The sequence below is a fragment of the Coregonus clupeaformis genome, chromosome 1 (assembly GCF_020615455.1).
Source record: "Coregonus clupeaformis isolate EN_2021a chromosome 1, ASM2061545v1, whole genome shotgun sequence".
NCBI classification, from domain to species: domain Eukaryota; kingdom Metazoa; phylum Chordata; class Actinopteri; order Salmoniformes; family Salmonidae; genus Coregonus; species Coregonus clupeaformis.
The window spans coordinates 39,899,284-39,971,372 of NC_059192.1; the positions used below are offsets into that span (position 1 = coordinate 39,899,284).

The following is a 72,089-nucleotide window of genomic DNA, read 5'->3' on the forward strand; positions in this document are numbered from 1 at the left end:
AATAACATCTGTTACCCCTAATAACTCTTTAGCTGTATCCACAATAATCTTCAACCTGGCATTTCTGCTTTCCACAATCTGAGTTGTGTTGATAACCTTTCCAATGAAAGCTATAAAAAGTGCATTCCGGTTCCGGTGGCATGCATTGCATGGCCTTTTTGAGGCTTTCTCATGGCGCATCGAACTCCATCAATGCCACGCCCCTTCTGAAACCCTTAACTCAATGCTCGTGGAGTTTGTGCTAGTACAAATAAACATAACTGCTTATTTGGACGTAGCTAGCTATTTTTCAGTGAAAGTGAGGTAAATTATTGGATAAGAAATTACCAATAATCTAGTATTTTCTGTATTTCGGCCCGCATAATTCTAGACTATTATTTTATGTGTATTGCTTTATCATATTGTATACTGGAAGTGATCTTTATTCTCTCTGGCCAACATTGTTGTTGTATGCTAACATTAACGTTAGCTTGTTGGTTCGTGGGAGCTGTAGACCTTTTAGCTAGTTGTTTAAAAATCTACTCGCTGTTGTTATCATTTATGTAAAAATACAATCAATAATATCAATCGTGTAAGCACATGGAAATACTTTTTAGCAAATTATTTATTTATTTCAGACTCATGACTGAAGTGGTGGGCTGTGAGTGACGGACTTTGAAACTCAATCTCTCATGATTCCGTAGTACCGGAATTGACCGTGTGTGACGAGGTGTGAAGGAAGGAGTCAGGCGCAGGAGGTAAGAGTTGATTCCGTTTACATAAATCAAACACTCCAAGCGTCAAAACGAAACTAACAAGGGAAAACATCCACCTTGGCATAAACACTAAGAATAGTAGCTCAACCGCGCTACACGCTCTCACAGCACACAATCACTCACAAAGACAAGGGGAACAGAGGGAACACTTATACACATACTAATTATGGGAATGAGCACCAGGTGTGTGTGATTGACAAGACATGACAAGTGGAGTGATGACAATGGGATCGCCAGTAGCTAGTACTCCAGTGAGGACGAACGCCGAAGCCTGCCCGAACCAGGAGGGGGGGCAGCCTCGGCGGAAGTCGTGACAGCGTGTTGTCATTTGTAATATAATTACTCTGCATATATTACTCTGCATATAATGTATAATAATAATATAAGTAACAATTGTATTTAGCATTTTAATTACATCTGTGATAGTGTAGCTAGTTTATTTATTGGCCTGTATGTGTCCAAAATAACATTTACTGGTATGTATTGTCTGCACAACCATTAAAGTGATCAGAGAGAAAAAATGATACAATATTTGAGCCTTAGTAGTTGCTCAAGGAAACCTTGTTGACAGTGTATTGAGATGTTATTCACAGTACACTCAGAAAAAAAGAGTGCTTTGGGGCACCATTTGTGCCTGTAGGGGAACCCTCTAAAAATAGGTTCCAGATTGAACCATTTAAGATCAGATAAAACTCTTTCTTTCTGAGAGTGTTGATTATTAATTGTCCCACAACTCACTGTCTTTATTGACGATCAGGTAAAACACAGAATGACTGTTTTAGCCTAAGTTTGTGCACTGGGACAGCATCAGTGGCAGAATCAGTGAACTAGACTGGGAAGGCTTACTGTCCAAGTCTACAGGGGCAACAGGGATGTGACCTGGCAATAGTGCAACCAATAACACTATATGACTTCGGCAAGACTGCCCTGCAAAGGCAAAACGCAGTAACTGCAAATTTGGTAAAACATATTTGATCTGCTGTAATGGTTTTCTGACACAAGAACAAGCCAGTTGATCAGAATATATCATAGATTATCAGAAATTGCTGTCTGTCTAGACAGAAAAATAATTTGAAATCAGATTTTGCAGTAAAAAAATTGCGTAGTTGCTGCGTTTTGCCTTTGTAGGGCAGAAGTGGGAGCCTAATAATCATATCTTACTATGAATATATGGGTCATTCTACAGATTCAGTGACATTTCAGTATTGTCAGTGTCCCAAGATGTACTAGTGTTATAACTTGTCAGAACATTTATCAAACTACACTTAAATTACAACATTTCAAAGTTTTACATGTTTTTAATATGGAGTAGAGAATATGATTTTAAACAGAGATGAATTTCAATACTTATATGTTTGCTTTTCTTAGGAGTATTAAGAATTTCGCCTGTCCCTATTGACCATCATGCAAATGGCGTGACTCATTTTGAGTACACAGTGTTAAATAATAATGCTTTTTTTTGTTCAATTAATTGTATATGCCCCCCTTATTATGCATAATCCATTTTCTCAGCATAAGACATTTTATTTTCTGAGAAATTCAGGCTTTTACCCCCTGTCCTTGTATTTCTTTCAACCCCGTAACGCAACAATACCCCCCACTCACAATTAAATAATGGTTTGATCCTGTGGACATCATTTATGAGGAAGTGACATCATACAAGTCTTCAGAGAAGCCTGGTGTGACAAGTGGTAAGCTGCTCTCTCACTTTTTATAAATATTTCATGTTTTTTAAGCACATATGGGCTTTGTCAATCTCAGGTATTCAACTCTGTTGGGGGGAATTCATAGTTAAGATTTTACCAATAATTGTTTTTATAGCTATGAAGTATAACAATGTATTTTGTTGAATAAGGCCATGTGGCACACTGCTAGCTGCTAGCATCCCGAATTAGCAACAGATTAGCACAAAATCTTCAACCCTGTCACATTCAACCCCATCACATTTTTCAATGTTACGGGGTTGAATGGCTGTTACAGGGTTGAATAGCTGTTAAATCTTAGCAATATTTAATGTATATTGCTTAATACCAATCATATTTTCTTGTTGAATGTTTGTTGTTTACGGTTTTACAGTATCAACTAAAAGTACGAGGAATTTTTTTAAATAATAACTTAAAAAAAGTGACAATTAATTTGTTCTCTCTCCTATATACATTGACATATTTAGGAGTATTATCTGCAAGTTCATGTTCATTTTACTACATAGTGATTAAAAGGATACAATATTTAGTCTTGAAGAGTAAGCAGGTCATTGACTTGACCTTGACCTACAATTTCAGATTCAACAATGGAAAAAACAGCAGCAGAAAGGAAATACACATAGAGAGGAAGGTGAGGGACATCCGCGCGCCGGTGGTCAGGTAATTCTCCTGGAAATGTAAGATCTTTAAGACACGAGGTGGTGGTGGTCATGGACACACAATCAACAGAAAATAAAGTTTTGTTGCTTTAAAGCATAATTTGGTAATGCATAAAAAGACTAGAGAATGTAAATGAAGACTAGTCTAAAAAGACATACAGTATACTGCCTTGGCAACTGGTGCGTGAGGGGTTCATGTTCACTAGCCGACTGGTTTGTACTGACATATTTAGGAGTATTATCTGCAAGTTCACGTTCATTTTACTACATAGTGATTAAAAGGATACAGTAATTAGTTTTGGAGAGTAAACTGGTCATTGACTTGACCTTGACCTACAATTTCAGATTCAACAATGGCAAAAACAGCAGCAGAAAGGCAAAGAGAGTACAGGGCAAGAAGAAATGCTGATCCAGAACGAAGGGAAAAGTACCTCAGGAGTGAACGCATGAGATGGACAAAATATGTTTTAGCAGGAAAGAAGAAAGGAATAGGAGATCTAGATAAGAGAGGTCAAAAGATGAGGAGAAAGGGATGGAGAAAAGCGAAGGAGCGGCAAAAGCAAAGGGAAATGGCTGTTAATACTATTGCCACCCCTCCACAAAGTCCTGATAGAGACGTGGTGATGTCACATGAGCCCACAAGGTTAGGAAAAAGATTGTGTGTGTGTGAGAGAGAGAGAGAGAGAGAGAGAATAGGAGTGCAAAGGAGTGCATACAAATATGATTTCTGGTAACTTTGTACACTATTTCTTCAAAACTGCTTAGACATATTCACATTGTAATAGTATCCTTAACATTTATTTATACTGCTTATGAACTTACCTTGTTATGATTTGATACAATAAATAAAATTGAATTGAATTGTCTATTTGTTTGTTTAAGACAATCTGTGAAGGGGAAGAAAAAATCAAGAAAGACAAAAGACAAATTGAGAAAGCAGGTAGCTGATTTACAGAAATGTCTTGATGAAGAAAGGAGGGCCAAAGAAAAGTACAAAAAAAGGCTCCAGCGTTTAGAAAAGAAGACTTCGTCAAAATCCACAGCTGTACCAAGTGATGTCAGAAGATCTGCACTGCATCACACAGCACTCGTTGCTCAAATAAAGGAGCATTATAAAAATGCAAAAACTGAACGAGAGAAGCAAATTATATCCAGAGTAGTGGCAGGTAACATTATTAAGAAGTATAGACTGCAATCATTTTCAGAGTCTGCTTTGGGTTTTTCAAAGAAACGCTGGAAGCTCACAGGCAGTGTATCTACATTTCAAAGAAAGAAAATCTCAAACTTTGTGGACATCAAGAAGAGGGTGAGGGATTTCTTCATTATCAGATGGATATTTTTATGAAATCAATGAAATGTTGTTACTGTTATTAGTTCATTAATGTGTTTTACTCTGTCTAGCTTTCATCTAGATTCTTTAGATTTTAAAAGCTATGTTGACAGTAGGTTTAAAAATGTTTAAAATGTTTAAAAAAATGGCAACATGTTAGTGATCTCAAAAGATAAAACATATGACACGTGATGCTTTTCACTCAACCCTGTTACATGATTTTCAACCCTGTTGCGGTGCATTCATCCCTGTTACGAGATTATTTTTTTACATTTTTGTATTAAATACACAAAATATAACATCAATAGTGTTTTTATTGTGTGTATTAAATCAGGGTAAATAAGGCTATTTCAATTTTGTCAGGAATTACGCAGCATTCTTGCACATTTCTTGCGAAAATGTGGAGTTAGATTAGAAATTTCTTCATCGTAAACTGGAAAGGATGGTGCTGGTCAGTTTTTCTTGATTTTCTCTTTAATTACAATATGCCATTATTTACAAGGGACATCTAAACTGTGAGATTATGCCAGAAGCTGATCTCAAGCTTATTGGAAAAATGAATAGTTGAATAACAAAATGACTGTGACGGGGTTGAATTAAATTGGGACTTAAATTGGGAAAATAATACAGAATAATAACTTAATACTCTACATTGAGATGGGAAAAGGTATTTTCTATCAAGTACACACATTACTTTGTCACATCAAATAAAAAAAAGCTTAAGATTTTAATGTTCATTGTTTCATCCTCCTCAATCACAAAAGGCACCGAATCTGTAGAATGACCCATATGGCAACTATACAATACAATATAGGCCTACAACATTTTACAATCATGGAGGAACCCAGTCTAAGTAGGCTATCCCTCATATACAGTCATAAAATAAACTATTGCGTTAGGTAAAACGGACCTCCTAAATCTTTCTGTTGAGCACTTTGGCGTTACAAGCCAGTTGCTAAAAGTACTCCTAGGGTCATTGGAAATACTATACAGATATTCAGTTTCTGTCTGGTTCTCTGCTCTGTCAAGACCTCCAGAGAATCTGGAGTCAGGCCAACAACTAACTCCAATAACTGAATCAGCCTTCTTAATCAGTTTATCGTTCTTGTTCCTGACGTGGACAATTTAATATCTAAAATAACCCTCTACTTACTACCTCATTCTGGAATTATGATTCACATAATATGACATGATGGTATGAGTATGATATTAAACAATTAGCCTTTTGTGTTCATATTGACAGATTATAAAGATGCACATTATTGTCTTCATTTTCAGAAATTCTGGGATCAACAAATAAAAACGTGTCCAAGATGTGCCCAAACCCTTGTGGTGAGGGCTAAACATTTTTAGTTCTGTGGGGCCCAACAGCCCTAGAAATAAATACAAATAGAGGCTTGAAAATATCTGGGAAAATATCAAACAAGGGGGTCCACAGTCTGAATTCGTCAGACTATGGATAATGCATACCTCCGTGTGAGTGAAAATATTGTCATCACAAGCACATCTGTTGATATTTTGTTTGTTGAGGCAGACTGGAAAATATACACTGAGTGTACAAAACATGATGAACACCTGCTCTTTCCATGACATAGATTGTCCAGGTGAAAGCTATTATCCCTTATTGATGTATACTGAACAAAAATATAAATGCAACATGCAACAATTTCAACAATTTTACTGAGTTACAGTTCATATAAGGAAATCAGTCAATTGAAATAAATTAATTTGGCCCTAATCTATGGATTTCACATGATTGGGCATGGGAGCAGCCATACGCGCAGCCAGGCCCACCCACTGGGGAGCCAGGCTGTCACGACTTCCGCCGAGGCTGCCTCCCCTCCTTGTTCGGGCAGGCTTCGGCGTTCGTCGTCACCGGCTTACTAGCCACTGCCGCTCCATATATCATCATTCCATTTGTCTTGTCTTGTCAATTACACACACCTGGTTCTTATCCCCTCATTAGTCTGTGTATAAGTGTTCCCTCTGCCCCCCTTGTCCTTGTGGGTGATTGTTTATTTGTGAGAGTAGTGTAGCTCGGTGGAGCTACTCGCACGTTGTATTGCCAGGGTAGATATTTCCCCTGTGCCTGTATATTGTTGGAGTATCTCGTACTGTGTATTGCCAGGATAGATAGTTTCCCCTGTGCCTGTTTTCGTGTGTCGCTATCTAGCGCAATTGTGTACGACGGAATAAACTCTGTATTCGGTGATTTACCCTCCTGTGCCTGACTCCTTCTATCACACTCATCACACATGCCCAGCAAATCAGAACACGTTTTTCCCCACAAAAGGGCTTTATTACAGACAGAAATACTCCTCAGTTTAATCAGCTGTCCGGGTGGCTGGTCTCAGACGATCCCGCAGGCGAAGAAGCCGGATGGTGGAGGTCCTGGGCTGGTGTGGTTACACGTGGTCTGCGGTTGGGAGGCTGGTTGGACGTACTGCCAAATTCTCTAAAATTATGTTGACTTATGGTAGAGAAATGTACATTGAGGGAAAAAAGTATTTGATCCCCTGCTGATTTTGTACGTTTGCCCACTGACAAAGAAATGATCAGGTGTCTTTTATACAGGTAACAAGATGAGATTAGGAGCACACTCTTAAAGGGAGTGCTCCTAATTTCAGCTTGTTACCTGTATAAAAGACACCTGTCCACAGAATCAATCAATCAATCAGATTCCAAACTCTCCACCATGGCCAAGACCAAAGAGCTCTCCAAGGATGTCAGGTACAAGATTGTAGACCTACACAAGGCTGGAATGGGCTACAAGACCATCGCCAAGCAGCTTGGTGAGAAGGTGACAACAGTTGGTGCGATTATTCTCAAATGGAAGAAACACAAAATAACTGTCAATCCCCTCAGCCTGGGGCTCCATGCAAGATCTCACCTCGTGGAGTTGCAATGATCATGAGAACGGTGAGGAATCATCCCAGAACTACACGGGAGGATCTTGTCAATGATCTCAAGGCAGCTGGGACCATAGTCACCAAGAAAACAATTGGTAACACACTACGCCGTGAAGGACTGAAATCCTGCAGCGCCCGCGAGGTCCCCCTGCTCAAGAAAGCACATATACAGGCCCTTCTGAAGTCTGCCAATGAACATCTGAATGATTCAGAGGAGAACTGGGTGAAAGTGTTGTGGTCAGATGAGACCAAAATCGAGCTCTTTGGCATCAACTCAACTCGCCGTGTTTGGAGGAGGAGGAATGCTGCCTATGACCCCAAGAACACCATCCCCACCGTCAAACATGGAGGTGGAAACATTATGCTTTGGGGGTGTTTTTCTGCTAAGGGGACAGGACAACTTCACCGCATCAAAGGGACGATGTACCATCAAATCTTGGGTGAGAACCTCCTTCCCTCAGCCAGGGCATTCAAAGTGGGTTGTGGATGGGTATTCCAGCATGACAATGACCCAAAACACACGGTGTCCAGAGGGTCGGAGGTACGTGCCGCTCGAGGTTCGCGACCGGTTGATATACTGGGCTCACACGTCACCCTCCTCTGGTCATCCGGGTATTGGTCGGACAGTGCACTGCCTTAGTGAGAAATACTGGTGGCCAACCTTAGCCAAGGACGTGAGGGTTTATGTTTCCTCCTGCTCGGTGTGCGCCCAGTGTAAGGCGCCTAGACACCTGCCCAGGGGGAAGTTACAACCCCTACCCGTTCCACAACGGCCGTGGTCTCACCTATCGGTGGATTTTGTGACAGACTTTCCCCCCTCTCAGGGGAACACTACGATATTGGTCGTTGTGGATCGGTTTTCTAAAGCCTGCCGTCTCATTCCCCTGCCAGGTCTCCCTACTGCCCTACAAACTGCTGAGGCCCTGTTTACACACGTCTTCCGGCACTATGGGGTGCCTGAGGATATAGTGTCTGATTGGGGTCCCCAGTTCACCTCTAGGGTCTGGAGGGCATTTATGGAACGTCTGGGGGTCTCGATTAGCCTTACCTCAGGTTTTCACCCCGAAAGTAATGGGCAGGTGGAGAGAGTTAACCAGGATGTGGGTAGGTTTCTGAGGTCATATTGCCAGGACCGGCAGGGGGAGTGGTCGGTATATATTCCCTGGGCAGAGATAGCCCAAAACTCCCTCCGTCATTCGTCTACTAACCTGACCCCTTTCCAGTGTGTGTTAGGTTACCAGCCGGTTCTGGCACCTTGGCATAAGAGCCAGATCGAGGCCCCTGCGGTGGACGAGTGGTTTCGGCGCTCGGAGGAAACTTGGAATGCTGCGCACGTCCATTTGCAGCGTGCCATCAGGCGGCAAAAGGCGAGCGCCGATCGCCACCGCAGTGAGGCTCCGGTGTATGCACCAGGAGACCGGGTCTGGCTCTCGACCCGAAACCTGCCCCTTCGCCTGCCCTGCCGGAAGCTGGGTCGGCGGTTTGTGGGGCCCTTTAAAGTCCTGAGGAGATTGAACGAGGTATGTTATAGGTTACAACTGCCCAGGTATTATCGCATTAACCCCTCGTTCCCTGTGTCTCTCCTCAGGCCGGTGGTGGCTGGTCCACTCTAGGAGAATGAGGTACGAGAGGCTCCTTCGCCCCCGCTGGACATCGAGGGGGCTCCGGCGTACTCAGTCCGGTCCATCTTGGATTCGAGGCGTCGGACGGGGGGCCTGCAGTATCTCGTGGAGTGGGAGGGGTACGGTCCGGAGGAACGGTGCTGGGTCCCCAGGAGGGACATTCTAGATCCCTCCTTGTTGAGGGACTTCCACCGGAGTCATCCGACTCGCCCAGCTCCGCGTCCTCCTGGCCGTCCCCGAGGCCGGGGTCGGCGCACGGCTGGAGCCGCGCGTCAAGTGTGGGGTACTGTCACGGATTCAGCCGAGGCTGCTCCTCCTCCCTGCTCGGCAGGCTTCGGCGTTCGTCGTCCCCGGAGTACTAGCTGCCACCGATCTATGTTTCGGTGTTTGACTTGTTGTGTCTGATTGTGTACACCTGTTCCCCATTATGTTGTATTGTATTCCCTATTTAACCCTTTGTCGTGCATTGTGTTTTGTGTGTTATTGTTTGTGTCATCGGCAGTGTGCGGGTTGGTAGTTTTCTCCGTTGTTTTGGAGACTGTTTATTTTCACTGGCGACTGTTATTAAAGTACGGTTTCCAGTAGCTCTGTGTCCTGCGTGTGACTTCGCCTACTGCATTTCACTGTCGCCGTTCTGACAGCAACACTTATGCAGCTCCACTACATGATACATTTTTTTAAAAGCTGCGTTAGACAGGATTACCTACACATACTGACCAGCTCAAATAGACAGAAGCATTCTATATATGGCAGCTCACTCATTATCTCAGCCATTTTTTACTTATTTCACCTTTATTTCACCAGGTAAGCCAGTTGAGAACAAGATCTCATTTACAACTGCGACCTGGCCAAGATAAAGCAAAGCAGTGCGATAAAAACAACAACAAAGAGTTACATATGGGGTAAAACAAAACATAAAGTCAAAAATACAACAGAAAATATATATACAGTGTGTGCAAATGTAGCAAGTTATGGAGGTAAGGCAATAAATAGGCTATAGTGCAAAATAATTACAATTAGTATTAACACTGGAATGCTAGATGTGCAAGAGATTATGTGCAAATAGAGATACTGGGGTGCAAAAGAGCAAATTAAATAACAATATAGGGATGAGGTAGTTGGGTGGGCTAATTTCAGATGGGCTGTGTACAGGTGCAGTGATCGGTAAGGTGCTCTGACAACTGATGCTTAAAGTTAGTGAGGGAGATAAGAGTCTCCAGCTTCAGATATTTTTGCAATTCGTTCCAGTCATTGGCAGCAGAGAACTGGAAGGAATGGCGGCCAAAGGAGGTGTTGGCTTTGGGAATGACCAGTGAGATATACCTGCTGGAGCGCAGACTACGGGTGGGTGCTGCTATGGTGACCAATGAGCTAAGATAAGGCGGGACTTGACTAGCAGTGATTTATAGATGGCCTGGAGCCAGTGGGTTTGACAACGAACATGTAGTGAGGACCAGCCAACAAGAGCGTACAGGTCACAGTGGTGGGTAGTGTATGGGGCTTTGGAGACAAAACGGATGGCACTGTGATAGACTACATCCAATTTGCTGAGTAGAGTGTTGGAGGCTATTTTGTAAATGACATCGCCGAAGTCAAGGATCGGTAGGATAGTCCGTTTTACGAGGGCATGTTTGGCAGCATGAGTGAAGGAGGCTTTGTTGCGAAATAGGAAGCCGATTCTAGATTTAACTTTGGATTGGAGATTCTTAATGTGAGTCTGGAAGGAGAGTTTACAGTCTAACCAGACACGTAGGTATTTGTAGTTGTCCACATACTCTAGGTCAGACCCGTCGAGAGTGGTGATTCTAGTCGGGTGGGCGGGTGCCAGCAGCGTTCGATTGAAGAGCATGCATTTAGTTTTACTAGTGTTTAAGAGCAGTTGGAGGCTACTGAAGGAGTGTTGTATGGCATTGAAGCTCGTTTGGAGGTTTGTTAACACAGTGTCCAATGAAGGGCCAGATGTATACAAAATGGTGTCGTCTGCGTAGAGGTGGATCTGAGAGTCACCAGCAGCAAGAGCGACATCATTGATATACACGGAGAAAAGAGTCGGCCCAAGAATTGAACCCTGTGGCACCCCCATAGAGACTGCCATAGGTCCAGACAACAGGCCCTCCGATTTCACACATTGAACTCTATCTGAGAAGTAGTTGGTGAACCAGGCGAGGCAGTCATTTGAGAAACCAAGGCTATTTAGTCTGCCAATAAGAATGCGGTGGTTGACAGAGTCGAAAGCCTTGGCCAGGTCGATGAAGACGGCTGCACAGTACTGTCTATTATCGATCGCGGTTATAATATCGTTTAGGACCTTGAGCGTGGCTGAAGTGCACCCATGACCAGCTCGGAAACCGGATTGCATAGCGGAGAAGGTACGGTGGGATTCGAAATGGTTGGTGATCTGTTTGTTAACTTGGCTTTCAAATATTTTCGAAAGGCAGGGCAGGATGGATATAGGTCTGTAACAGTTTGGATCTAGAGTGTCACCCCCTTTGAAGAGGGGGATGACCGCGGCAGCTTTCCAATCTCTGGGGATCTCAGACGTTACGAGAGAGAGGTTGAACAGGCTAGTAATAGGGGTTGCGACAATTTCGGCGGCTAGCTTTAGAAAGAAAGGGTCCAGATTGTCTAGCCCAGCTGATTTGTAGGGGTCCAGATTTTGCAGCTCTTTCAGAACATCAGCTGTCTGAATTTGTGTGAAGGAGAAGCGGGGGGGGCATGGGCAAGTTGCAGCGGAGGGTGCAGAGTTGGTGGCCGGGGTAGTGGTAGCCAGGTGGAAAGCATGGCCAGCCGTAGCAAAATGCTTGTTGTAATTCTCGATTATTGTAGATTTATCGGTGGTGATAGTGTTTCCTAGCCTCAGTGCAGTGGGCAGCTGGGAGGAAGTGCTCTTATTCTCCTTTGATATTATCTGAGACCAGATAATATCAAATATGGCAGCCCTTTTCACTCACACCTCATGTCATCCCGTATACGGGTTGTAAACGGCAGTGGACCAACGCATCAAACTTGGCATTCATTAGTTAGGGTTAGGATCATTCATAACACATCCATAAAGACTCTATATCGCATGACGCTATACTTAATTTAAAGTCAGACCCCTTTGGTTATTTATAACACATACATAAATGCCTTATATCATATGACACTGTACTTACTATAAAGTCAGACACCTTTGGTCATTCATAACACATATATAAAGGCTTAATGATGTAAACACAAATGTATTAACACTTAGGGAATTATCACTAACAGCTAAAACAAATAAACATTAAAGACATGTTCAAACCATACATTTCCTTTTATTTGTACATTTTTAAAACAATACAAATAGTTTCAAAAAAGTTTCAAAAAGTCCAGCAATAAAATTACATTGAACATTACACAGAGCTGTGAATAGTGTAGCTTGTCCCTGAGCTGGCAGACTAATGGTTCTTGCCTCTCTGCCTGCTGGAGGTTACTGCATGTTGGTTTCAACCTTAAAAGTAACAACAAAGAAAGTTAGCAGGTCTGTTAGGAAATGCCTTGGTCACACCATCTGGATAAGGGCATTTCTGTGCTGCGCCAGAAACTCTAAATGGGAACTCGATTCAATTCGTATTATTATACTCCTCTTTCATTTACAGGTCTCATGGCGTGACTATGAGACATGGCTGTATTTAGGGGGATTTGTATTTAGCTGAGCCTTCTAAGTAGCAACATTTCAGCTAGCTAGCAATTGCTGTGAAGTCACCGAAATTGTTTGAAATAATGATTGAGGTAGCTGCAGTATGTAATCTAACTCAACACTTAACTACTACAAACTAATTTAAAATTACAATAAAGGTTAACCTACTTGTTTTCGCTGTCCAGTGGCAACACAAGTGGGGCATTTGATTAGCGAACTCCTCACATGATCAGCGTCTCATCAGCAACACTAAGAAAGTACTTCCGGGTCACGAAATTGCTGCAATTTCCAAAATAGAAGTCCCCCACAATCTAGTAGAAAGGTGTCAATAACCATTCAGCTAAGAGGTCAGGTTGATGCTATTGCTATTTTATGTTGGCTTGTATGACCTGCAGACAGCAGACTGACTGAAGTCCTGAAGTTAACTTTGAGCTGGCTGGATAACAGATCCTTTGTCACAGCACTACTAATATTCAACTTCGACTTGAATAATGTCTCTTCAGTACTACTAGCTAGAAATATCTAGCTAGCTTGCTGCCCATTGCATGCTGTTTGTGTGGGCAGCCAGGTAGGTTGGAACAGGCTGCACAGCTAGCTAGCATTAAAAATCGACAAATAACTCTATAAAGTGTTATGCAGGCTAGATACATAAATGTGGTGTCATTTCATGGGGCTCAGAATAATACAGAGTGTTGCTGGCCTTTTACTGCACCCATTCCATTGGTGGCTGAATCACATCACGTGTGCTTACTGCACAACAGAAAATCCGCTAACCAAACAACAGTGCAGGGCATGCTCACTAAATTAAAGGGCAACGACGCTCAAAAATCTTTCTTAGATTTTTCCCAGACCTCAAAAGTTATCCCCTGATGTGGTTTAAGCATTATTGTGAACACGGAAAATCTCATCTAAAAATCTAAAAGTGTGAAAAAACTTAAACCAGAAAAAAATAGGGAAATCCGAAACCTGGAAAAACTAAAAAACTGAATTTGGGAGAAGAAAAACAGAAGAAGGCAATAAATACGAATGGATTTTAAAAGGCCCTACCAACGTTTTATGCTGTGCATGACTGCACTTTAGATTGTGTGTCATCCTGCAGCAAAGCATTTTGGGGGAAGTTGAGGTCAGGTCCAATACTGACTATGCACCAAAGAGGGAAAGCGATTGGGCCATCCTAGAAATGTTTTTGTGAAATATAATATATACAATTTAACAGACGCTTTTATCCAAAGCGACTTACAGTCATGCGTGAATACATTTTTACGTATGGGTGGTCCCGGGAATCGAACCCAATATTCTGGCATTGCAATGCTCTAGCAAGATGCATGACAGGGTTATAAATGTTTTGTGAAGCCTCAATTTAATATAATTTATAAGCTTTATTAAGTGGTGCTTATGCCACCCTTTATAAAGTACAGGTTTATGTCATATTTGACATTGGTGGTTATGTCACACATTTATGCCACATTTATGAACTCTTTATAAAGCATGACATACAGTTATAGATGATTTGTAACACATTTATGTAGTGTTTATGAAGGCTTTATGGAGGCTTTATGAAGCCATTATAAGCAGCACATCATTTAAAGCGAGACCAATATTTGACTAAAACATGATCATGTCAAAACTTGCTTATATATGTATACGATCACATATCTCTTTATTATGCTTGGGAATACTTTGGAACAGATATCCAAAATGAAGAAAACTTAAAGCTGATTGGCTGTGGTTTTTACAATCTTTAATGTAAAATAAATAAATAAACTTGGGGGGCCAAATAAAATAATCCCCCGCGGGTCAAATTCAGGCCGCTGGCCGCCAGTTGGGGAACCCTGCCATAGATAGATCATAGACGGACGGACAGATGGATGTATGGACAGACGGACAGATGGACGGAGTGATGGACGGACAGACAGACAGATTTACCTTGGCTTTCCTCTGGGTGAGGCTGGCTGAGGAGCCGCTGAAAGTGATGGAGAGGCTGTGGGGTTGGGGTGTGCCCTTTGAGGGGGTGCCAATGTAGGGGCTCTGGCACAGCCAGCTACTGCTACTTTCCATGTGTCTGAGGCCTCGTGGCAGTCTGAAGGGACAGTGGAGAAAGAGAGTCAGAGAGAGAAGAGAGAGAGAGAGTCAGAGAGAGAAAGTTTCAAAGAGAGGGAGTCAGAGAGAGGGAGAGAGGGGGAGAGAGAGAGAGAGAGAGAGAGAGAGAGAGAGAGAGAGAGAGAGAGAGAGAGAGAGAGAGAGAGAGAGAGAGAGCGAGAGAGAGAGAGAGAAACAAGGAAAACATGCAGAAGGGGAAAGGGGAGATGAGTGACAGACACTCAGACAGTGTCACTGTTGCTCAGAGTCAAAGACTCTTATCTCCCTCACTAACTTTAAGCATCAGTTGTCAGAGCACCTTACCGATCACTGCACCTGTACACAGCCCTTCTGAAATTAGCCCACTCAACTACCTCATCCCCATATTGTTATTTATTTTGCTCATTTGCACCCCAGTATCTCTATTTGCACATCATCTCTTGCACATCTATCATTCTAGTGTTAATACTAATTGTAATTATTTTGCACTATGGCCTATTTATTGTCTTACCTCCATAACTTGCTACATTTGTACACACTGTATATATATTTTCTGTGGTATTTTTGACTTTATATTTTGTTTTACCCCATATGTAACTCTGTGTTGTTTTTTATCGCACTGCTTTGCTTTATCTTGGCCATGTCGCAGTTGTAAATGAGAACTTGTTCTCAACTGGCTTACCTGGTTAAATAAAGGTGAAATAAAATTAAAGAAAATAAAAAAAATTAGTTGCTCATTATCAAGTTGATTGTGGTCAACATACAATTATTTATTTATGTCCATTATCGTATAGGACACAGTAATGGATGTGGGAGTGCGTCTTTCCCAGAGTCTTACTGGTTGTTAATTGCCTGAGGTCACACACAGGTCCGTCCCACAGGTGTGTGTGTGTGTGTGTTCATCTGCTTTGTTAGGCATGTCCAGGTATGTATACCTGTCTATGTTAGGTGTGTATGCAGGGGTGGGAGAACTCCTGGGTTTCTATCTGTTTGGGCTTCTTGCGGACAATTTGCAGTCTACAATTTATTTGTAATTATGTTCCGGCCCCCTGACCATCCACTCGAGAACAAATCGGCCCGCTGCTGAATCTAGTTGATGATCCCTGAACTATGGCACCCTGTGATGTGGGTTGATGTTCTTCTGAGACGAGTTATCTGCTGAGCTGTGGGCTGATAATACACAAATAATATACAACAGAATGCATGACTGAATCATACATTCTATAGATTCCATACTTCTTATTATTCTCATAGTTTGTCCTCTGAGACATACAGCTCCTTCACAGTTTAAGCTACAATCCCAGTCTCTTACACTAAAGCAAATATTTGATTTTTATGTTACTCAATGAACATTCAAGGTTCTTTACAGGGAAAATAATTTGTCTTTGAAAACTAGGATGTGTACATACAGCAGAGTGTGTATGGGGATGAAACGAAGATACAGTAAGCTGGGTGTAGTCAGCGTAGCCTGTGACGTCACTGCCCCCATTGAGATCGAGGTAGCTGTCACCTCCGACCCAGTTCTGGTTTATCAGTCCTGACTTGAGACTGCAGTGCTGCTGGAGCATGGTGATGGTCATAGCCAGGACTGATGCATCCTGTGTGTGTGTATTGTGGTGTATGAATTGTTTCCATGTGTAACGATCTTAGCATGATGAAATTGTGTATCCGCATTGCTGTGTTTACATCGTGTTGTGTTTTTTCAGGCTCTGGGTCCTGAGTTTATCAGGATGGCTGACGAACCCTGTGTAGTTCTGGAGCTGCCCGGATCCATAGTGGTAAAAACATGAACTTTTATTTCTAGACGTTTTCTGGAAGATTTATGTTTTGGGATTTTGAGTGTATGTTTTGTTGACTAAAGATTGATTATCCTCTCTCTATCTCTCTCTCCCCCTCTCTCCCGCTCTCCCCCTCCACCTCATCCCTCTTCTTCCCCCCAGTCTAAAAAGGGCAGGTCTTGTTCGTCCCAGAGAGAGGTCAGTGTGGTGTTGCCCAGTGGTCAGTCTGTATTGGTCAAGAGTGACATAAAGTCCAGAGGGAGGGACGTGTTCGACATGGTGGTGGCTCACGCTAACCTGGTAGAGCACTTTTACTTCGGACTGGCCTTCATCGATGGTAAGAAACTGACAACAACCCATCTTATGTGTCTCATAAACATATACTGTAGTTGATTTATTGATTTATAGTCATGCTACATATACTATGTCATATCTTTTCTTTCTTTTAGATGATGAATATTTTTTCCTGGACCACGAGATTAAAATCTCCAAAATTGCTCCTGACAGTTGGAAAAAAGTACTGTCGACCTCTTTTCTTGTTTTTCTTCGGGTCAGATTTTCCGTTGACGACATCTCTTTCATATTGTGAGTCTGATCATTATTTTATATCTTTCATTTTACTGAAAAGTATCTGGAGTTTTGGTATCATGAACTGTTAGTGAAATGCAGTTATTAGCTGTGTCTTTAAAGAACTGTACATTGGGTGTTCCAGACACAGGCTGACGCGTCACCAGTACTACTTGCAGCTGCAGCAGGATATCCTAGAGGACCCGTTGTACTGCAACGAGGAGACGGGCATGTTCCTGGCGGCTCTTGCTCTACAGGCAGAGTTTGGGGACTACATGTCTGAGATAAACGGAATGAATCACTGTCTCAGAAACAGAATTTTCCTTCAGCGTTTTTTCCCCAAAATATTTTCTTTAATGATCTACATAATAGATTAGGTTCTCCATAAAATCCTGAGAGATTGTATGGCTCATAATCATTCTTCCAGCCAAAGCAGTATGTTTATGAGGAAGTAGTATATATCATTGATAGACCTGTTATATCTGTCCAGTACTACATTAATGGCAGTATATCTTATTGACAGACCTGGATCGTGTTCAGTATAGCACACCGTACCAAAACATTTTGAAACAGAAACTAAAATTAAGTCAAGGTAGTCCCTCCCTGTTTCAGTTAGTTTTCTTCAGTTTGGTACCTATTGAATGCAATCCTGTTATATCTGTATGGTAAAGACTACTACATTAGTGGCAGTATATGTCATTGACAGGCCTGTTTCTCTGTTCAGTTGTATGGTAGGAACTACTACCAGCCGGAGCAGTATGTGTCTAAGAGAACGCTGGAGAAGATGTCTCTGCCCACTCTAAAGGAGGAGTTGCCACGGTTCCACGCTAACAATGCCCAGATGCTGCCCAAGGAGGCCAAGACCGAGTACCTAAAAGTAGGCAATTGAACAGTGGTTGAATAGTGGTCGAATGTATTATTATTTGCAGAAACAGAAGCTTTGGAAATGAACACCCAGTTCAGATATATAAGATGAGACAAGACGGTTTTATGCAGTTTTAAAACGTAGTTTGCTTGATCTGAATGGTCTAGTTTTAGAACGGCTCATGTCTGCTGCTGGAGTCAACATGTCAAATCTTTAGCTAAAGTCTTGCAAAATGGATCTATTTTGGTTCCCAGGACCCTTTTTACATGTCTACACAAGAAGATTTTGAGTTGAGTATGTTCTCCTCCTTTACTGAGATCAACCTTGCGACATACTTGTTCTATCTACTCTCTAGATCGCTCAGCAGCTTCCAGAGTAGGGATGGTGTTCCATCGGGTAGGCCGGGAGAAGAAGCCCATGGTGGGGGAGCTGGTGCTGGGAGTCTGTGCCACTGGAATCATCGTCTATGAGCTGAAGAACCACCTCCGTACCGTCACACAGCGATTCCTCTGGAGGGAGACGGATACCATCTCCGCCAATGTGAGTACTACTGGAATACTAGTGTTGTCTTCTATACTGTGCCTTCAGAAGTGTGTTTGACATTAACAGCTCCAATGCTCTTGATTTAAAAAACAACCCCCTGACGGTTGTCTCTCCCCCCTCCTTCCCCAGCGTCGTAAGCTGACCATAGAGTGTGGTGGTCCCAGCTGTAAGAAGCACAGTTTTGTGACAGAGAGTTCTAAGATTGCTCAGTACCTCCTTAGTCTCTGCTCCGCGCAGCACAAGTTCCACAGCGAGATGACCTCCGGGCAACTCAACCACAGCATCGCTCAAGGTTTATTACAGAGCTGTGAATAGTGTAGCTTGTCCCTGAGCTGGCGGACTAATGGTTCTTGCCTCTCTGCCTGCTGGAGGTTACTGCATGTTGGTTCCAACATTAAAAGTAACAACAAAGAAAGTTAGCAGGTCTGTTAGGAAATGCCTTTGTCACACCATCTGGATAAGGGCATTTATGTGCTGCGCCAGAAACTCTAAATGGGAACTCGATTCAATTCGTATTATTATACTCCTCTTTCATTTACAGGTCTCATGGTGTGACTATGAGACATGGCTGTATTTAGGGGGATTTGTATTTAGCTGAGCCTTCTAAGTAGCAAAATTTCAGCTAGCTAGCAATTGCTGTGAAGTCACCGAAATTGTTTGAAATAATGATTGAGGTAGCTGCAGTATGTAATCTAACTCAACACTTAACTACTACAAACTAATTTAAAATTACAATAAAGGTTAACTTACTTGTTTTACTTGCAACACAAGTGGGGCATTTGATTAGCGAACTCCTCACATGATCAGCGTCTCATCAGCAACACTAAGAAAGTACTTCCGGGTCACGAAATTGCTGCAATTTCTAAAATAAAAGTCCCCCACAATCTAGTAGAAAGGTGTCAATAACCATTCAGCTAAGAGGTCAGGTTGATGCTATTGCTATTTTATGTTGGCTTGTATGACCTGCAGACAGCAGACTGACTGAAGTCCTGAAGTTAACTTTGAGCTGGCTGGATAACAGATCCTTTGTCACAGCACTACTAATATTCAACTTCGACTTGAATAATGTCTCTTCAGTACTACTAGCTATAAATATCTAGCTAGCTTGCTGCCCATTGCACGCTGTTTGTGTGGGCAGCCAGGTAGGTTGGAACAGGCTGCACAGCTAGCTAGCATTACAAATTGACAAATAACTCTATAAAGTGTTATGCAGGCTAGATACATAATCTGGTGTCATTTCATGGGGCTCAGAATAATACAGAGTGTTGCTGGCCTTTTACTGCACCCATTCCATTGGTGGCCGAATCACATCACGTGTGCTTACTGCACAACAGAAAACCCGCTAACCAAACAACAGTGCAGGGCATGCTCACTAAATTAAAGGGCAACAACGCTCAAAAATCTTTCTTAGATTTTTCCCAGACCTCAAAAGTTATCCCCTGATGTGGTTTAAGCATTATTGTGAACATAGAAAATCTAATTTTTCGATTAAAAAAGTGTGAAAAAACTTAAACCAGAAAAAAATAGGGAAATCCGAAACCTGGAAAAACTAAAAAACTGAATTTGGGAGAAAAAAAACAGAAGAAGGCAAGAAATACGAATGGATTTTAAAAGGCCCTACCAATGTTTTTTGCTGTGTATGACTGCACTTTAGATTGTGTGTCATCCTGCAGCACAGCATTTTGGGGGAAGTTGAGGTCAGGTCCAATACTGACTATGCACCAAAGAGGGAAAGCGATTTGGTCATCCTAGAAATGTTTTTGTGAAATATAATATATACAATTTAACGGACGCTTTTATCCAAAGCGACTTACAGTCATGCGTGAATACATTTTTACGTATGGGTGGTCCCGGGAATCGAACCCAATATTCTGGCATTGCAATGCTCTAGCAAGATGCATGACAGGGTTATAAATGTTTTGTGAAGCCTCAATTTAATATGATTTATAAGCTTTATTAAGTGGTGCTTATGCCACCCTTTATAAAGTACAGGTTTATGTCACATTTGACATTGGTGGTTATGTCACACATTTATGCCACATTTATGAACTCTTTATAAAGCATGACATACAGTTATAGATGATTTGTAACACATTTATGTAGTGTTTATGAAGGCTTTATGGAGGCTTTATGAAGCCATTATAAGCAGCACATCATTTAAAGCGAGACCAATATTTGACTAAAACATGATCATGTCAAAACTTGCTTATATATGTATACGATCACATATCTCTTTATTATGCTTGGGAATACTTTGGAACAGATATCCAAAATGAAGAAAACTTAAAGCTGATTGGCTGTGGTTTTTACAATCTTTAATGTAAAATAAATAAATAAACTTGGGGGGCCAAATAAAATAATCCCCCGCGGGTCAAATTCAGCCCGCTGGCCGCCAGTTGAGGAACCCTGCCATAGATAGATCATAGACGGACGGACAGATGGATGTATGGACAGACGGACAGATGGACGGAGTGGTGGCGCAGTGGTCTAAGGCACTGCATCGCAGTGCTAGCTGTGCCACTAGAGATCCTGGTTCGAATCCAGGCTCTGCTGTAGCCGGCCGCAACCGGGAGACCAATGGGGCGGCGCACAATTGGCCCAGCGTCGTCCAGGGTAGGGGAGGGAATGGCCGGCAGGGAGGTAGCTCAGTTGGTAGAGCATGGCGTTTGCAACGTCAGGGTTGTGGGTTCGTTTCCCACGGGGGGCCAGTATGAAAATAAAAATAAAGAATAATGTATGCACTAACTGTAAGTCGCTCTGGATAAGAGCGTCTGCTAAATGACGTAAAATTTAAAATGTAATGGACGGACAGACAGACAGATTTACCTTGGCTTTCCTCTGGGTGAGGCTGGCTGAGGAGCCGCTGAAAGTGATGGAGAGGCTGTGGGGTTGGGGTGTGCCCTTTGTGGGGGTGCCAATGTAGGGGCTCTGGCACAGCCAGCTACTGCTACTTTCCATGTGTCTGAGGCCTCGTGGCAGTCTGAAGGGACAGTGGAGAGAGAGAGAGTCAGAGAGAGAAAGGTTCAAAGAGAGGGAGTCAGAGAGAGGGAGTCAGAGAGAGGGAGAGAGAGAGAGAGGGAGAGAGAGAGAGAGAGAGAGAGAGAGAGAGAGAGAGAGAGAGAGAGAGAGAGAGAGAGAGAGAGAGAGAGAGAGAGAGAGAGAGAGAGAAACAAGGAAAACATGCAGAAGGGGAAAGGGGAGATGAGTGACAGACACTCAGACAGTGTCACTGTTGCTCAGAGTCAAAGACTCTTATCTCCCTCATTAACTTTAAGCATCAGTTGTCAGAGCACCTTACTGATCAATGCACCTGTACACAGCCCTTCTGAAATTAGCCCACTCAACTACCTCATCCCCATATTGTTATTTATTTTGCTCATTTGCACCCCAGTATCTCTATTTGCACATCATCTCTTGCACATCTATCATTCCAGTGTTAATACTAATTTTAATGATTTAGCACTATGGCCTATTTATTGTCTTACCTCCATAACTTGCTACATTTGCACACACTGTATATATATTTTTGACTTTATATTTTGTTTTAACCCATATGTAACTCTGTGTTGTTTTTTATCGCACTGCTTTTCTTTATCTTGGCCAGGTCGCAGTTGTAAATGAGAACTTGTTCTCAACTGGCTTACCTGGTTAAATAAAGGTGAAATAAAATTAAAGAAAATAAAAAAAATTAGTTGCTCATTATCAAGTTGATTGTGGTCAACATACAATTATTTATTTATGTCCATTATCGTATAGGACACAGTAATGGATGTGGGAGTGCGTCTTTCCCAGAGTCTTACTGGTTGTTAATTGCCTGAGGTCACACACAGGTCCGTCCCACAGGTGTGTGTGTGTGTGTGTGTGTGTGTGTGTGTGTGTGTGTGTGTGTGTGTGTGTGTGTGTGTGTGTTCATCTGCTTTGTTAGGCATGTCCAGGTGGGTGTAGTCAGCGTAGCCTGTGACGTCACTGCCCCATTGAGATCGAGGTAGCTGTCACCTCCGACCCAGTTCTGGTTTATCAGTCCTGACTTGAGACTGCAGTGCTGCTGGAGCATGGTGATGGTCATAGCCAGGACTGATGCATCCTGTGTGTGTGTATTGTGGTGTATGAATTGTTTCCGTGTGTAATGATCTTAGCATGATGTGATTGTGTATCCGCATTGCTGTGTTTACATCGTGTTGTGTTTTTTCAGGCTCTGGGTCCTGAGTTTATCAGGATGGCTGACGAACCCTGTGTAGTTCTGGAGCTGCCCGGATCCATAGTGGTAAAAACATGAACTTTTATTTCTAGACGTTTTCTGGAAGATTTATGTTTTGGGATTTTGAGTGTATGTTTTGTTGACTAAAGATTGATTATCCTCTCTCTATCTCTCTCTCCCCCTCTCTCCCGCTCTCCCCCTCCACCTCATCCTTCTTCTTCCCCCCAGTCTAAAAAGGGCAGGTCTTGTTCGTCCCAGAGAGAGGTCAGTGTGGTGTTGCCCAGTGGTCAGTCTGTATTGGTCAAGTGTGACATAAAGTCCAGAGGGAGGGACATGTTCGACATGGTGGTGGCTCACGCTAACCTGGTAGAGCACTTTTACTTCGGACTGGCCTTCATCGATGGTAAGAAACTGACAACAACCCATCTTATGTGTCTCATAAACATATACTCAAGGTACGGGGCTCTTAGAGCACAAAGTCAGGCAGGAAGGCACGCATGCACGCACACGCACACACACACAGAAACACACACAGTTGATTATTCATTTTGATTATTTGTTGTCCTTTCAGATGAGAACGTTGAGAAGGACCAGTCTATCTGTCGGACGTGTGACTCCCATAAGAAGCGTCGTTCATGTTCCGAGGTCGTCCTGAACAGTGTAGAGATACCGCCCAACCTCGGCCAACGTGAGTCGCTAAGTATGTCGTGTGATGAAATAACAGCGAAGGTGGAGGCGCGTCTACAGCAACAGAGAGAGTTGAGAGAAATCAACAGAGATCTATCCGAGCCATGCCCACTGTCAGAGATGAAGGAACAGGCCTGGAGGTAACACTACATAACAGTACATAACACTATGTAACACTACATACACTACATACACTACATGCAGGTAACTGCCAAAATAAAGGAAACACCAACATAAAGTTTCTTAATAGGGCGTTGGGCCACCAAGAGCTGCCAGAACAGCTTCAATGCCCCTTGGCATAGATTCTAAAATTGTCTGGATCTCTTGTTGGAGGGATGCGACACCATTCTTCCCTGAGAAATTCCATAATTTTGTGCTTTATTGGTGGAAAGCACTGTCTCCCATAAGTGTTTAATTGGGTTGAGATCTGGGCATTTTTATACATGGCCCTAAGCATGCTGGGATGTTTATTACTAGAAGGATTACTTTATCCTATCCCAGGTATTCCTTATAGAGGTGGTGTTTCAAATGTCTCCGGAAGGTGGTGAGTGACTCCGCTGTCCTGGCGTCGTGAGGGAGCTTGTTCCACCATTGGGGAGCCAGAGCAGCGAACAGTTTTGACTGGGCTGAGCGGGAACTATGCTTCCGCAGAGGTAGGGGAGCCAGCAGGCCAGAGGTGGATGAACGCAATGCCCTTGTTTGGGTGTAGGGACTGATCAGAGCCTGAAGGTACGGAGGTGCCGTTCCCCTCACAGCTCCGTAGGCAAGCACCATGGTCTTGTAGCAGATGCGAGCTTCAACTGGAAGCCAGTGGAGTGTGCGGAGGAGCGGGGTGACGTGAGATAACTTGGGAAGGTTGAACACCAGACGGGCTGCGGCATTCTGGATGAGTTGTAGGGGTTTAATGGCACAGGCAGGGAGCCCAGCCAACAGCGAGTTGCAGTAATCCAGACGGGGTAATGTAATGCACTTAGTTCGATCTGGAGCTGTTGGATGGGCTGATGGTGAAACAGTGAGTAAGAAAATAGTTAATGTTATTCTGATGAGCTACTGATGTTCACTTGGCTATAGTAAGCAGCCTGGCAAGGCATACATTACCTGAGCGACTTATCAGGGGCTAGCTTAATCACTAATGTCACCTAGCTAACATTAGCTGGATAGCTAGCTAGTGACATCAAAAGTGGATGAAAACCTGGATAGGTGAAATGCCAACACAGCTGGGATACATAGTAGTTTCTGGAGACATGCTATGCACTGCAGTGCTACAGTAGCAGCAAGAGTAGGCCTATGGGTCACTAACTATATATAGGGTGTCCAATCAAAAACGCATGTCAATGTATACATGTAATTGCCTCCCCCGATGTAAATGTGATATTTTTTTTAATATATATTTTTATAAACTTGCAAACATTTCTAAAAACCTGTTTTTGCTTTGTCATTACGGGATAATGTGTGTAGATTGATGAGGGGAAAAACAATTTAATCAATTTTAGAATAAGGCTGTAAAGTAACAAAATGTGGAAAAAGTCAAGGGGTCTGAATACTTTCCGAATGCACTGTAGCTAGTGTAATTAGTTCTTCCCTAAATGTTGCACTTCTGTGTTTAGCAGAGTAACATTTTGTCCTATCCAATAGGCACCAAATGTGAGAACTAATATTGTAGTTGTCTATATGCCATTTTCTCTTAGGCTACCTATTTACATTTTAGTAATCTAGCAGACGGTCTTATCCAGAGCGACTTACAGTGGTGAGTGCATACATTTTCGTACTGGTCCCCCGTAGTAATCGAACCCACAACCCTGGCATTTCAAGCACCATGCTCTACCAACTGAGCCACACAGGACCCATCTACATGGCCACAGAAGTGAAACCATGGCCAGACAGACAGCTTCCTCTCCACGAAGAACGCTTGAGTATGTCGTTGTATCTCATTGTCAAGTTCATATAATTTAGGCTATACATTGATCCATGACAGACAGACAATGCAACTATTCACTAACTCCACCTTTGTGTCTGTGTTTCAGGAGTCAACAGACAACAACAATTCAGCCTCACTGGATTAATGCAGTGTACACATTAATTTGAGTAGCTTTTGTGAAGGTAGGCCTATGTCACTGTAAATAACATCAACATCATAACTCACACACGCCCATAAAACAGAGAGGATTGTCTCTTTCCCAAAATATGCAAATCAGGTCACTGTCCATGATTGTCCAACCCTGCTAAATCCCTACAGGTGAAGTAGAGTAGAGTAGAGTAGAGTCAGGACTACAACAAGGCTGGACAATCGTGGGTAGGCTCCCGACAGCACTGTCTTGACTGTATACAGAGTGAGAGATTGAGAGAGTCCCTGTCACGCCCTGGCTCTGGGGACGCTTGTATGTTGAGCCAGGGTGTGAGTGTTCTTTGTTTATTCTAGTTTATGTATATCTATGTTGGCCAGAGTGGTTCTCAATCAGAGGCAACGAGTGTCAGCTGTTGCTGGTTGTCTCTGATTGGGAACCATATTTAGACAGGCTGTTTTCCCACAGTGTTTGTGGGATCTTGTTCCTGTGTAGGTTTGTGGTTTGCACCTTTTGGACGTCACGTATCGATTTGTTGTTTTGTTCATGTAATCATTTAATAAATAAGTATGTTCACCTTCCACGCTGCGCCTTGGTCCTCTGTATCCGACGATCTTGACAGTCCCTGCCTGATTCTCAGTTCTCTGGGATAAACTAAAAACATCAAAAGGGTAATGTATGGACCGGATCCATGACAGATATAATGAAAATTCAACAACCTACCTATGTGTTTTCATGTGTTTTACAGGATTGAGGACTGCTGGGCTGTGTGATGCAGACCAAGCACAGAGGCTGAGCTAGCAGCAATATTGTAATATTGACATATAAAGTGAGGATGTGGATGATTTTCTTTTTAAATATACAGTATATCACAGAATGGGTCCATGTTTAGTTCTGTTTATCATTCAATGCCTGTTCTGATCATGTTTACATAACCAACTACAATTACAAGCTGAGCAAACAATGGAATTGAAAATAAATTATTACAATGTACAGAAAGCCCACATGTTCATTATAGACTACTCCTGCGTTCATGTCCTATCACACATTGACTACTGAGGGTTCCCAATGTTACAATATGTTTTAGGGGGGCCACCTTGACATTTCAATTGTTATAGGGGTCCTCAGGAGCACCACTGACATTAGAACCATGTCTGTGCTCTAACAAGCCACCACTTCCTCCTCTCTTGGCTATAACCTACAGTACCAGTCAAAAGTTTGGACACACCTACTCATTCAAGGGTTTTTCTTTATTTTTACTATTTAGAATTCAAGGCACACTTAACCAGCATGGCTACCACAGCATTCAGCAGTGATACACCATCCCATCTGGTTTGGGCTTAGTGGGACTATCATTTGTTTTTCAACAGGACAATGACTCAACACACCTCCAGGCTGTGTAAAGGCTATTTTACCAAGAAGGAGAGTGATGGAATGCTGCATCAGATGACCTGGCCTCCACAATCCCCCGAGCTCAACCCAATTGAGATGGTTTGGGATGAGTCGGACCGCAGAGTGAAGGCAAAGCAGCAAACAGGTGCTCAGCATATGTGGGAACTCCTTCAAGACTGTTAGAAAAGCATTCCAGGTGAAGCTGGTTGAGAGAATGCCAAGAGTGTGCAAAGCTGTCATCAAGGCAAAGGGTGGCTATTTGAAGAATCTCAAATATAAAATATATTTTTTGAATTGTTTAACACTTTTTTGGTTACTACATGATTCCATATGTGTTATTTCATAGTTTTGATGTCTTCACTATTATTCTACAATGAAGAAAATATATACAACAATAACCTTGAATTAGTAGGTGTGTCCAGATTTTTGACTGGTACTGTAGGTTACAGTATACACATTCTGTTACAGGAACACTGGTGTTATTGTTTGGAGAATAGAAGTTAACTAGTCATTTTACACTCCATACACATCAACAGTGTAATATCTGGATTAAGTTTGATAATACTAAGTAGAATTACATGATACTGTCACGAGAATTTATATCTCTAATTAATCAAACTTAATGCTCTGAATAATTCCCAGAGGGTTTAAGGCTCTGGTTTAATCATGAATTAAACAAAGGTCCACAACCGGCAAGAATGATCTGTATGTTTAATCATGGAGAGCTCTGCCGCCAAAAAACACATATACAGCTTTTATACCCCTTGACACACAAAGGCACTTTGCTCCGCCCACCTTTAGGAGGCCTTTAACCAGTCTCTCAGTCCCCTTCACCCTGGAATGTTTGTCTCAGCAGTTTCTAACTCACCACCTCTGTTAGTGGATTTATAATGATAACCCTAACACAGTTCACACAGTCATCATCAGTATTGGGGTTAACAATTTTAGTCATAATCATAATTCCTCTATCAGTCCACCCTTTGACTACATTTTTACACCCTTAGGATAAATGTATTTACAAGCATGACCAATCTGATCTTCATACGTCAGAACTAATAAACATTTCATCCAATTGCCGTCTTTCAGGGTCAAAGTCCTCGTCATCCACCAAGCCTGGAGGATCGTTTTTCACATTCCACTGGTCAGAGTCCGGATTCCCTCCATATCTCACCATCGGTTGAGACACTGCATTCTCCAACGCCTTACTCACCCTTGGACACAGGGAACAAGACAACAACATAATACAAGAATACCCATATAACCGCTGACCGCCCCTAAGATGGTGGCTGCTATGGTTTTCCATTTACCAAACATTTCATCAAACCACCCTATCCACAATGTACTAACTTCTGAGTTCTCAGCTCATTCTTCACTTAGAGCAGTTAATTCTGCAAGAGCTCTGGTGACCATCCCATCCGGTGTCGTGTTGTTAGGGATAAATGTGCAACAATGGCTTACTATTCTATAGACACCGCCCCTTTCTGCCTGATCTAGAGCCAACCTCTTTTCCTAAGTCATGAGTGAGATGGCGGATAATTGTTCAGAGATCCCTTTTACTGCATCCCTAGTCTAGCCAATAAATAGATATAATTAATCCAATCCACAATTTTGTTTGTCACCCACCAAAAGAATGTGGTAGTAAACACTTCCCCTAATTGTTTCATAGCTTGGTATCCATCCGATACCCCCCTTGGTATCCCAATCGCATCCATCTAAATAGGGCTATTATCCTTCTTGTTAAAACTCCTCCTACGTCTGTTTAACCCTTTCCTTGGTTCCTGGTGACTAATTCTAACTAGCTGAATCAGTAGAACCAGGGCGCACGTATCTAGCCACCCTTTTGGTATTCTCTGCCTTATACTGCCTTTACTGGCACACGCCCACCACACATCAGTTACAGGGGCTGTAAGGTTTAGAATTCTCTCCTGTGCTTCCGAACTTAAGTCAGTCACATTACTTCTATCTCCAATTGATAATTGGTGATGTCTTTGTTTCTCTTTACCCCCCATCTGGATGTTCAGTCCCGCCTAGTCTCATATCCCCTTCCCCAAGTGTGTTTAAACACTTGAGTCTAGGATCAATCCGCCGTGGGGGCTGAACACGAATATAATGGGATTTTATAATCCCAAATTGCTTATTGACATGTACACCACCCGTTGGCTACGTCCCTAATCCTTATTTTGAATCCGACAGTCTGCCCTTCTCTGACTCCCATTTTGTAGGCCACTCGTCCTTGACGGTCAGTATGTGGGGTCGCTTCTCTTCTCTTTTTTACTTCTTAACAATGGTAAGGGCATAGTGTAATTGGTGGTGGATCTTGACATATCAAGACCATTGCCGAGACTGATGCAGCTCAAGTCACCCCTATTCCCAAAAACCGCCAACCCTCTCCTGTCCTCAGTCTTTCTGCTTGGTACTACCCCATACTCACACCCTGAGAACACACTACAGTGATGATAGGTTGTGGTAGGAGATCTTCGTTAACAGAGGTGATCCCCAGACCCTATTGGTCCAGTTCTTCTCTCTAACTCTGCGTGTGTTCAGTGGTGCTTGTATCTGTTCTTACCTTTTTGCAGTGGGTAACGTGGACCCAGGTTGCTCTTTCTGCTATTCTAATGGCAAAGGCGGTGACCAATATAACCTGATAGGGCCCTTCCCAACAGGCCTGCTTCCAGTCTTTCTTCTTTAGGGACTGGATGCTCACCAGTCACCTGGTTAGATAGAGTGGGTCACCTTCTCCTTTAGTTCACCTGTGGGGCACAAAACCTCTGACATACCGGTGTGGTTAATAAACTACCTTCTCACGTGTTCTGCTAGGGTGCTCTTAATTTCTATTTCTGCCTTCTCCGGTCCTCCTAACTCGGGCATTCTGTATGGTCTACCAAATCCCTTCTCCAATGGCAATAACCCTTCTTCATCTGGAGTTCTCCTGATCGTCATTAATACTATCGGTAGACCTTGTACCCCATTTCTTCCTGCTCTCCTGTGTGTTTTCCTTAACCCCTCTCTAATCATACCGTTCACATCAGTATTCTCTTTCTAGACTGTATCTAAAAAAAAATTGTTCAAGTATTTTGTCCTCTCCTTCGTATATTTATTATTTAATCCTACCATCTACTATCATCCCCCCTTTTGACACATGTTTCTGCTCATGTGTCGATATTACCACCTACCTAAACAATCACTTAGGTAATATTGGTAATTTATCATCCAATTGCCATCCCTTATTTATTTTTGAGACTTTCCCTTGCTTCTTTATTGCTCCTCCCACTTCCTTTGTCTCTTATGGCGGCTAAATTAGACTTTCATTCAGTTCAGAATCAATAGTAATCCAATCAATCAATCCCTTATCTTGTAAAAACACTCATGTTTAGTTCAAACTCTGTTCTACCCCGGCTCTCCCGGGCTTGACCTGAAGACTGATGGTTGGACATGACAGGTCCATACTTAAATCTTTCAAACCTAACACAAACCCCCCTTCATGCTGTAATCAATCAAGAAGATAGCAAAGGAGAGACAAAGGTTATAGCCTGAACTCTGCTCAACCCTGGCAGCTTTTTCCTCTCTGTTTGAGGAGAGAAGGAAAAGGCTCCCTTCTGCTTTCATTCACTGATAACGTAGGACAGCCGTAGGACAGCCATGGATTCCCACTTCACTTACACACCTCTAAAACATTTAATCTAACCCATGACACATTATTTACTACTGCTCATTCTCTTGCTACAATCTGCAAATGTACCAATAAATTATTTTACCATCATTACTACCCCCTTTTCTGAACACATGAGTCACAACGTCACTCATGCTTTCAAAAACAAAATACCAACATTGTTTATTAAACCATAATAAAAATGAAATTAAAATGACAACATCTGATAATACCTCAACTTACTTCTATCCCGTAAAGTAATCCAAGATTAGTACAATTGACTAGCAACAGGTATCCCTCATTCAGGGAAAGCTCTATCTCTCTTCTGTTATGTTATGGTTCAAATTATATATCTTATTACCAAATTATAACCTTCTTCACACTTTTCACAGTATTATAAATTACCCTCACCTTGGTAAAATAAACTATCTTAAAGTCCTCTTCTCATGCCTTTAGAATTACCAGTGTGGATGATTAATTAACACCAGAAAGTCAAAACAGAGTTCAGAGGCCACTGAAATCATTCAACAAACTATTCCATCCCATAGTATAGTAAACATTACCATCATTCTAAATATTTCATGAATGTTACTTATCCCAAGTCTTCATTAAGTCCTCATGACATTTATTCTCATAAGAAATCATGTATACCCTAAACTCAGTCAAAAACCTGAAAAACTCCATAAAATGCACTGTGTGTGCTCCTTTAAGACCCATCACCTATGAACTGTTGAAAACCCCCTAAATTCAACATAACAACCCTTTATAAACATCATACTAGGTGTGTTGTTTTTTATTTGAAAAACCCAATTGAAAAACAACAACCAAAAATAGCCAGGCCCCACTTAATTTGGTAGCTCACTTTTACGACCTAAATACTGCCTAACTTCACTACTGCTCCTGGGCAACATTCCAATGAGATAAGCTAATCTCTTTCTCCTGGTTATACATTTTGTTAACCTTCAATTACCATCAGTAATCTAAAGATGGTAAGTACACACAAACATGATACAGATATCCCCAGTCCTAACTCATCAATCTGCTCCATGTGATCTCATCTCAAATGATCCATTATCAATTATTTTACCAACACCATAGGAAAATCTGTCTCCCCTTCTATTGTTCCTTTCGCCCCTGTAAATGTCATATTTCATTCATTAGCCAATACAATCACATACTCCGTGTAAGTAAGACATTATATTTTATTCCAGGCGTCCCCTTAACATAATGCTATAGGAGACTTCCATCAATCCTGGAAGACACTATATAATACCACGTTTCATTAAGTTCACTACACCTTCTAATATAACCCTATAACTCCTTTCTATTAATTTAATCATCGCAACCTGTTGCATTGATGTTTTTAAAATATAAACCTATTGTTTAAGAACTTCATACTTAAAACCAATGTTTATTCAATTCATCATCTAATAGTCACCACTTTATCCCATTGTTCAACGTACCATAAACAGATTATCGTTTTAGAAATCACCAATTATTTTCATACACCACTGGTGTTACCCAACCTATACAATAAAGTAATAACCATTAGACTTTGTCAAAGAAATGCTTTTCATTCAACTATTCAAACTTCTGCTCGATATTGTCACAATCGTCATAAACAGCGGACCAAGGCGCAGCATGAGAGGCGTACATCTTTTAATAAGTACTATACACAATCAACAAAACATCAAATCGATACGTGAAGTCCTAGGGTTTAAACACAAACCTTACGGATCAATGAAATTCCCAGCTGCGCCTGAATCGACTAGCGCCTTATGCTGGGACTGAGATGCAACCTGAAGAAATACTACAGGTATACAAAAGTGAACAACAGAGAGCTCTGGGTGAGGTGGGCGCCTACTCACCTGGAATGACTCCCCAGTGCGCGACCTGCTGCCTCGAACCCCTGGAGACCCTCTCCAGCACCTAGCCGCAGTGTGTCCTCTACGACCACAGTTGGTGCAGGGGACGGCCTCCCTCGGTATCTCCCTCCTCCTCTCTCTAGCGCCAGCACCCCCGAGCTCCATAGGGCTCGGCTCGGAGGTGCTGGGGGATGGAATGGATGGCCCCAACACTGGACGTCCGCGGGTGGCCAGCAGGGTATCCAGACGGATTGACATGTCCACCAGCTGGTCGAAGGTGAGATTGGTGTCCCTGCAGGCCAACTCTCGTCGAACGTCCTCACGCAGGCTACACCGATAGTGGTCGATGAGGGCCCTCTCATTCCACCCCGCATCCGCCGCTAGAGTCCGGAAGTCCAGGGCAAACTCCTGTGCGCTCCTCTTCACCTGTCGAAGGTGGAACAGACGCTCTCCCGCCGCTTTACCCTCAGGGGGATGATCGAACACAGCCCTGAAGCGGCGGTGGTGGCGGCGTCTATTCCCCTCCATTCGGCATTGGCCCACTCCAACGCCTTGCCGGAGAGACAGGAGATGAGGGCGGAAACGCTCTCGTATCCCGAGGGTGCCGGGTGTATGGTAGCCAGGTAGAGCTCCACTTGAAGGAGGAACCCCTGACACCCGGCTGCGGTGCCATCATATGCCCTCGGGAGCGAGAGCCGTATGCCACTGGACTGCTCCTAATGAGGTAGCGGATGGTCTCCTGAGGGATCTCCTCCCAGACCTGGACTAAAGCTTCCGCCAACTCCTGGACAGTCTGTGGTGCAACGTGGCGTTGGTGGATGGAGCGAGACATGATGCCCCAGATGTGCTCAATTGGATTCAGGTCTGGGGAACGGGCGGGCCAGTCCATAGCATCAATGCCTTCCTCTTGCAGGAACTGCTGACACACTCCAGCCACATGAGGTCTAGCATTGTCTTGCATTAGGAGGAACCCAGGGCCAACCGCACCAGCATATGGTCTCACAAGGGGTCTGAGGATCTCATCTCGGTACCTAATGGCAGTCAGGCTACCTCTGGCGAGCACATGGAGGGCTGTGCGGCCCCCCAAAGAAATGCCACCCCACACCATGACTGACCCACCGCCAAACTGGTCATGCTGGAGGATGTTGCAGGCAGCAGAACGTTCTCCACGGCATCTCCAGACTCTGTCACATCTGTCACATGTGCTCAGTGTGAACCTGCTTTAATCTGTGAAAAGCACAGGGCGCCAGTGGCGAACTTGCCAATCTTGGTGTTCTCTTGCAAATGCCAAACGTCCTGCACGGTGTTGGGCTGTAAGCACAACCCCCACCTGTGGACGTCGGGCCCTCATACCACCCTCATGGAGTCTGTTTCTGACCGTTTGAGCAGACACATGCACATTTGTGGCCTGCTGGAGGTCATTTTGCAGGGCTCTGGCAGTGCTCCTCCTGCTCCTCCTTGCACAAAGGCGGAGGTAGCAGTCCTGCTGCTGGGTTGTTGCCCTCCTACGGCCTCCTCCACGTCTCCTGATGTACTGGCCTGTCTCCTGGTAGCGCCTCCATGCTCTGGACACTATGCTGACAGACACAGCAAACCTTCTTGCCACAGCTCGCATTGATGTGCCATCCTGGATGAGCTGCACTACCTGAGCCACTTGTGTGGGTTGTAGACTCCGTCTCTTGCTACCACTAGAGTGAAAGCACCGCCAGCATTCAAAAGTGACCAAAACATCAGCCAGGCAGCATAGGAACTGAGAAGTGGTCTGTGGTCACCACCTGCAAAACCAGTCCTTTATTGGGGGTGTCTTGATAATTGCCTATAATTTCCACCTGTTGTCTATTCCATTTGCACAACAGCATGTGAAATGTATTGTCAATCAGTGTTGCTTCCTAAGTGGACAGTTTGATTTCACAGAAGTGTGATTGACTTGGAGTTACATTGTGTTGTTTAAGTGTTCCCTTTATTTTTTTTAGCAGTGTATTTCACGTGCTTTGCGATTGTGTAGGCTACTTCATGCATGATTTCTCTATTGTACTACATAAGTCGTATACCTCCACTACACTACTTTGATATTCATCAGTAGGAATTAAGAAGTGAGTATACGCAATACCCACTGAAAAAAAAGTGTGTATACGGTTTATACCTGCGTATACCCTCCACTACACTACTGGCCCTTTGTGTTTTACAAAAAGTGCACTCTCATACATGAGTGCACTGGTATTACGGTTGCTATCCTTTCAGGATCATGAACCTGTCACACTGAAGGCCTATAGGTTCGCCACTGCGCAAACATGTCCATAATAGATAAGGCTGTTAAGATATTAATATTTCAAGAGGGAGTATATATACACTGTATTTGGCCTGGCGAAACACTTTTATGCGCTGACAGAATGGAAGCTGATAATTTAGTTTTTTAGTCCGCTGGTCTCGGTAAGAAATTATGAGTCCTCACTGTCTGAGACCGAGTCAAGACCGAGTACAAATGTATCCGACACTGAGACATGACCGAGACACTCAATATGTGGTCTCGAGACCAGACTCGAGACCGATACGTTCTCAAGTAATACAACACTGCTACATATCATGATGTTAAAAAAGTTGAATATAAACTAGATAAAGGCTACTGTGGGTGGGGTAGGCTAAATAATTACAACCGGATAGGCCTAATTAAAAGAATAGTGACGAAGAAAAAAATGCTAGGCAGAGCATGCCCAGAGCTTGTGGCTGTGCAGTACCAGAGCAAAATTGGAGCGGAGAGAAGGCTGACACCATTTTTTGTATCTGCTCGAAGTATACTCTGCTACTCGCTCCACACTCTCCCACTGACATGCTCTGGCATTCAAAAACAGCCCTGCTTTAGGCTATCAAAAAACGGTCAATTAATAATCATATAAATAGATGGAATTAGTGAATGATTGGCTGCAGCAACCATTACATGGTCTGACAAACTGCATAACAAATTAGTCCTAAATAGACAAAATAACAATTCAGTTGTTCAAATGACTTAGGATCTCGTTTGAACGTACTTAGTATCTCGTTTGAATGACTTAGTAAAACCTTTTTTTTTTATTAAGTTGTTCAATGAGATACTAAGTTGTTCAAAGTACATAATTCCAAGAGTACATTTGTAGTTTTTGTTTTTGTCTTGGGCTTCAGGGCTAAAAAAAGTAAGTAGTTCAAATGAGATACTAAGTCGTTCAAATGAGATACTAAGTCGTTCAAATAAGATACTAAGTCATTCAAATTAGTCTACTTTTTTTGTTTTAAAAAATATTGGGCTTCAGGGCTGCCGTACCTTCCTGTATTATACTTATGCTAAAATGTTTATTCTATTCTACTGAGCCATTTACTTTATGTTTGTATTCTTATCTTTTATTATTTCTTATTGTTGTTGCATTGTCGAGAAGGCACATGTAAGTAAGCACTTTGTTGAACGGATTATACCATGTGTATCCTGAACAAATGACTAACTTGAAGTGTGTGTGTGACTGCAGGATTAATTAATACAGAGCATCTACCCCTCCATGGTGGGGTATTAGACTGCACACAGACACACACACACACACACACACACACACACCAGAGATGGAAACACACAAACACACACAGGTACATGACACAGACACCCATACACACACGTACACACACACACACTCTTGCGCTCTACAGGGCGGTCTAGTTGTGTGGTGACAGTGAGGGGTGAGGTAGAGGAGCAAGAGAGGGGCAATCTTAATGGCCAGTGTTGTCTTTCTGTCCAAGAGGACACCTTCACACCAAAATGGCCACAGAGGAGAGAGGTCAATGTGAGTTTCTGTCCTGTTCATTTGGAAAGTATGCAGACCCTTTATCAATCTACACACAATACCCCATAATGACAAAGCGAAAACAGTTTTTTTCGAAATTTTTACACATTTATTAACAATAAAAAACAAAAATACCTTATTTACATAAGTATTCAGACCTTTTGCTATGAGACTCGAAATGTAGCACAGGTGCATCCTGTTTCCATTGATTATCCTTGAAGTTTCTACAACTTGTTTCAAGTCCACCTGTGGTAAATTCAATTGATTGGACATGATTTGGAAAGCCACACACCTGTGGCTTGCGAAAGTTTTCACCCCCCTTGGCATTTTTCCTATTTTGTTGCCTTACAACCTGGAATTAAAATGGATTTTGGGGGGGTTGTATCATTTGATTTACACAACATGCCTACCACTTTGAAGATGCAAAATATTTTTTTATTGTGAAACAAACAAGAAATAAGACAAAAAAACAGAACTTGAGCGTGCATAACTATTCACCCCCCCCAAAGTCAATACTTTGTAGAGCCACCTTTTGCAGCAATTAGAGCTGCAAGTCTCTTGGGGTATGTCTCTATAAGCTTGGTATATCTAGCCACTGAGATTTTTGCCCATTCTTCAAGGCAAAACTGCTCCAGCTCCTTCAAGTTGGATGGGTTCCGCTGGTGTACAGCAATCTTTAAGTCATACCACAGATTCTCAATTGGATTGAGGTCTGGGCTTTGACTAGGCCATTCCAAGACATTGAAATGTTTCCCCTTAAACCACTCGAGTGTTGCTTTAGCAGTATGCTTAGGGTCATTGTCCTGCTGAAAGGTGAACCTCCATCCCAGTCTCAAATCTCTGGAAGACTGAAATAGGTTTCCCTCAAGAATTTCCCTGTATTTAGCTCCATCCATCATTCCTTCAATTCTGACCAGTTTCCCAGACCCTGCCGATGAAAACATGGTGTTCTCGGGGTGATGAGAGGTGTTGGGTTTGTGCCAGACATAGCATTTTCCTTGATGGCCAAAAACCTCAATTTTAGTCTCATCTGACCAAAGTACCTTCTTCCATATGTTTGGGGAGTCTCCCACATGCTTTTTGGCGAACATCATACGTGTTTGCTTATTTTTTTCTTTAAGCAGTGGATTTTTTCTGGCCACTCTTCCGGAAAGCTCAGCTCTGTGGCGTGTACGGCTTAAAGTGGTCCTATGGACAGATACTCCAATCTCCGCTGTGGAGCTTTGCAGCTCCTTCGGGGTTATTTTTGGTCTCTTTGTTGCCTCTCTGATTAATGCCCTCCTTGCCTGGTCCGTGAGTTTTGGTGGGAGGCCCTCTCTTGGCAGGTTTGTTGTGTTGCCATATTCTTTCCATTTTTTAATAATGAATATATTGGTGCTCCGTGGGATGTTCAAAGTTTCAGATATTTTTTTATAACCCAACCCTGATCTGTACTTCTCCACAACTTTGTCACTGACCTGTTTGGAGAGCTCCTTGGTCTTCATGGTGCCGCTTGCTTGGTGGTGCCCCTTGCTTAGTGGTGTTGCAGACTCTGGGGCCTTTCAGAACAGGTGTATATACTGAGATCATGTGACAGTTAGATTGCACACAGGTGGACTTTATTTAACTAATTATGTGACTTCTGAAGGTAATATGTTTCACCAGATCTTTTTTAGGGGCTTCATAGCAAAGGGGGTGAATACATATGAAGCAATCACTTTTCCGTTATTTATTTTTTAGAATTTTTTGAAACAAGTTATTTTTTTAATTTCACTTCCCCAATTTGGACTATTTTGTGTATGTCCATTACATGAAATCCAAAAAAAAATCAATTTAAATTACAGGTTGTAATGCTACAAAATAGGAAAAAATGCCAAGGGGGATGAATACTTTTGCAAGGCACTGTAAGGTCCCACAGTTGACAGTGCATGTCAGAGCAAAAACCAAGCCATGAGGTCGAAGGAATTGTCCGTAGAGCTAAGAGACAGGATTGTGTCGTGGTACAGATCTGGGGAAGGGTAGCAAAAAATATCAGCAGCATCGAAGGTCCCAAGAACACAGTGGCCATCATTCTTAAATGGAAGAAGTTTGTAACCACCAAGACACTTCCTAGAGCTGGCCGCCGGCCAAACTGAGCAATTGGGGGAGAAGAAACACAATGGTCACTCTGACAGAGCTCCAGAGTTCCTCTGTGGAAATGGGAGAACCTTCCAGAAGTACAACATCTCTGCAGCACTGCCAAGCTGATAGCCTCATACCCAAGAAGACTCAAGGCTGTAATCGCTGCCAAAGGTGCTTCAACAAAGTACTGAGTAAAGGGTCTGAATACTTATGTAAAAGTGATATTTCAGTTTTTGATTTTTAATACATTTGCAAACATTTCTAAAAACCTGTTTTTGCTTTGTCATTATGGGGTATTGTGTGTGTATATTGATGAGGGGAAAAAAACAATTTAATAAATTTTAGAATAAGGCTGTAACGTAACAAAATGTGGAAAAAGTCAAGGGGTCTGAATACTTTCCGAATGCACTGTATATCGTCACCTGGGGAATTTTGGACTTTAATTTGAAGTGGCTTTTGAAGAGGCTTTGTTTTGTGACTGGAGGGATATAACTTTTTTCAAAGTCAAACAGGCATTGATACGGTGTATGTGTTAGACTGATCTCGTTTGATTATACGTCTGTATTGGTTATGGTACCTTTGCTTATGAATGATCAATGATGGGATGTTTCTAATACTTGCAAATAGTTTTTACCTCTAAGTAGATTTGGTTACACTGAGCAGGTTTGAGGAACATTGAACAGTAGCTATCATTTACCTTATCTGCCCTACTGGCCTTTGGGTTGACCATAGGACTTACATAACATAGCAGACTTTGTGAAAATATGTTTTCTGTGAAGTTAGATGTTCTTGCAGAGATACGTTTTTCTGAAGCTCTCCTCTGTCTCATTTTGTTCTGTCTCTCTGTGTTTGTTTTGCAGCTAAAGCCGTGACCGAGAACACTGGGAAATTCAGATCACTCAAAGCCAGTGGCATGTCGTTAGTAAAGATTGAAAAAAGTAAGGGGCCTAGACAGCTGACCTGGGGAATTCCTGATTCTACCTGGATTATGTTGGAGAGGCTTCCATTAAAGAACACCCTCTTTGTTCTGTTATACAGGTAACTCTTTATCCACAATATAGCAGGGGGTGTAAAGCCATAACACATACATTTTTCCAGCAGCAGACTATGATTGATAATGTCAAAAGCCGCACTGAAGTCTAACAAAACAGCCCCCACAATTTTCTTATCATCAATTTCTCTAAGGCCAATCTTCAGTCATTTGTGTAAGTGCTGTGCTTGTTGAATTTCCTTCCCTTTAACCCTCCCGTTGTCCTAGGGTCAAAATGACCCGCCACTGTGTTGAACCAACTTTATTTAATTTTTATATTTTTTGGATCATTTGTGAGAAGGAGGCAGTGATACTTTAAAGAAAGTCTCACTGCCTCCTTCTCACAAATGATCCCAAAAATATAAAAATTAAATAAAGTTGGTTCAACACAGTGGCGGGTCATTTTGACCCTAGGACAACGGGAGGGTTAAGCGTGCTGAAAGTCTGTTGTCAATTTATTTACTGTAAAATAGCATTGTATCTGGTCAAACACATTTTTTTCCAAAACTTTACTAAGGGTTGATAACAGACTGATTGGTCGGCTATTTGAGCCAGTAAAGGGGGCTTTACTATTCTTAGGTAGCGGAATAACTTTTGCTTCCCTCCAGACCTGAGGGCACACACTTTCTAGTAGGCTTAAATTGAAGATATGGCAAATAGGAGTGGCAATATCGTCTGCTATTATCCTCAGTATTTTTCCATCCAAGTTGTCAGACCCTGGTGGCTTGTCATTGTTGATAGACAATAACAAAACAATTCACGTCTTCCACACTCACTCTACGGAATTAGAAATTACAATTCTTGTCTTTCATAATTTGGTCAGATATACTTGGATGTCAGCGTTTGTTGCTGGCATGTCATGCCTAAGTTTGCTAATCTTGCCAATGAAAAAAATCATGAAAGTAGTTGGTTTTTGTAATGAATGAGCCATCTGTTTTGATGAATAATGGCGCTGAGTTTGCCTTTTTTCCCAAAGTTTCATTGAAGGTGCTATAAAGCTTTTTACTATCATTCTTTATGTAATTTATCTTTGTTTCATAGTGTAGTTTCTTCTTATTTTTATTCAGTTTAGTCACATGATTTCCCAATTTGCAGAACGTTTGCCAATCGGTTGTGCAGCCAGACTTATTTGCCATTTCTTTTGCCTCATCCCTCTGAACCATACACTTTTTCAATTCCTCATCAATCAACAGGGATTCAATAGTTTTTACAGTCATTTTCTTAATGGGTGCATGCTTATTAGTAACTGGGATAAGCAATTTCATAAATGTGTCAAGTGCAATGACTGTTTGCTCCTCATTACACACCATGGACCAACAAATATTATTTACATCAACAACATAGGAATCACTACAAAACTTTGGTTTTCCTAGATATGGCTACTATATTGAGATCACTACGTCCGATGGATCTGGATGCTGCTTTCAAGCACATTTCTGCAGCATTAGTAAAGATGTGATCAATACATGTTGATGATTTCATTCCTGTGCAGTTTGTAACTACCCTGGTAGGTTGACTGATAACTTGAACCAGGTTGCAGGCACTGGTTACAGTTTGAAGCTTTTTCATGAGTGGGCAGCTTAATGAAAGCTAGTCAATATTTAAATCACCCAGCAAATATACCTCTCTGTTGATATCTCATACATTATCAAGCATTTCACACATGTTATCCAGATACTGACTGTTAGCACTTGGTGCTCTATAGCAGCTTCCCACTAGAATGTAAATTTGCATCCAACAAGTTTGTACAGTCACAAGCTTAATGTAGCCATTGCGTGCTAGGAATATGGGACCAAATACTGAACTTTTTACTACTTTAATATACATATAAGTGAACTTGTCCCAATACTTTAAAATGGGGGGACTATGTACAAAAAGTGTTATAATTTCGAAACTGTTCACCTGATATGGATGAAAATACCCTAAAATGTATCCTCATAGTCATTGTATCATTTCAAATCCAAAGTGCTGGAGTACCGAGCCAAAACAACAAAAATATATCACTGTCCCAATACTTTTGATCCCACAGTTGTCCTGGATCAAATATAACGACCTGCCAAGGAGTTAACATAGCTATCAGCACTAGGTCAAATGTGGCCTCCTGTTCTCGATTAAATATGACCTCCTGCCCTGGATCACATATGGGGGATAAAGCGGAGCCTGTCTCCAACCCTGATGTCCAGCAGGAGGACCTTCCCCCTGGTGAGCTCTATGAGGGGAGTTATTCCAAAATGATTGTTTGTTGGAGGGGGGGGTTCATACTTAAAAAGTGGTATTTTTTAGCTAAGTAAAAATTCCAATCTGCAGTCCTCAAACCTAAACAAAATGTACTTACATAATTGAATTATACTGTATGTAATTTTGCCTTTGTGTTTGATTCCAGAGCTAACTTCAGATCCAGTACCTGATGTAGAGGAGAACATTACCCCCCTTACTCCCCCCCACCTCTCTCCTCCCCATCATCCCTCACAACGCCTGCAGGCCCTGACAGAGGAGGACATGGCTGGACAGGTAACACACACACACACAGGGCTCTAAATAAAATAACATATATGGTGGCACTTTAAAAAGTTAGGAGCACCAAATACAATTTTGGAGCACCAGTTGATTGAGACACAGTCTTTATTGGGTCTATATTAATTATAGTTATTGTACTTTTCAAGCACATGTTGTGCCTAGAAACTAATATGTAATCCTGTAAAGACATTTGTTTATTTTAAAAGCTAAAATCTTGATACAAATACCTGTCATTGAAATTACAAAGTAATTTGTTGAATATTAGGTTTCCACATTGTGTAAAAAGCACTTTTTCCTATTGAAATGCATTACAATGAAAATTGTACACTGTCTCTTTAAGAATGTCAGTGACGTTCTGAGTGACAACATGCAAATCTGTCATTCATTAATGATGATCATTGATCTCCCTTTTCCATTCTTTCTGTGCCCCAAAATCATTGGATATACTGGTAAAGTTGCCAGGTTATTAGCTAGCTAGCTATTGAGGTAACATGACTGAACAAGGTGTTAACAGCCCACGAGTAGTTTTAGAACAAGATGGTTTGTGAATGTAAAATGCGGCCCGCCAATTGAGATGCATCCAGCTGCAACGTAGGTTATATGGGTCACAAATTCTGAACAGTTTGGACTAGAGCAGTCCTTCTCAAATAGTGGGGCGCGCCCCCTGGGGGGGCTCGGAGCGATGCCAGGGGGGGCGCGTGTGACCCCGGGAAACATGCTTTTTTTTGCCGCAGGGAGTAGGGTTTTTTTTGCACCGAACAAGAGCACAGAGCACAGAGCAGGAGATATGAAGTGCAGATAACAAACCCTTAAGAGACACCATGGAAACATATTTAACAGGGATGAAAAGAAAGGCAGAGAGAGACGGAGATAATGAGACAAACGTAAGTCTCCCGAAAGCTAAGACGAGGAAATATGACAAAGCGTATGTAGCGCTTGGCTTCACTGTGACTACGGTGGGAGAAGAGGAAAGACCGGTATGTTTACTGTGTCTAAAAATGTTGGCAGCGGACAGCATGAAGCCAAATAAATTAAGGCGTCACTTAAAGACATTACACCCCAATCACGCTGATAAGCCACTTGAGTTTTTTCAGCGAAAACGTGCCGAATATTGCCAACAATCGTCCCGCTTTGTGAATGCTACTTCAGTAAACCAGCGAGCACTGTTAGCATCATATAAGGTGGCGTACCAAATTGCTCAGTGCAAAAAAAAACACTCCATAGCAGAGGAGCTGATACTGCCTGCAGCATTAGACATGGTCTCTGTCATGCTGGATGACGCAAGTGCTGCAAAAATAAAAACTATCCCTCTGTCCAATGACACTGTCGCCAGACGTGTATAAATGACATTGCTAACGATCTTAAAGAACAGCTGGTAGATAAACTCAAAGACAAACGTTTTGCCTTACAGTTCGATGAAGCAACTGACAGCAACAAAGACTGTTTGTTTATCGCTTATGTACGTTTTGATATGACAAACTCCCTGTGTGAGGATCTACTTTTTTGTAAATATGTCAGAGACAGAGCCACAGCTGAAGAGCTATTCAAAATGCTGGACTGCTTCCTGACTGAGAATGGGCTAAAGTGGGAGAACTGCATTGGTGTTTGCAGTGATGGTGCACAGACCATGGCAGGGATGAGAAAATGACTTTGGGCACTCATCAAGAAGGCCTCACCTAATGCTGAGTGGACACACTGTGTTATACACAGAGAAGCACTGGCATCAAGGCACCTTTCCTCTGAATTAAGTGAGGTTATGACTGACATTGTAGGTGTAGTCAATTTTATAAAGACCAGACCACTAAAAACAAGAGTCTTCTCTGCTATCTGTGAGGAGATGGGAGCTGAACATCAAGCTGTGCTGTTTCACAGTGAAGCAAGGTGGCTGTCACGAGGAAAAGTCTTGTCCCGAGTTTTTGAGCTCAGAGAGCAGATAAGAATGTTTTCGGAGCAGGAGCACAAGTATGACCTCGCAGAAAAATTTAGTGATGAGAACTTCCTGGCAAAACTGGCCTACCTGAGTGACATATTTGGAAAGCTAAATGAACTAAATCTACAGCTTCAAGGGAAAGATAAACACCTCCCTCAGGTCACAGACAAGATCAGCTCTTTCACTCTAAAGCTTGCAATGTGGGGCAGGCGACTTGATGAAGGAAATACTGATTGATTCGAGAACCTGCATGAATTTGTTGATACTACTGACTATGATGCTACCTCAGTGATTCCATATATTAAAGAGCATATTTCATCACTGATGGGATTCTTTAAAAAGTACTTCCCTGAAAACAGTTCCCAATATGACTGGGTGAGAGATCCTTTCAATGCACCAGCTCCAATTGGTTTCAGCTCTGCAGAGGAGGACCAGTTTATTGAAATGGCGTCTGACTCCACATTGAGACTGAGGTTCACATCACAGACTGAGTGAATTCTGGCTGAGTGTAGAGAGGCAGTATCCACTCTTAGGGCAGAGGGCCATGGGCATTCTTCTTCCTTTTGAAACATCTTATCTTTGTGAGACTGGCTTCTCTGCTGTTGCTGCACTGAAGACCAAGTACAGGTCCCAGCTAAACATTGAGCAGGAGCTGAGAGTTGCAGTATCATGCTTCAAACCCCGTTTCGAAAAGCTGTGCACTGCAAAACGTGCTCATTGTAGCCATTAATCCTGACTTCCTCATTAAGTATTTTCTGTTACAGACTAAAAAACAATGTTAATAAAGTTATTCTTTGTTGTAAGTTGATCTATATTTCTTTCTTTATTCTTTTTTTGTTTTCTTTAATGTTAATAAGGATACAATGTTATGCAGAGGTGTACTTATAACAATTTTATAGACAAATGATACTATTTACAGTCGCGGCGGAAAGTTGGGGGGCGCGAAATGTTTACTTCTTCCTAGGGGGGGCGTAACAGAAAATAATTGAGAAGCACTGGGCTAGAGAAAAGCGGTTTTCTCTGTAGTAATGGTACAACCACCACGGTCACGAATCTGAACTCGCTTTTTTCTCTAGGGCACTCGGCCTAATCATTATTAGAACAATTACAGCAAAATATTTAGGAGCATATAGTGCCTTCAGAAAGTGTTCACACCCTTTGACTTTTTCCACATTTGGTTGTGTTACAAAGTGGGATTAAAATGGATTTAATTGTCATTTAATGTCAAACTGGAAGAAGAATTTTAATATTTCTTTGCTATTAATGGAAAATAAAAAACGCATATATTTTGGTTAGATACAGTTGAAGGCGGAAGTTACACTTAGGTTGGAGTCATTTAAAACTCGTTTTTCAACCACTCCACACATTTCTTGTTAACAAACTATAGTTTTGGCAAGTCGGTTAGGACATCTACTTTGTGCATGACATAAGTAATTTTTCCAACAATTATTTACAGACTGATTATTTCACTTAAAATTCACTGTATCTCAATTCCAGTGGGTCAGAAGTTTACATACACTAAGTTGACTGTGCCTTTAAACAGGTTGGAAAATTCCAGAAAATGATGTCATGGCTTCAGAAGCTTCTGATAAGCTAATTGACATAATTTGAGTCAATTGGAGGTGTACCTGTGGATGTATTTCAAGGCCTACCTTCAAACGCAGTGCCTCTTTGCTTGACATCATGGGAAAATCAAAATAAATCAGACAAGACCTCAGAAAAGAAATTGTAGACCTCCACAAGTCTGGTTCATCCTTGGGAGCAATTTCCAAACGCCTGAAGGTACCACGTTCATCTGTACAAACAATAGTATGCAAGTATAAACACCATGGGACCACGCAGCCGTCATACCGCAAGGGAAAGAGACTCCTAGAGATGAATGTACTTTGGTGCAAAAAGTATCAAAATCAATCCCAGAACAACAGCAAAGGACCTTGTGAAGATGCTGGAGGAAACAGGTACAAAAGTATGTATATCCACAGTAAAACAAGTCCTATATCGACATAACCTGAAAGGCCGCTCAGCAAGGAAGAAGCCACTGCTCCAAAACTGCCATTAAAAAGCCAGATTACGGTTTGCAACTGCACATGGGGACAAAGATCGTACTTTTTGGAGAAATGTCCTCTGGTCTGATGAAACAAAAATAGAACTGTTTGGCCATAATGACCATCATTATGTTTGGAGGAAAAAGGTGGTTGTTTGCAAGCCGAAGAACATCATCCCAACCATGAAGCACAGGGGTGGCAGCATCATGCTGTGGGGGTGCTTTGCTGCAGGAGGGACTGGTGCACTTCACAAAATAGATGGCATCATGAGGAAGGAAAATTATGTGGATATATTGAAGCAACATCTCAAGACATCAGTCAGGAACTTAAAGCTTGGTCGCAAATGGGTTTTCCAAATGGACAATGACCCCAAGCATACTTCCAAAGTTGTGGCAAAATGGCTTAAGGACGACAAAGTCAAGGTATTGGAGTGGCAATCACAAAGCCCTGACTTCAATCCTATAGAACATTTGTGGTCAGAACTGGAAAAGTGTGTGTGAGCAAGGAGGCCTACAAACCTGACTCAGTTACACCAGCTCTGTCAGGAGGAATGGGCCAAAATTTACCCAACTTATTGTGGGAAGCTTGTGGAAGGCTACTCAAAACTTTTGACCCAAGTTAAACAATTTAAAGGCAATGCTACCAAATACTAATTGAGTGTATGTAAACTTCTGACCCACTGGGAATGTGATGAAATATATAAAAGCTGAGATAAATCATTCTCTCTACTATTATTCTGACATCTCACATTCTTAAAATAAAGTGGTGATCCTAACTCCCTAGTCCTTGCCGATGACTAGCATACCCATAACATGACGCAGCCACCACCATGCTTGAAATTATGAAAACTGGTACTCAGTGATGTGTTGTGTTGGATTTGCCCCAAACATAATGCTTTGTATTAAGGACAAAAAAGTAATTTATTTGCCATATTTTTTCCAGTTTTACTGTAGTGCCTTATTGCAAATGCTTTTACTTAAGTAGTATTTTACTGGGTGACTTTTACTTGAGTCATTTTAAGGTATCTTACTTTTACTCAAGCAAGTGTGACAATTGGGTACTTTTTCCACCTCTGCATGTTACGTGTATGCTTGTCATCAGCAAGGATTAAGGAGTTTAGGATAAAAATAAACTATAGAGCTAAGCATGGGCAAAATCCTAGAGGAAAATCTGTTTCAGTCTGCTTTCCAACTGACACTGGGAGACAAATTCACCTTTCAGCAGGACAATAACCTAAAACACACTGGAATTTCTTACCAAGACCACATTGAATGTGCAAATATTGTTCAATCCAGGTGTGCGAAGCTCTTACAGACTAACCCAGAAAGACTCACAGCTGTAATCACTTCCAAAGGTGATTCTAACATGTATTGACTCAGGGGCGTGAATACTTTTGTAAATTAGATATTTCAGTACTTAATTTTCAATACATTTGCTAAAATTAAAAAAAATATTATGGGGTATTGTGTGTAGATCAGTGACACAACATCTCAATTTAATACATTTTAAATTCAGCCTGTAACACAACAAAATGGTCACACTTTACAGTGTGTCTTGAAAATGGGAGCTACCTGTCACCTCACTCTCTTTCTCTCTTGTTCTCTCTCTCTGTGTGTGTGTGTGTGTTCGTGTGTGTGCGTGTGTGTGTAGGAGAGCTGTAACAGTACACCCTCTCAACCGGCTTGCTGCCTGTCCAGCAAGAGTGTGACTAACTTGCTGCATGAAGCCTCGGACAGGTAAGACTGATTTTATCCTCCTCTTTTCCTCTCTTCTCTTCCTCTGCTCCATCTGTCTCTCAATAACAATCACACATTTTGGCCTGTACGATTTTGATTCTTAAAGCTAACTTCACTTTACTTGAGTGATCAGTTTCAGACTCAAAATAGATGTTTCCATTAGGCGTTAACTGCCCTGTAAGCACTGTGTATTAATATTAAAGTCATGTCTCAGTTGTTCTCAGAGTACACTGTGTACATCTGTAGTGCCAGACCACACACTGTTACTCAACGTAACTGTAGTGTAGACTGACTTTGACCACAAGGAGGGAGCAAAGAGTCACTATTATAACACAAGCTCATGCTGCCTATGATGATATAACCATATCACAATAGAATATTCTAGTTGACTAGAAGTTGACTTGACACTTAAAGGCGCTCTGCATGGTCAATCCGACATCTGCAGTGGCCATACAGCATTTACTGCGATGCGGCCTCCCCAGAAGTCAGAGCATTCATACTTCTTGCGCTTCAGGGAGCTGTCATACACATCCCAAAAATTGGTCTGCACCTCACTGCTCGTAGTGATTCAGGCCTAATCTCTATAGCCATCCAGCTAATTACAAGCAACTGGCTCAATGAAAAGACCTCTTCTGAGATGTTGGAATCCGTTTCCCGGTGCTTGACATCGGAGCTCAGCCAAGATAGAATGAAGTAAAAAGACTGCACTGTTTTCCCACCTGCATCTCCATCCTGAATCTCTCCATTGCACCCTACATTTAGGCTAATGTTCATATGTGTATTTCACTATGTTGAAGTAAAAATCAGAGTATAATGCTTGTATGGCTGTCAACCCCATCTACATGTTCATGTCATCGTCATCAATCAACTACATAACAGTTAAAAACTACTTTGACTACCACAACCGATTTCTGTATGCTAGCTATGCTACCAGCTTATACGAATGGGTGTTAGCATTTGGCAGTCACTTTTTCTAAACCTTAAAAGGGACAACTTCTGAATGCTATGCAGCCAAATCTATCTAAATCGGATTTTAGTAACCATTATTGGCCTGTTACAATACATCAATCACGGATTTGACAAATATCCACTTTGTTAGATCAGATTTGTTAAATGTGCGCCAATCCAGTGTCCTTCCATCCCCCATGGTCGGCATTCCATTGACCTTTTTACCGCATCTATCCCCATTACCTCCCCGATCTCTTTCCAGGAATTTAACTCATTTTTGTGTCTTTGAAATCCCTACACACTCATAAATACGTTTTTTTATTCATGAACTGTTTGCTATAGCCTTTCATCAAGCTACAGTGACTTGAAAAAGTATTCATCCCCCTTGGCATTTTTCCTATTTCGTTGCATTACAAATTGTAATTTAAATGGATTTTTATTTGGATTTCATGTAATGGACATACACAAAATAGTCCAAATTGGTGAAGTGAAATGAAAAAAATTACTTATTTAAAAAAATTCTACAAAATAAATAATTGAAAAGTGGTGTGTGCATATGTAATAATATAATAAATAATATGCCATTTAGCAGCCGCTTTTATCCAAAACGACTTACAGTCATGCGTGCATAATTTTTTTTTTTGTGTATGGGTGGTCCCGGGGATCGATCCCACTACCTTGGCGTTACAAGTGCCGTGCTCTACCAACTGAGCTACAGAGGACCATGTATTCACCCTATTTGCTATGAAGCCCCTAAATGAGATTTGGTGCAACCAATTACCTTCAGAAGTAATCTCCTTTCCCCCTTCTGATAACCAGGTGGTGAATCGCATCTCTGCATGTCTGGCAGACATATCAGTATGGATGACGGATCACCACCTCAAGCTGAATCTTGGCAAGACGGAGCTGCTCTTCCTCCCGGGGAAGGACTGCCCGTTCCATGATCTCGCCATCACGGTTGACAACTCCGTTGTGTCCTCCTCCCAGAGTGCGAAGAGCCTTGGCGTGACCCTGGACAACACCCTGTCGTTCTCCGCTAACATCAAGGCGGTGACCCGATCCTGCAGGTTCATGCTCTACAACATTCGGAGAGTACGACCCTGCCTTACACAGGAAGCGGCACAGGTCCTAATCCAGGCACTTGTCATCTCCCGTCTGGATTACTGCAACTCACTGTTGGCTGGGCTCCCTGCCTGTGCCATTAAACCCCTACAATTCATCCAGAATGCCGCAGCCCGTCTGGTGTTCAACCTTCCCAAGTTCTCTCACGTCACCCCGCTCCTCCGCACACTCCACTGGCTTCCAGTTGAAGCTCGCATCTGTTACAAGACCATGGTGCTTGCCTATGGAGCTGTGAGGGGAACGGCACCTCCGTACCTTCAGGCTCTGATCAGTCCCTACACCCAAACGAGGGCATTGCATTCATCCACCTCTTGCCTGCTGGCTCCCCTTCCTCTGCGGAAACATAGTTCCCACTCAGCCCAGTCAAAACTGTTCGCTGCTCTGGCACCCCAATGGTGGAACAAGCTCCCTCACGACGCCAGGACAGCGGAGACACTCACCACCTTCCGGAGACATTTGAAACCCCACCTCTTTAAGGAATACCTGGGATAGGATAAAGTAATCCTTCTACCCCCCCTAAAAAATATATATATATATATATAACAATATTGTAAAGTGGTTATCCCACTGGCTATAGGGTGAATGCACCAATTTGTAAGTCGCTCTGGATAAGAGCGTCTGCTAAATGACGTAAATGTAAATGTAAATGTAAGTCACATAATTAGCTAAATTAAGTCCACCTGTGTCCAATCTAAGTGTCACATGATCTCAGTGTATATACACCTGTTCTGAAAGGCCCCAGAGTCTGCAAGGGGCACCACCAAGCAAGCAGCACCATGAAGACCAAGGAGCTCTCCACACAAAGTTGTGGAGAAGTACAGATCAGGGTTGGGTTATAAAAAAAATCAGAGACTTTGAACATCCCACGGAGCACCATTAAATCCATTATTAAAAAATTGAAAGAATATGGCACTACAACAAACCTGCCAAGAGAGGGCCGCCCACCAAAACTCACGGACTAGGCAAGGAGGGCATTAATCAGAGAGGCAACAAAGAGACCCAAGATAACCCTGAAGGAGCTGCAAAGCTCCACAGCAGAGATAGGAGTATCTGTCCATAGGACCACTTTAAGCTGTACACTCCACAGAGCTGGGCTTTATGGAAGAGTGGCCAGAAAAAAGCCATTGCTTAAAGAAAAATAAGCAAACATGTTTGGTGTTTGCCAAAAGGCATGTGGGAGACTCCCCAAACATATGGAAGAAGGTACTTTTGTCAGATGAGACTAAAATTGAGCTTTTTGGCCATCAAGGAAAATGCTATGTCTTGCACAAACCCAACACCTCTCAACACCCCGAGAACACCATCCCAACAATGAAGCATGGTGGTGGCAGCATCCATGTTTTTCATCGGCAGGGACTGGAAACTGGTCAGAAGGAATGATGGATGGCGCTAAATACAGGGAAATCTGTTTCAGTCTTCCAGAGATTTGAGACTGGGATGAAGGTTCACCTTCCAGCAGGACAATGACCCTAAGCATACTGCTAAAGCAACACTTGAGTGGTTTATGTCATTTAGCAGACGCTCTTATCCAGAGCGACTTACAGTTAGTGAATACATATATATTTTTTTATATATACTGGCCCCCCGTGGGAATCAAACCCACAACCCTGGTGTTGCAAACGCCATGCTCTATCAACTGAGCTACATCCCTGCCGGCCATTCCCTCCCCTACCCTGGGCCAATTGTGCGCCGCCCATGAGTCTCCCGGTCGCGGCCGGCTGCGACAGAGCCTGGATTCGAACCAGGATCTCTAGTGGCACAGTTAGCACTGCGATGCAGTGCCTTAGACCACTGCGCCACTCAGGATCTCCAGGTTTCAGGGGAAACATTTAAATGTCTTAGAATGGCCTAGTCAAAGCCCAGACCTCAATCCAATTGAGAATCTGTGGTATGACTTAAAGATTGCTGTACACCAGCGGAACCCATCCAACTTGAAAGAGCTGGAACAGTTTTGCCTTGAAGAATGGGCAAAATCCCAGTGGCTAGATGTGCCAAGCGTATAGAGACATACCCGAAGAGACTTGCAGCTGTAATTGCTGCAAAAGGTGTCTCTACAAAGTATTGACTTTGAGGGTTGTGAATAGTTATGCACGCTCACATTTTCTGTTTAATTTTAATTTTTTCTTGTTCGTTTCACAATAAATAAATAAATTTGCATCTTCAAAGTGTAGGCACGTTGTGTAAATCAAATGATACAAACCCCCCAAAAATCCATTTTAATTCCAGGTTGTACGGCAACAAAATAGGAAAAATGCCAAGGGTGGTGAATACTTTCGCAAGCCACTGTATTGTTGCCAAATTTGGGAGACGCACGGCATTGCCGTCGGAGCTCGATTTGTCCTCCGCAAGCCTCTGGAGGCTCCGCAATTGCGTCACACCCTCTGTACGGAGCCTCCTGACCACATTGTCGGATCAAGCATAAATTTGCTTTTAGTATATCAGTAACGATGTGTCATAATACAATTATTTATAAAATAATGTTACACCTTTTTCTGACTTATTATTTAGATCAATACTCTTACACCGTTAAAGCTAGAAATGCCATTCAAACTTTAAAAAGTGCAGACTGGTCTGGAATAGTGTGTTTGCATTCAACTTTTTGAAACAATTTATACTGAAACTATTGCATTTTTATTAAACTTTATACACTTTTTAATGGGATTTATTCAACATTGTAAACCTCCCATTGTTAAAAACTCAAATTCTAAAGCTGTGACTTTCAACATTCTATTCACTGTAAACAATTTAACTTTTGGTGCAAATCAGCTACTTTGACCACTTTCCCAACAACTTAGACAAATACTTAAAGCGTATGAAAGCTTAGTCTTCTCTGCTATTGAAATCTGATAACTTCTACCAATCAAGAGGTACAGCCCTCTCTTTATTTGTTAATCTGTGTTTTCTCCTCTATGTTGTTTACTCTGTAGTATTTACTATTCCCTGGACTGGCCATTAAAAACATTAACAACACCTCTGACCTAAATAGCTTGTAAATTAGTTGCTCCCTCCAGAGCACATCTGGTGTTTGGGTTAAAGATAAGATGTGCCCTTGGCATTAGGATATCAGGGCCTGCTTAGAGAAAGCAGTTGAAAGCAAAGCCTCCGTAGAGTAAGGACTTCAGTCGTGCTCTGTATGGTATATTCAGTTGAATGAATTCAGTTGTACAACTGACTAGGTATCCCCCTTTCCCTTTCCCTTACCCTCATTGACTAACTGATTTTGTGAGAATCTCTCAGGTTGTTTAAAGAACATTGGTGCAGTGATATTATGATATCAGGGCCTGCCTCAGTAGAGCATAGTATTATTGATGTATGGAATGTTAGGCTTAAGTGTATAACGTTTTTTGTATGACCATATGATTCTATAGGAGTGACCTAACTGAGTAATGTATTTGTGTAAACCTTCCCATTTCCACAATGTATCTTCTTAAATTTTTTATTTTAAACCTAACCCTAACTAATGAAGGCCAAATTTGATGCGTTGGTCCACCAGACATTCCGTGCATTTGGGTGGATGTGTCTGGGAACGAGATTAGGTGTAATGTGACTAACATGACATCACTTTAGTGTCACCATTTATAAAGCATGTTTTTATCATATTCAACATAGTGGGTTAAATCACATTTGACATTGGTGATTATGTCACACAGTTATGACACATTTATGAACCCTTTATAACACATGACATACGGCTATAGATGCTTTGTAACACATGTATGTAGTGCTTATGAAGGCATTAGGAAGGTATTATAAAGCCTTTATAAGCTGAATGTCATTTAAAGTGGGACCCTGTAGGTCAGGTTAAAAAGGAGCAGGGAAAGGAGGCTCAGCCTTGCATGATTTCAACCCTCCTACGGAACACTATAAATGGTCTGGTCTGCCCCCTACAGAAGAGTAGGAATGATCCCAACCCCCCCCCCCCCGGAACCAAATCCCTGTGACGTCATTGGGGGAACCCATGACGGGCAGCAAGAACAGCCAATCAGACGGCTGGAGCAGCGAGGATGAGGATGATGAGACGTTTGAAGCTAATGGTCAGGAGATTATGTCACCCTTCTAATGTACAGGGGCAGGGCCTCCGGTTCAAATCCCAAGTCTGATGGGTATTTATTTTGCCGTTGTGCCTTTGAGCAAAGGCACTTAACCACTAAACTGCTCCAGGAGCTCTGCACCATGGCTTCTTCTTTTTCTAGTACTGTTAAATGGTTGGTCTATAAAAACCTTACTACAGGTAGCCTAGCGGTTAAGAGCCTTTGCTCTAAAGCCCGCTGGTTCGAATCCCCGAGCCGACTAGGTGAAAAATCTGTCTATGTGCCCTTGAGCAAGGCACTTAACCTGTAAGTCGCTCTGGATAAGAGTGTCTGCTAAATTACTAAAGGCCCACCTATAGTTTCAGAAGAAGTTGGCCAGCCTAGCCATGATCAGTCCAGCTAAGACCAGTCAATACTCTGGGTCCAGTGTGAAAGCCCTGATACAGATACTACAACATCAACTAGACCAGCAAGAAATGGTCCGAGAGTTCATGGTGGGTATACACTTTGTGTTCCTTACACACACACAAACACACACACATATACACACATACACGCAAACACACACTAATGAAGTATGCTAACCATATCATGCACCGTGGTCTGCCTTTTCAATAGCAGCAGCAAACATTATCAGTTGGTGTTTGTGTTGTGTTGATTGTGTTGTTTGTTTCAGGCCTTGGAGCATCTAAAGCCATCTGATAACTGTATGGTGGGGAAAGCTCCTGAGAACCGGGAGAAGAACCACTACCGGGACATTCTGCCCTGTAAGTCCCTGTTAAACCAGTTAAACTACAGTCCCTTTTACCCTACTGTGTAGTCTGCACTAGAACTATCTAATCTGGGCTGGGGCTGGAGAGAACAGCTGCGGGCCAAATTGACACAAGACGTCTTAATGTCGTCATTTTCTGGTTGTAAGATTACAACCCAATGATCCTTGTTGCAACCAGATAAAGAGGTATTTTTCATGACGATATCAAGACATCATTGGAAAGATGTCATGTTTTGGTTGTTATCTGGTCAGATAATAGTTCAAGATAAATCTGCATTTCAAACAATAACAAAGTGGTTCACCCCGCCACTGATATGGTAAACAGCTGAGGGATGGGGCTGGAGAAATGTAACCACTCTCAAATTCATAGATAGCGCTATGGATGCAAGGACTTACCATCCATGAGATCAAATGTACAGATCTAGCCATGTTTTGAGGCTATACAGTGTTTGTTTACAATGACATTGGTTACAAACATTGGAGTAAAACAAGCTTTTATTTTGGGTTCTGATGGGGTACCGCAGTTGGACTAAGCTCATGAGGCATTCACAAGTTATATTCATCAAGAATCAATGGGTATACAGTATATCATTAATTTAAAAGTCCAGAAATTGAGGTAGCAATCGCAGATTGCCGCTTTAAAGACATCAACAAAACGTCCTTTTACAACCAGACCATAATATCGTCATTGCAACCAGTTTTGCTCGCTGGGCAGTGTTCACTCAAATCTTATCCCTTATTTTATGACTTCCCATATTTAGGATATTTATTTTCACTCACACTCTCACAAATGAAACATTTCTAGTCAGCATGTTTACAGTGTTGGCTGAACACTATTACCTGAGAGGAAACTGCTACAGCGCTCCTGTATACAGCAGGTAGTGACAGGATGGAGTGTGGCAGAAGGTATACATTTACAGGTGAACAGTGGAGCACTTGACTCCATAGAACACACACGCACACACACACACTGGACTACATACGACACGGCAATTAAATGAAACTAAACTGATTTCTGTGGTAATTTACAGCTGTGTGAGTGATAGGTGAGGCAAGTCTGCTTGTCAGAGACTTCTCTCCCTCTTACAAGCTGGAGACAGAAGGTTCTCCAAACATATAGTCCTAAAAACACTTAAACAGTTTAGCACGTTGGAGGGTTTGTGAACATTGTTATGGGAAAAGCTCTGCTCCCCAAATGCATGCACGCACACTAGGGCTGGGCGATATGTTCAAAATATCATATAATTATATTTTTCAAATTTTTGACAGTATTTGAATTTTTGGAATAATAAAAGTTATACATTTGCTTAATGTATAACTTAACGTACATTTTAAGTGATTTCAATGGGGGTTTCCCCATTCTGATTGTTTCATACTGTTCACTCAAACTTCAACCATTGAAAAATAATTTCCACACTGCCACGTAGGGCTGCACAATATGGGCAAAAAATCTAGGCCTTATTTTTAACCAAATATTGCTATTGCGATTTGACTTGCGATTTAGATCAAAACACTTCGGTGATCTGTTGAAATTCTGGAAGTAGAATCATTATTCTAATTCTATAGTTAGAATGCAATAGTGGCCATTTGAATACAGTGTTATTTCACATGACAATGAATGAAAGATCCAGGGAGACGTTCATATAATTAGGAATTAGAATACTAATAGGATCTCTATGGATCTCTATTGTGATAGGGTAAGAACCAAAGTGTTGGTCAGTGTTTCCCAGGGGAGTGGGACCTTATAATCTTTGGCTACATTAAATGTTTTCTCTTACTTCATGTAGCTAATATATTCATGCTTTGCCTATTTCTGTGATTTATAAGGTACTGTTGCACAAACAACATGCTGATTTAGGCCTACACCAGCACTACTCAGGCTGTATTAGCTAGCTATGTTTGCACTGACTCAGTACACTAGCCAGCTACCTAGCAATTAGCATTAGTGGCAAACATAATTTATTTAGCCACAACTTGATAAGAAAAGACAACTACCTGATTGCAGACAGTAATATACAAAAAATAATAGTGCAATTCTAGAACGCTTGTGGATTCATATTAAGAAGCAAAGTAGAAAGCAGCATCGTTGTCATCAACATATTGGTACATCTGCTGCATTGACCATGCAGACTGAAGAGTGAACGGTCAGCTAGTGATCTCGTCAAAGACAGTACTCTGTGATCTCGTGGTCGAGCAACAACAACTGCGCTCCTTGAGTGAGGGGCGAGGCTTGGTGAGAGAGGGAGAGTGTCGTCCCTAGTTACCACAGCCACAAAGTCATAATTATGGCTAAACGCTGCTTATTTCTACAATGTTCTTCAAATCTGATTTTAAACCTAACCCTAACCTTCCCTAACCTTAACCATACTGCTAACTGCTTTATTTTCATGACTTTTTACGATATAGCCAATTTTGACATTGTGGCTGTGGTAACGAGTGACAACCGAGGGAGAGAGCTGACTCAAGGAGCAGAAGTAAACTATAAAAATGGAGCGGTGTATCACAAACCAAACATTGAAATACCATTATAGAAGGTAAAGTAAAAACCCAAACCGATCCGTGCATCAATACTGGTAAATAGTTAAATACGGTGTACCGCCCAGCCCTAACATACACACACACACACTCACACAGTGGAGTGTTTACTTTTCTCACTCTGGGAGTTCTGTTTCTATCTGCTGAGTCCAACTATAAAGCCTTGGCTTCTGTTGAGATTTGACTGAGAGAGAAGACCGAGGGAAGAAGGGATGTAGTGAGGAAGAGTGAGGGGTGATGGAGGGATGAGGGTTTGAGTGGTGAGACTCCCGATCTCCATCAGACCCCCTTGTGAGATAGACCACAACATTCCTCTCCTTCTCTTCTCCTCCCTCTCTCCAGCCATCACTCCGCTCCTCTTTTCTCACCCTCTGTCTATCATGACTCTCCTCCCACGTAGTTTACTCCCCAGTGCCCTCTCTTTATTCGTTAATCTGTGTTTTCTCCTCTATGTTGTTTACTCTGTAGTATTTACTATTCCCTGGACTGGACTGTTCCTGGTAAAACAACAACACAGCATTGTTAGACTGTTGGCCAGTGGAACACACTGGTCGCCTCGTAAAACGTGTGTGTGTGTGCAATATATCTCTGACCTGAATGTGTTGGGAAATGCTGTTTTATTATTCTATTTTGGAAAACTACTGAGGAATGTGTGTTTCACTGGACTTTCCATGGAAAATAAATGTGGTGTACAACCGTAATCAGACAGAATGTTTGTGTTTATAAACCTCCTAAAATGGTTTATGGGTGTTAAGTTGTCCTCAGAGTTAACTCCCGTAATGAGGAAACATGGTTAGGGAAGGTTGTGAAACTGACCAGAGAGTATATGGCATAGAAATACAATTATATTTGTATGATATATGATGTGTTTTATTATAGTAGTACACAGTGACTTTATCTCTCTTCATGAATCTGTCCTGTTTCATCCTGGTTATCCTGAGAACCAGACTCCTCTCTCATCATGTAAACATTAAAACAACCCCTGTGACTGAATGTATCCCCTGTCCTCCTCATATACACTGTCTCTAACTCATTCCTCCCTAGTTCTCTTCCTGATAAGATGTCACAAGACTTACATCTGACCGTTTCTCTGATTCAGATTATTTTGTTAGTCATTTGGAAAATATGTCCTCCTCACACACACACAGGACTATATAACTAACTCTCTCTGCCCCTCTCTACCTCCCTCTCTCACTCTCTTCTCCCACTCTCTAGATGATAAGACTTATGTTCCAGTGTGTGATAACCAGGACTATATTAATGCCAGTTATATCCGTATAGAGGTTGGCAGTGAGGAGTTCTTCTATATCTCCTGCCAGGGTCCTCTGCCCTCCACCGTGCCCGACTTCTGGCAGATGGTCTGGGAGAACAGGTCTGTGGTGATTACTGTGTTGTGAAAAGTGTTTACATACAGTACATGACATCAGTGCATACACAAATGTTTCGACAGACATTGTTTTGACAGAAAATTAGCAGTTCATGTAGTCCCTCCCTGTTTCAGTCTGTTTTCTTCTGTTTGCTGCCTAATGAACACATCCCTGGTGTGTCAGTGCTGACCTCTAACTAAAATCTTATAGCATACAATTGAACAGTACAAAGTTGTTAACAACCCTCCTCCCCCACTTCCTAGGTCTGATTTGATAGCCATGATGACCCAGGAGGTGGAGAGAGGCAGGGTGAAGTGTCACCGCTACTGGCCAGAGAGGGTCAGCTGTCCCCTGGACACGGGACGCTTCCATCTCAGCCTGGAGAACCAGCAGATCCAGGAATACTTCCACATCAAGATCATCCACATGGTGGAGAAAGAGGTGAGGGGGAAATATGTAGCTGAAATGTGTCAAGCATGAATTAGCATGAGTATAATGTGCCAATTTTGTATCTACTAAATCCAATGGAAGTAGTTTTGAAGGATGCACAATCTCTCTCATTTCAATTAAGTCATCCATAAGCCACTGTCGTTTCTGCTGTCTCTTAGAGGGTTTAGGCCCTGGTTTCTGTTATATCAAACGCATTTGTAAAAATATTACAATTTGATATTTTATTGATTGATCGGTTGATTGATATCTGTTCCCTCTTCCTGTTCCAGTCTGGTAAGACCCACTTTGTCCGTCACCTGAGATTTACCCATTGACCTGACCACGGTGTGCCGCGGTGTTCAGAGCAGCTGGTCAGGTTTATCTGTTACCTCCGAGCGGTCCACCATAAAGGACCTGTCACTGTACACTGTAGTGCTGGAATAGGACGAACAGGAGTACTGATCTGCACCGATGTCATACTGATTCTCATAGAATACGATCTCCCGGTAAGTTAGAGCACACACATGCACACCAATGATGTATATACTGTAAACGCTAGATTGCTGATGCTATGTTTTGGCAATGAGTGATTTTGAAATCCCCATCCACCATATTGGTACTCCTCAGAAAGAGCATTCCTCCATAGGATTGAATTGAATTCTACAGTATTTTCAATTAAATGTTTCAAGGACAAAATTACATGTACACTGTATTTAAGTTTTTATTGTTGTAGTGGGGACAGTAACACTCTCTACAAATTATATTTTAAAGGGGCAATCCACAGTTGAAACGATAACAATTGTCCCTGCCTCTGTTTTGGTAAACAGCCTCCCCGCCTCTATTTTGGTAAAAAGCTGAAGGGATGGGCCTTGAGAATTGTAACCACTCTCAGATTGATAAACAGAGCTATGTGCCTACTAGCTACTGATTCTGTATCCAATCTTCAAAGTTCTGTATCCAATCTTCAAGGAAAATAGATTAAAAGGGAAACGTGTTGCACTCGTTGTCGATAAACTGTATATTGACAACCAAATGTTCCGAGACACAAAGATTACTCCATGGCTATTCTGAAAGTTCTAATAGAGGAGTCGAATAATGGAACACCCAATACTAGCCATGATAGGGATTGTAATATTAAAGAACATGTATAGTATTTTATAAAAGGATAAGACGATATAACAAGAAAAGATAACAAGCATAATAATACATCTTCAATAACAACTAATTAGAACATTGCATTTTTGGCAGGCAATTGTTGTTTTGGCGGACGGTTGTTGTGGTTGGTCCTGTGCAGAGGTGGGTAGAGTAGCCAAAAAATTTACTCAAGTAAAAGTACTGTTACTTCAGAATAATATGACTCAAGTAAAAGTAAAAAGTAGTCATCCAAATAATTACTTGAGTAAGAGTAAAAAAGTACTTGGTGAAAAAACTACTCAAGTACTGAGTAACTGTTGAGTAACGTCTGATTTATTTTTTAACACAAGACAACAATCAGACAGACAAAAATACAAAATAATCATCTTTAGGCAAATTATAATTTTTTGGGTGGTCCTCTGTAGCTCAGCTGGTAGAGCACGGCGCTTGTAACGCCAGGGTAGTGGGTTCGATCCCCGCGACCACCCATACACAAAAATGTATGCACGCATGACTGTAAGTCGCTTTGGATAAAAGCGTCTGCTAAATGGCATATTATTATTATTATTATTATTATTATTATAAACTCTCATAAACTGTGTGTGTGTGTGTCTCCACAGTGACAGAACAACAGAAGGAAACACACAAACATTTCATACCAGGCATGCTGAACAGAAAACTGCACACCAGAAGGAAGCAGAACGTAAAATAATCAATAGGTGTTGATTAGGCCTACTCAGTACCTTTGTATTGCATGGCAAGCAACAGCCCTTTTTCTGTGTGCCTAGAAATTAATACTCTGATCTGTGACTAGGCCACACTGCACATCTCACGAGCAGAGGAAAAGAGCAGCAGTACACATCAACTGAAAAAGCACCAGTCCATGATATATGGCCAAATAAAACAATATTGCAGGCCTAGTATCCCAGAACACAAATTAAGCTGAATACAAGCAAAAAAAGTCACACCCCCCCCAGATAAGCAGCATAAAGCATGTATGATGTGTCTTTACAATGGAGTTATACATTCATAGCTCTGCGCTCTCTAGCACAGCCATTACACAGTTAAGGGGATTAAACGCTTTGCTCAAAAGCACCTCAAAAGCAGCTGAGAGAGGAGCAGCTTCCCCCATCTAGACTCCCACAGACAGACAACAGATTTGGCAATATTCTAACCTTTAGGCTGACACTGGCCCTTTGACTGGTTGACTGGAGTCCAGGAACTCTTTGGCACAGTAACATGAAAACCCTTTTATATTGAAGGCCCCACTGGGAGTGTGTGTGTATGTGTGTGTGTGTGTGTGTGTGTGTGTGTGTGTGTGTGTGTGTGTGTGTGTGTGTGTGTCAAAACATGCAGAAACAAACTATTTCACCAAAGAATCACTCAGTGATGTCACTATTAAGCTTCAACAGTAGCTGGCTCTCAAGGTTCTTGCTGTGAAGCTGTGATCGTTTAGCAGTGAACAGGAGTCCTGCATGACTGAAAAGTCTCTCACAGGCTGCAGATGCAGGAAGACCTGTGTTGACTTTGAGTGACAGCTTCTTGATGCGAGGAAAGGTGTGGAGTAGATCCATACCTGCAGGGGACAGACATGAAAGGTACCTCTCCAGCTCTCCTACTTGTGATTTTCCCAACTCTATGGATGCAAAGAAGTCGTCTTCATCAGAGAGGCCGCTGTTTGCGCTGGTGACATCATCCAAGTCGGTGTCGAGGTGATTTCTGATGTAGTCAAGGCCTGTGGGTTTTAGGGCAAGATAAATAGTTTTTCAAACGAATTAAGTCTGCACATTATTCTTACCCTTCTACTGTATAGGCTGTCAAGCTGCTGATGTTTGACATTAAAAGCTACCTGAGCTTCTAACTATATTGCCACCCTGTGGTTTGTCACTGACACACTATAATCCTAAATGACAGTAACATTATACAGAGTTATATAGGTCAATGTCTACTGGCTCACATTTGAATTGATAAACAAGTATATTTACCAGCATTTAAGATGTTCTCCTCTGTGGTCCAGGATGTTCTGAATCTTGGTAGGAGTATTGCTGCTGCAATCAGCTCAGGCTCTTTCATGACGTCTCCAAAACGTTTCTGGATCCCTTGCTGCAGGGCGTGAACAAGAGGTGTACACATTTTGCAAGTTGACTCCAACCTCTTCAGCTTGTCCCGCAACTGGTAAAGTGTTGGCAGCAGGAGACCCATATGCACAGATGATTCCCCTTGGAGGATATTAAGGGCCATGGCAACAGGCTTCATCACAGCAGCATACTCGACCAAAAACCCAATTTCAGCTGGATTGAACCTATAAAAGATGTAACGATAAAAAAAGTACTTATAGCTATTTCTGGTACAATGTCTTTATTATGCATTGTACATGTTAAATACACAAATAAATAAAAATAAAATAAATTAGTTAAATTATTTCATTCAAGTCATCCACAATTGTCACACCACCATGCAAAGAAAACTTAGTTACTTGAGGCAAGTGGATTCACCCATTAATCAGCTAGGCTTATTTATTTTTATTATTCTTTAAAATCAAAATATAAATGTTGTCAACTTATATCTTTATCTTTAATGCTGTGCAGACATTGCAAATTGCTTGTTCTCCTTGCTCTCAGTGAATGCGCACAATCCTTTCTACAGCAAGGAACAGGGAGCTCCAGCGTATCTGATTGGGTCGGAGAAACTGCAGCTTGCATTCACGTTCCACTGTTTCATGAACCATGGTTGACCTGCTGGTTTTATTCCAAAGAGCATGACAATTTGCAAAAGCAGACCGAGACAGCCTCTTGTAGGTTTCGTTTGCAGCTCCTCCTGCAGCAGTGGCATCAACTGTGGATATAAGATTGAGGAGATGGCATGCACACTTTTGGTGCCTTGGAAGTTGGTACTCAAGGCCTGTGTTGTCATCCAGAATAGCAGACACATCTTGATACTCCACCTCTGACTCACTCTGATCTTCTGTTGCATCATCAAGGGTGGAGTCACTCTCCTCTTGTACATTGATGGCTTCCTCCTCTTTCTCCTCACCATATAATCGAAAGGCCTTCAGGAAGTTTGAGCCACTGTCTGTTGTCGTCCTGGTCACTTTTTCCCTGATGTGGTACTCAGAATGTATTTTCCTCTAATGCAGCAGCAAGGACATCAAATGTGTGCGAGCCTTTGACAGGTCTACAAGCCAATGCAGCGGAGTGCCTCTCCAGTGAGGTGTTGTCTATCCAGTGACAGGTGACACCTAAGTAGCTACGTTGTCTGGCAGACCAGCAGTCTGTTGTGGTAGCAACATAGTTCACAGCACTCAGCTTTTTGATGATTATGCTCTTCTTGTGTTTTTGCAGCTTCTTGTATTCTTGTGCATAACGTTTTCCTTGTCATTACTGTATGAGGTTGCAAGGTTTATATCAAAGTCTTGAAGGATGGCGTCTCAACCACAGAAAATGGTTGGTTGGCCTCACATACAAAATTTAGCACCAGCTTGTCAAGCGTTGCTTGTGTTACCCGCCCTGGGGCAGCGAAGGCTGTGATTTTTGAATTTTTCACAAGAGTATCACTGGAAGAGGAGGACTTACGCTTTCTGTGGTTCTCTAGTAAGTCTGTGTACTTTGCCAGTTTGTTGGGGTGAACTCTCTGTGGATAAAAAAAAAATATGTGAGGCTACAGGGAGATCAAGACATTAAAAGAGACTTATTATCACATAAAATTTGGATATATATATATATATATATATATATAGAAAATGTTTAAAACATATGTAACCTAAAAGACAAACATTCGCCTATCCACAGCAAAAAAAAAAGAATTTAGGAAACTTACCGCTACATGTTTCCTCAAGTTAGATGTTGAGTTCTTGAATGCTGAAATGTCCGTTTGTTTTGGTAGACACAGAAGACACCGCATAATGTAGCTGCTCTTTCGCACTTTTACTAAGGTAAACATGCTTTCAATATGAGGCCAGGGGTGCGGGTGTTCCTCCTCGTCTGTGTCTGCATTGCCGACGGCTAATTCTAACATTTTTGTGTTGCTACGACTGTAAAGCTAACCCGTCCCGCCGCTGAGATTGAGTATGGTAACGTGACGAGACTGCACAACTACGTTTGATTGGTGAAACACAGTCACGTGGTAGAGCCTTAGCGGAAGTCTCTCTCTCTCTGTCAAAATAAAACATTAAAATAAGGCGTATGCGTAGGGATAAAGACAATGACCAAAGAGGTAAAAAGAAAAGTAACGACCTCATTGTAGCCTACTGTAGCGGAGTAAGAGTACAGTTTCTTCTTCACAAATCTACTCAAGTAAAAGTAAAAAGTATAGTGATTTAAAACTACTCCTAGAAGTATAATTTTTTCAAAAACGTACTCAAGTAAATGTAACGGAGTAAATGTAACTCGTTACTACCCACCTCTGGTCCTGTGTTCTCCCTGGCGTCCTTTCCCCCTTGCGGCAGGTGTGGGATGCAGGCGCGCGCTCGGCCCCTATCCTCCGCAATCAGCCATGTGGAGTGCGTTTTTGTGTTTGGAAAAGTCTGGCGTTAAGTGAGTGAGAGGGGAAATGGTTGCATATCCCAGAGCCAACGGGTGTCTATGAGCAGGGGTTGTGAGAGGGAGCTTACAATTTTGTGTAGGTGAGGGATATACATTTTTAAATATAGTATACATCTAATCTATTTTTTATTGTCCTATCGTGATGGAACGGTCCTGCAAAGCCAGAGCCCCCGATGGGGGAGCATAATATACAAGGAAATTCTCAGCTGCTAATGAGAACCTTGACGACCTTGTACCTAGCCGGTGGGGTACCCCCACCCAGGTAGTGGCAGTGCTGGCAACACTGGCTGCAGTAACCCATGGGGAGGGGGTCACACTCTGACAATCAGAGAGGGGGCTTACTAATGTGGCCCAAGTGGCACAAAATAATCAAAGGTATGACTGCACGGAGATGCTTGGGAAAATGGTTACAATGGGGGACCAGAGTGTTTGTGTCTCAGGTGAAGAGGGTGGATCTGATCTCCATCACCTAGGACTTAACATAGATTAAATAGATTAATCAAATCCCACATTGTTGTTCACTTTTGCTCAATCTTGCATGCTTTCTCAAACGGCTGTAACTGTATATGCATTCGTAAATCAGGTCCTTTCTTGAGTTGGGCTCTGGGATGTATCAACCATTGAGCATCTGATCTTGTGGCTGGTTGTAGGGGGTGGGGGGGTTGAGTGTGTGAGCGTGTGTGTGTGTGTGTGTGTGTGTGTGTGTGTGTGTGTGTGTGTGTGTGAGTTTGTGTCCAGCATCTGTTGCGGGGGGTTGGATCGCAGTGGTTGTTTGCTGAAGTGGTAGTTGCTTGTTAAAAATGTAATGTAATACAATGGCAATTCGTGTTATAGGTTAAAATCCTACGCATGAATGCCAACATTATTACGCACATTAATTGATAATGATGGAAAATAAGATATGCAAGATATTTTAATAGATATTTTTTAAATAGCTACAGTGGGGAGAACAAGTATTTGATACACTGCCAATTTTGCAGGTTTTCCTACTTACAAAGCATGTAGAGGTCTGTAATTGTTATCATAGGTACACTTCAACTGTGAGAGACGGAATCTAAAACAAAAATCCAGAAAATCACATTGTATGATTTTTAAGTAATTAATTTGCATTTTATTGCATGACATAAGTATTTGATACATCAGAAAAGCAGAACTTAATATTTGGTACAGAAACCTTTGTTTGCAATTACAGAGATCATACGTTTCCTGTAGGTCTTGACCGGGTTTGTATACACTAAAGCAGGAATTTTGGCCCACTCCTCCATACAGACCTTCTCCAGATCCTTCAGGTTTCGGGGCTGTCGCTGGGCAATACAGACTTTCAGCTCCTTCCAAAGATGTTATATTGGGTTCAGGTCTGGAGACTGGCTAGGCCACTCCAGGACCTTGAGATGCTTCTTACGGAGCCACTCCTTAGTTGCCCTGGCTGTGTGTTTCGGGTCGATGTCATGCTGGAAGACCCAGCCACGACCCATCTTCAATGCTCTTACTGAGGGAAGGAGGTTGTTGGCCAAGATCTCGCGATACATGGCCCCATCCATCCTCCCCTCAATACGGTGCAGTCGTCCTGTCCCCTTTGCAGAAAAGCATCCCCAAAGAATGATGTTTCCACCTCCATGTTTCACGGTTGGGATGGTGTTCTTGGGGTTGTACTCATCCTTCTTCTTCCTCCAAACACGTCGAGTGGAGTTTAGACCAAAAAGCTATATTTTTGTCTCATCAGACCACATGACCTTCTCCCATTCCTCCTCTGGATCATCCAGATGGTCATTGGCAAACTTCAGACGGGCCTGGACATGCACTGGCTTGAGCAGGGGGACCTTGCGTGCGCTGCAGGATTTTAATCCATGACGGCGTAGTGTGTTACTAATGGTTTTCTTTGAGACTGTGGTCCCAGCTCTCTTCAGGTCATTGACCAGGTCCTGCCGTGTAGTTCTGGGCTGATCCCTCACCTTCCTCATGATCATTGATGCCCCACGAGGTGAGATCTTGCATGGAGCCCCAGACCGAGGGTGATTGACCGTCATCTTGAACTTTCTAATAATTGCGCCAACAGTTGTTGCCTTCTCACCAAGCTGCTTGCCTATTGTCCTGTAGCCCATCCCAGCCTTGTGCAGGTCTACAATTTTATCCCTGATGTCCTTACACAGCTCTCTGGTCTTGGCCATTGTGGAGAGGTTGGAGTCTGTTTGATTGAGTGTGTGGACATGTGTCTTTTATAAAGGTAACGAGTTCAAACAGGTGCAGTTAATACAGGTAATGAGTGGAGAACAGGAGGGCTTCTTAAAGAAAAACGAACAGGTCTGTGAGAGCCGGAATTCTTACTGGTTGGTAGGTGATCAAATACTTATGTCATGCAATAAAATGCAAATTAATTACTTAAAAATCATACAATGTGATTTTCTGGATTTTTGTTTTAGATTCCGTCTCTCACAGTTGAAGTGTGCCTATGATAAAAATTACAGACCTCTACATGCTTTGTAAGTAGGAAAACCTGCAAAATCGGCAGTGTATCAAATACTTGTTCTCCACACTGTATCTGCTCTACCCAAAATTACAACCAAATAATTGCAGCATTACCGCAAAAATGGAAGAGGGAAATGGAAGGGGGAAAAAGTAGGGAACTTGTCTGTCGGCCCTGCATTAAAGACCAAAATGGATTAAAGAAAATTGTGATAATTAAAAAAGTATACCAGTTTCATTTAAGGACCAAAGGATTGACAGCCGTCCCATATTGATTGCAAAATAGTTGGGAAGAGATTTCTGACGTACCGATTCCATGGCAAATTGTTTATGAACTGATACGCAAAACGACTCCGGATTGAAAATGTATAATTTTTCTATTGAAATTATTATACAAAATTCTTGCCACCAATAGTGGGATACAATCTTCCCAGCTCTGCAGATTTTGCTGTGAAGAGACAGAATCATTAGATCATTTGTTTTGGTACTGTCCATTTGTAGCTTGTTTTTGGTCAGGGATTGCAATATTTACCTGGAGCTAACAATGCAGATAGCACTACTGGGTGATCTGAAAAGTCATAGTCAATCGATCAATAATATAATAATACTTTTAGCAAAAATGTTTATTTTCAATTTACAATCTGTAGAAACAATGAACTTTTGTGAAACATCACAGTACAGTTGAAAAATATATGGCAAATAGAAATCCAATATGGATGGTGTTAAGAGATAGATGGGAGGTGTTGAATAGAGCTGAAGGATGGGACTAATAACAACTAACAACAACTAATAACAACATGATAACTAATGTAAAGCATACTGTGTCCATAATAAGTAAGTATATAGGTTACTCCAATTAGGGGAGGGGTGGTGGGGTTGGAAAGTAATTAAGGGAAATATATTCAAAAAAAAGGATATGCATATATATATGTATGTATTTTATGTGTGTGTGTGTGTGTGTGTGTGTGTGTGTGTGTATGTATATATATACACTGCTCAAAAAAATTAAGGGAACACTTAAACAACACAATGTAACTCCAAGTCAATCACACTTCTGTGAAATCAAACTGTCCACTTAGGAAGCAACACTGATTGACATTTACATTTTAGTCATTTAGCAGACGCTCTTATCCAGAGCGACTTACAGTTAGTGAATACATCTTTTTTTTATACTGCCCCCCCCGTGGGAATCAAACCCACAACCCTGGCGTTGCAAACGCCATGCTCTATCAACTGAGCTACATCCCTGCCGGCCATTCCCTCCCTTACCCTGGACCAATTGTGCGCCGCCCATGAGTCTCCCGGTCGCGGCCGGCTGCGACAGAGCCTGGATTCGAACCAGGATCTCTAGTGGCACAGTTAACACTGCGATGCAGTGCCTTAGACCACTGCGCCACTCAGGAGACAATATATATTTATTTATTTTTTGCGGGGGAAAAAACATGGGGGATTGGAAGTGATGCAGACAATTACATTGATGGAAGTTACAATCAATCTGCAATATTAAAGCTGATATACCCCCTAAAAAATAAACAACGTTTTTGTCTAACTTGTTGAAAAAGTGGTCAAAGTAGCTGATTTGTATTAAAAGTTTTTTTTAAATGTTTTATTGTGAATAGAATGTTGGAAGTCTTGGAGTTTTAAACAATGGGACCTTTAGACTGTTGATGAAATCCAATTAAAGTGGATTAAGTTTTTTAAGAAGGTCAAACAGTTTAATAGTTTAAAAAGTAAAATTTTTATTAAAAAGTTGTATAACAGCAACTTAATCCTGATCAGTCTACACATTTGAAAGTTTGAATGGCATTTCTAGCTTAAATGGTGTAAGATAAATAGCGTGCTATATAATAATAAGAACAAGAAGAATAAATAATTTGTACAAGATTTACAGTGGGGACCTTTGCTTTCGCAAGTGCCTTTAAAAAGTTTGAAATAAGCGATACATTATTTAAAGTGTGACTGCTTTCCAAGCCACACTAACAAGCTTATATTTTGGGTTTGACAGTTGAACTAAGCTCATGGGCCCCGATTCCTACCCGAGTTAAGCGTGCGTAAATGGAACTTAATTCTATTTTTATGCGCTTTTTTCTCTATACGTATTATGACCTTGGACTTAAGCATGACCAGCCCTTTTCCACAGTGAAATAGGATATAAATAGCTGTGCCTTTATTCAGAATTGTAATTGTGTGCCCTCAATTTGAGTGTATGAAATTTGCAGACCCAAGTAAGCCATAGGCTTCTGTAGGGCAGAACCTGCTGAGTTGATGTATGCATTTTAAATATTTTGATTATATGCCCGGGCTTTTCTCCGTTTTATTTTACAATTTGTACCATGTTAAATATTAGCCATTTTCGGGAGCCACCGTCAGTAATACCCACATACATTTAGTTTTGCATCATGAGAATTAGGGTAGATTTATAGGATTATTGTTCAAACACAATTGCACACATTTTTCCACCTTCCAATATTTCATGGATTGAACTTGACAACTTTCAGGATAAATCAAACCACTGTATTTTTTATTCATCAATATACAGTATTTTGTGCGTAAAGGTTCTCCAAAACATACATTCCTAACCCTAAAATGTGCCTAAATAATCTACAAGATTAGGATATTTTTTAAATCTACCAGTTGGTGCTGAAATAGAGACGAAAATGCATATATTTAGATGGCTTTCTTTCATTGATCCCTATATTCTCACCCTGTTCTCTCAATGTATTCTATTGATTCTGTCGACAAAATACTAATTTAAGGTACACCGTATTTAAAGGGTTGGCTTAAGATAAATGTATTGAAAACCCAACTGAATGAAAACTCCATGAGAAAATATGTTAGCCAGCAAGTGGAAGGGTTTTCAGCGGTTTAATTAAATTGATTTCAAGTGCACAAGGTAGCCACACCTGCAGAGCGTGTTACATGACTGAATAAGGTAAGCCTGAACACCAAATATTGAGAAGTGAGTAGGAAAGGCATGCGTAGGAAAGGTATAAATTCCTAAGTCGGGATCAGGACCAAAATAACAACAAATCTCAAAATTCATAGGTAGATGCAAAAAAATCATTTAAGTCTGTTTTAATATTTTTTGTTCAGTTCACATAATTTAAAAGTATGCACTAAGGTGTCTATAATAGAACATACTTATCAAAAATGTACGTAGACATTAATAAATGCATTTCTGTATCTTCTTTTTTACAATTGTGGAGTACAAAGATGGCAGCGCATTGGCTTCAAAACAGTGCCTCCTGTCAGCCTCTAGTGTTTATGTACATTATTGGTGCACACCCAGACACACACACATGCACGCACACGCACACACTCCTTACCTTAAAATAAGGACAAACTATGCTCTTCAGATGGTGTTCTTAAAATTTTGTGTGTATATCACAGACATATACCTTTACTGACCTCCATGAACCTACAGTAACTCCTTGTCCCTCTCTGTCCAGATCAAGGTCAGTAGCATTGTTAGGGAGATGAGACTGCAGCGATACGGCATGATTCAGACCAAGGTCAGTACAGTAGGCCTACCAGACAGAGGTTAGTGGTCAGAGGACATTTGTTTGGCCATTCAGGGTACCATTGATACTTTGTCTATGGCTTCCATAAGCCTGTCTACTCTATTGTTTCCTACATAATCAGATATTAAATGACACATATTCCAGAAACCCAGGTTGAGTAGTAGTTATTTGGTCCTACTAACCTTGTGTGGGTTTCCAAAGACTTCATAGCTAGTCTTATTTTATTTTTCTCTACCACCCAGCCGCACAGCCGTGGGTAACAACTATAAAACCAATGTTTGATGGTCAATCATCTAGGCATGAACACATTAAAAAAAATTAAGCACTTTGCGGTTGGAGTGGCCTGAGTCTGGTTGGACGGGAGAAAGAAAGTATGTCAGCTATGAAGCTTACGGGAAACCCACCCCAATCATTAATGACAGTGTGTGAATAGAGTAAGTGGACTCCCAGAGAGCTAGAGACAAAGGCTGCCACCCAGAAACTATTTCCCCCTAACCACTTATGTACCACATCATTAGTCATTAAAACATCCTATGATTATTTGTCAACAGTCGGCTCTTTACTGCACTGTGTGTGTGGAAGTATTTAACTATACTTGTGGGGACCAGAAGTCACCACAAGAATAGTAAACTAACAAACATTTTGCCAACTGGGGACATGTTGTTAGTCCCCACAAGGTCAAATGCTATTTCTAGGGGGTTTAGGGCTAAGGTTAGAATTAGTGTTAGGATTAGAATTAGGTTTAGGTTTAGGAGCTAGGGTTAGTTTTAGGGTTAGAAGCTAGGGTTAGGTTTAGGGTTAAGGTTAGGTTTTGGGGTTTGGTTTAGGGTTAGGGGTTAGGGAAAATAGGATTTTGAATGGGACTGAATATTATACAAGGCTTCCTGCAGCTGCATGGTAACCAATGGCAACCCGAGAGCCCCCGTGAAGATAGCCAATTTGTTTAACCAGTTACTTCCCCCCTTCCCAAACAAGAGACCTTATCAATGTAGATGTGTAATATTTGAATAGTTGGCTGTGTAAGTTATACATTTGTTAGCAGTTGATTTTTTTATGAGCACTGTAAGTATGTGTTTTAGCCAACTCCTTTGTTTGTTTGTTGTCATGCCAAACATGACTATTAACAGTTAGCTATAGCACATATAGATGGGACGACCAGGCTAGGTTTCTGCAGAGTATGGATATTTGGGAATGAATTTATTGATGCAGGTAGACATTCTTACTGTTGGTTCTTTCTGTGTTCTCGAACTGTGATTATAGTATTTTTTTTTTAGGTTTGTAGTAGATCAATGATTTGACAGCCTTTAGGGGTTTAGTGACTTTGCCTTCTGTGCTAAGTTAGGAGTGCTTTGGGTGTGTCACTTTTGAAGGGTGTTTTTTTTTTTTTTTTTTTTTTTTCACCTTTATTTAACCAGGTAAGCCAGTTGAGAACAGGTTCTCATTTACAACTGCGACCTGGCCAAGATAAAGCAAAGTAGTGCAATAAAAACAACACAGAGTTACATATGGGGTAAAAAAAAAACATAAAGTCAGAAATACAACAGAAAATATATATACAGTGTGTGCAAATGTAGCAAGTTATGGAGGTAAGGCAATAAATAGGCTATAGTGCAGAATAATTACAATAGTATTAACACTGGAATGCTAGATGTGCAAGAGATTATGTGCAAATAGAGATACTGGGGTGCAAAAGAGCAAATTAAATAACAATATAGGGATGAGGTAGTTGGGTGGGCT

The 72,089-nt window shown here is 41.9% G+C and overlaps 2 protein-coding genes across 2 annotated transcripts in view; both read left to right on the forward strand.

Moving 5' to 3' along the window:
* Nucleotides 1-214: 214 nt before the first annotated feature.
* On the forward strand, nt 215-23,503 carry LOC121538554 (FERM and PDZ domain-containing protein 2). The gene is made up of 10 exons (XM_041850223.1): nt 215-303; nt 618-737; nt 16,428-16,499; nt 16,662-16,836; nt 16,949-17,084; nt 17,212-17,943; nt 18,287-18,471; nt 22,667-22,738; nt 22,901-23,075; nt 23,244-23,503. The coding sequence occupies exons 7-10, from the start codon at nt 18,313-18,315 to the stop codon at nt 23,501-23,503; spliced, it is 666 nt and encodes a 221-aa protein (XP_041706157.1). The 5' UTR covers nt 215-303; nt 618-737; nt 16,428-16,499; nt 16,662-16,836; nt 16,949-17,084; nt 17,212-17,943; nt 18,287-18,312.
* Nucleotides 23,504-54,066: 30,563 nt separating this feature from the next.
* LOC121546413 (tyrosine-protein phosphatase non-receptor type 20-like) overlaps nt 54,067-72,089 on the forward strand; it is a 22,825-nt gene continuing 4,802 nt past the window's right edge. The window contains 6 exon segments of the mRNA XM_045223855.1: nt 54,067-54,084; nt 54,267-54,357; nt 58,113-58,269; nt 58,528-58,705; nt 58,984-59,199; nt 70,281-70,343. Of these exon segments, the coding sequence (XP_045079790.1) occupies nt 54,067-54,084; nt 54,267-54,357; nt 58,113-58,269; nt 58,528-58,705; nt 58,984-59,199; nt 70,281-70,343 (723 nt within the window).

Bases quoted from the DNA above. Each gene is read 5' to 3' on its own strand.
- LOC121538554 (XM_041850223.1), top strand. From the start codon at position 18,313: ATGGTGTTCCATCGGGTAGGCCGGGAGAAGAAGCCCATGGTGGGGGAG. The intron at 22,739-22,900 runs GTAAAAACATGA...TCTTCCCCCCAG, and splicing joins AGCTGCCCGGATCCATAGTG to TCTAAAAAGGGCAGGTCTTG. The intron at 23,076-23,243 runs GTAAGAAACTGA...TTGTCCTTTCAG, and splicing joins CGGACTGGCCTTCATCGATG to ATGAGAACGTTGAGAAGGAC.